At 46.3% G+C, this 71604-nt stretch overlaps 1 protein-coding gene and 1 long non-coding RNA gene across 2 annotated transcripts; one reads left to right on the forward strand and one right to left on the reverse strand.

The window, feature by feature from the left end:
- Nucleotides 1-14276: 14276 nt before the first annotated feature.
- On the reverse strand, nt 14277-30695 carry PARD6B (par-6 family cell polarity regulator beta). The gene is made up of 3 exons (XM_087445119.1): nt 30407-30695; nt 25408-25630; nt 14277-17444 (listed from the first exon to the last, which is right to left on the reverse strand). The coding sequence occupies exons 1-3, from the start codon at nt 30470-30472 to the stop codon at nt 16615-16617; spliced, it is 1119 nt and encodes a 372-aa protein (XP_087301245.1). The 5' UTR covers nt 30473-30695; the 3' UTR covers nt 14277-16614.
- Nucleotides 30696-31247: 552 nt separating this feature from the next.
- Nucleotides 31248-47531, forward strand: LOC147914187 (uncharacterized). The gene is made up of 5 exons (XR_015555554.1): nt 31248-32273; nt 33431-33519; nt 40371-40601; nt 42313-42449; nt 46214-47531. It is a non-coding gene; the product is annotated as an uncharacterized LOC147914187 (long non-coding RNA).
- The last annotated feature ends 24073 nt before the right edge of the window (nt 47532-71604 follow it).

The following is a 71604-nucleotide window of genomic DNA, read 5'->3' on the forward strand; positions in this document are numbered from 1 at the left end:
AATTAGTAGACTGTCCCCATGTTGATGTTTATTTTCATTCTCACCATTTACTTATCTGTTGATACTCATCAAAAATTCAACATATTAAAGGGCTTTTCAAAACAGCCTTTCACACACTAACTTATGAAAGATTTTAAAAGGATGATGTCTAGTGTTGACCAGAATCTGGAGAAGTATCTGGACCCCCAACAGAATACAAACTCAGAACAACTTTTCTGGAGGGAAATCTGGCAATATGTATCAAAAATTTTAGAATTTGCACAACCCTAGATCCAGAAATTCCAGTTCTAAGAACTTTCCTAAGAAAATAATCGTGGTTGTATGCAAATCCTTGTGGAGTTAAAATAGTAAAAGAAATTAGAAGTAGCTCAAATGGCTAACAGTGGGGAAGCTGATAGAATAAACCAGGTAACTTTCATACGTAGACCTCGTGCAGCCATAAAAAGAGTGTCATAGAAGAATATTTAATGAGTTGAAGAAATGCTCATAAATATTAAATGGGAAGAGCGAGTTACATGACTGCACAGTCTGCTCTTATTTTTACTAAAAGAGAAAACTCTGTGTACAAAAACAGCAAAATGCTGATGGTGGCTGTTTCCAAGTGGTAGTAATACAGTGATTTTAATTTTCTTCTTCTGTAGTCTATAAATACCTGCAGTGAACATATATTACTTTTGGAATCAGAAAAACAAATTTTTTATTTAAAAAAGTTATTCTGAACCGTGAAATACTGGTGGCATTTTTCTAAAAGAAAGCATCCTCTATTGACATTATCCTTCTGGAAGTATTATAGGATTAGAATTAGTGAGGAAGCTGTTTACTAAATAACTTTGTACCAAGAAAGGGGGTTTAGGGGCCGGCCCAGTGGCATGGTGGTTAAGTTTGCATGCTCTGCTTCGGCAGCCCAGGGTTCACAGGTTCGGATCCCGGGTGTGGACCTATGCACCGCTTATCAAGCCATGCTGTGGCGGCGTCCCACATATAAAGTAGAGGAAGATGGGCACAGATGTTAGCTCAAGGCTAATCTTCCTCACAAAAAAAAAGGGGAGGGTTTAATATAAACCAACAATAACCAGTTAGAGAATATAGTGGTAAAAATGACTCCTTCATAGGAGAACAAAGAAAGATACCTAGGAATATACTTAACAGAAAATCTGCAGGAGCCTGAAGAAGAAATCTACAAAAGAATACAAAAGAAGAAACAAATGAGTGGAGAGATAGCATATACACCGAAGAGAAGAATCCACATTATAGGGCTGTCCTCCCAAATAATCTACACATTTAACAAAGTCTCATTCTAAAGATTTTATTTATTTTATTTTTTCCCCCCAAAGCCCCAGTAGATAGTTGTATGTCATAGCTGCACATCCTTCTAGTTGCTGTATGTGGGACTCGGCCTCAGGATGGACGGAGAAGTGGTGCCTCGATGCACACCCGGGATCCGAACCCGGGCCACCAGCATCGCAGCGCGTGCACTTAACCACCAAGCCACAGGGCCGGCCCGACAAAGTCTCATTCTAGACCTGCAGTGGGATTTTTCTTTTGAAACTTAACAAAAAGAGCCCATAGTTCATCTGCAAGAATAAACATACAGGATTTTATTGATTCTAAGACAGGCTTTTCTTTCACATTTTAACATTTTTTAGATCAAGATGCATCTTAGATTCGGTGAACTAAGGTGTCAGGATTGGCCAACAAACTTTTGAATAAGAGTAATTGAAACGACAAAATCATAATAATTCCCCCCTTCAGTCCATGGCAGATCAAGAGGCTGCTTAAATTTGAAATTGGAAAACTTGGATACAAAGGACAATTTCTTAGGAAAATATCATTTGGAAAAAGAGAATCTAGACACGCTGATTCCCCTGGGAGAAATAGGGAAAGTTGTCAAAGATCTGAGCCCCAGAGCACCAGGTACAAAGGGTTTCACAAGGGAATCCTACAAAATCTTTAAAGAATAGTTAATTCCAACATTATTTAAAGGGTTCAAGAGCGTGTAAAAAGAAAAACTTCCAAATTATCTTCAAAAGTAGGCATAACACTGATGCCAAAGCTTGATAAAAGTTATATAAAAAAAGATAACTAAGAATGTCTCATATGAATATTTATGAAAAAATCGTATATCAGGAAACAGAATCTAGTGGCACATTAAAAAATAATAATATATCATAACCAAATGAGGTTTATTCTAGGAAGATTAGTTCAATGTTAGAAAATCTTTTAAGATAATTAATCATAATAGATCCAAAGAGAAAAATCATATGATTTTTTTTTTTATAATTTTATTTATTAATTTTCCCCCCAAAGCCCCAGTAGGTAGCTGTAGGTCATAGCTGCACATCCTTCTAGTTGCTGTATGTGGGATGCGGCCTCACAATGGCCGGAGAAGCGGTGCGTCGGTGCGCGCCCGGGATCCGAACCCGGGCCGCCAGCAGCGGAGCATGAGCACTTAACCGCTAAGCCACGGGGCCGGCCCAATAAAAGTATTTTAAATTTAAGTAAAAACTTCTCAAAAATTGTCAATTCATGGTCAAGCTTGTTTCGTCTAAACCCCACCTCGCTTTCTCTCATATCTGGAAGTAAATGGTTTTTATATATACAAACAATAACCTGAGAGAAGATAAAATGGAAGACACAAAGTGTCAGATAAAATACTCAGGAATAAGCCTCACAAGAGAGGAGGGAGACTTCCACGAGGAAGATTTAAACAGTCCCGAGGACGGCAGTCTGTACAAATGAAAATGTGTATCGTGTCTTGGATTCGCCAACCAGGATCATGAAGATGCCAGTCTCCCTAAACCGACAGATAGATTCCAAGTGACCCCAGTGAAAATGTCAACTGTTGTTTGTTTCTGCTTTTAACTAGACAAAGTGATTCTAACATTCATATGAAAATTTAATGAGCAAAAATAGGAAAACCTTGAAAAAAGAAAAACAATGAGGAGGATGCTGGAGACAGAATAATGGTTCCCCAAAGACGTCAATGTCCTAATCCCCGAACCTGTGCGTATGTTCTGTTACATGACGAGAGGGAACGAAGGCTGCCGATGGAATTCAGGCGGCTAATCGGTTGACGTTGATATGGGGAGATGATCCTGGATTATCGGGTAGGGCCCAGTGCAACCACAAGTGTCTTAAAAGAGGGAGAGGGAGGCAGGGGACTCAGTGTCAGCGAGATGCAGCGTGAGAGAGACTCAACCCGCCGTTGCTGGCTTTGAAGATGGGGAAGGGGCCATGAGCCAAGGAATGTGTGGTCTCTAGAAGCTGGAAAAACCAGGCAAGAAAACGGATTCTCCCCTAGAGTCTCCAGAAAGGAACACAGCCCTGCCGACCACCTCGATTTTAGCCCGCTGAGAACCATTTCGGAATTCTGACCTCAGAACTGTAAGATAATAAATCTGTGTTGTTTTAAGCCACTAAGTTTGTGGTAATTTGTTACAGAAACAATAGAAAAATAATGCAAGAGTCTAGGCCTACCAAGTATTAAAACTTGCTATAAGTCCTCAATAATTAACAGTATGGAAATGACTGAAGAGACAAACAGATAAAAAGAGGAGAATACAAAGTCCAGATATAGATTCAAAGATTCGGGCCTTCAGTATATGACAAATGTGGCGTACGTCAGCCGGGGAAAAGCTAGCGTCTTGCTTACGCAGGCCTGGGACAATTGGATAGACACTTTAAACAAAGCCATTAGAGTCACATCTCACACCTACCTCAGGCTATTCTGCAAATAGATCAAAGATGAAAATGTAAAAAAAAATGAAGGCACAAATATACTAGAAGTAAAGAATGAATAACTATTTTACAACCTCAGAGAGTGAAAGCATCCCTTGTTATGACACAAAATTCAGAAGCCATAAAAGAAAATTTCCACTTTAGAAAAATCAAAAGTTTCTGTGTGGCAAAAACTACTATAAGCATATTCTAAAATAATAGAAGGGTGATAGAAATGTTCTATATCTCGATTGTGGTGGTGCTTACATGGATGCATATTTGTCAAAATTCATTGAACTGTACATTCAAAGTACATTTTATTGACATAAATTATACCTCAGTAAAGTTGATTTTGTGTGTGTGAGGAAGATCAGCCCTGGGCTAACATCCGATGCCAATCCTCCTCTTTTTTTTTTTTTTTTGCTGAGGAAGACTGGCCCTGGGCTAACATCCGTGCCCATCTTCCTCCACTTTATATGGGATGCCACCACAGCATGGCTTGACAAGCAGTGCATCAGTGTGTGCCTGGGATCTGAATCTGTGAACCCCAGGCCACCAAAGCAGAGCACGAGCACTTAACTGCTGTGCCACCAGGCCAGCCCCAAAGTTGATTGTTAAGAAAAGTAATATGACAAGCTGGGAAAAAATATTTGCCAACACATATTGTAGTCAAAGAGTAACCTGCTTCATATTGAAAGGGCTTCTGGAAATTGATAAGAAAACAACAAACGAGCAAAGTATATGAAAAGAGAGTTGGAAGAAAAGTTAATTCAGGTACTTCAATGTTCAGTTGCACTCATAATAAGATATGTTCTTCAACCATGAGATTGGTGTAAATCCACAGGATTGCCAAGACTACAGGGGAACAGGGCCCCCACCCTGTGTGGACCGGAGTATAAATTTGTCAGGGAGACGGACAAGCAGTATCTATCAAAATTACAGATGCATATGCTTTTCGTCTCAGTAATTCCCCTTTTTAGGAATTTATCTTATGAATATATTTCCACATGTGCAAAGTGACTTAGGAATATAATTATTGATCACCACATAGCTGCAATGGGAAAAGAATTGATACAAATGAAAGGTCTGTCAGTAGGGGATGGTTTAACCTATTAAATTGGTTGTGTATTTTGGAGCTGAGAAAGTGAATGGAGATTAAATGCAATGTGATATCCTGGATTAGATTCTGGAACAGAAAGAGTCATTAGTGCAAAACTGGTGAAATCTAGATAAAGTCTAAAGTTTAGTCAATAGTAATGTACTGTTATGAGTGTTTGTGTCCCCTCAAAATTTGTACATTGAAGCCCTAACCGCTAGTGTGGCTGTATTTGGAGCTGGGCCTCTAAGGAAGTAAGGAATGTTAAATGAGGTCGTAAGGGTGGGGCCCCGACCCCATGTGATTAGTGTTGTTAGTGGCCTTGTAAGAAGAGATCCCAGAGAGCTCTCTCTCCCCCTCCCTCCCTCTCTCCCTTGCACAGAGGGGAGGCCATGAGAGGGCACAGCGCCGACTACAAGCCAGGAAGAGAGGCCTCACCAGAAACCGACTGTGGCAGCACCTTGATCTTGGACTCTCAGCCTCCAGAACTGTGAGAAAATAAAGTTCTGTTGTTTAAGCCCCCAGTCTGTGGTCTTTTGTTATGGCAGCCTGAGCCGGCTAATACACATACCAATGCTAATTTCTTAGTGTTGACAAATGTAGCGTGGTCATAGACGATGTCAACATCAGAGGAAGCTGGGCGATGCTGTGCAACCTTCCTGTAAATCGAAAATAACTTTAAAAGTTTATGTTTAAAAAAAGGAATGGAAAAAAAATGAATAGAGAAGAATTTTATCTAGTGATATGGAAAGATTACCAAGATATATTAAATGGTAAAAGCAAAGGGTAGAACAATGCTGCTATTTTTGTATAATAAGAAGAGGGGAAATAATATATTTTCATACTGTCTTATTTACATTTAAAAAAATCTATGGAGAGATAAGCAAGCAACTAATCATAAATGTACCTGCTGTTGAGAACAAAAAAAGGAGAAAATGTGTTCACTGTGTACTTTTAAAAACTTTTTTTGTTGTTTGAGCCACGTGAATTTATTTACCATTTGAATAACTAGTTTTGTAAAAAATAAAGACCAATTGGGGAGGAAGGAGAGGATTTGCTCTATAGATACTAACATGTATTTTAAAGCTTCAATAATAAAGAAGATCTGAAATGGGTCCAAAGTAGACAAACAGAGCAACAAATCAGAATATTTTGGCCAAATCAAACCCGAGAACATCTACTAAATTAGTAAATGATACAGGTGAAATTTCAATTCAATGAGAAAGTAGCATCTTATTCAAAACATAATGTTAGAACAGTTAGCGGAGCATTTAAAAAAATATCAGACCTCTTGCTTTCACCTGACAGCCAAGTAATTTTCAGATGGATTAAAAATTTAAATGTAAAAAAAAATCATAAACGTATAGTACTAGGATAAAATATGGGTAAATATTTATATAATTTTGAGAGGGAAACTATTAAAGAATAAAGAATTTTACTATAGAAATTAAAAAATTCCTACACAATAAATACAGAAGCCAATGATAAACACAGTAAGAAGCAAATGACTAATTAGGAAAAACTGATAGCCAAAAGGCTGGCTTTCTTAATATATAAAACATTTCCAAATATGAAGAAAAGACTGATACCTCAATTTTTTATTTTTTTTGTGAGGAAGATCAGCCCTGAGCTAACATCCATGCTAATCCTCCTCTTTTTGCTGAGGAAGACTGGCTCTGAGCTAACATCTATTGCCAGTCCTCCTCCTTTTTCTCCCCAAAGCCCCAGTAGATAGTTGTGTGTCATAATTGCACATCCTTCTAGTTGCTGTATGTGGGACGTGGCCTCAGCATGGCCGGACAAGTGGTGTGTCGGTACGTGCCCGGGATCTGAACCCGGGCTGCCAGCAGCGGAGCGTGTGTACTTAACCGCTAAGACACGGGGCCGGCCCTCAATTTTTTAAATGTTGTGCAAAGGACCCAAATAGAGAAGCTAATGAAAGAATAAATACAAATAAACAATTAAAAAAAAAAAACCTTTGAACTAATAATCAAAGATATGCAAAGTAAAATAACGAGATGATTTTTTCCCCTATTAATAGAGCATAAAAATAATAAATCTGGTATTTTGGAGGGGAAAAAGACTCACACATACCTCTGGTATGGATGTAAATTAGAACAACTTTTCTAGAAGGAAATTGGATATATTCATGAACTAACCTCCCTCCTTTTCCAAAAAACGCGTATGCTTTGACCTAATTATTCCTCTTCTAGGAATTTACCCTAAGGAAATAATTGAGCAAAGAACAAAAAGGTGTATTTACAAAGTTGTTCACCACAGCATTGTTATACTAGTGAAAAAATTGGTTTTGCAAAATGATGGTTCATCTATACAATGAAATATGATGAAGCCATTATAAATGATGCAAGGCTATATTGACAGAGCAAAGACATTCACAATATATTGTCCTCTGAAGAAAGGAAACTACAGAATAATTTTTATGTATGATATGATTCTGTTTTTGTCAAAATACATATTAGGTAATATATATTGATGTGCATATGTACCAAAAAACTTGAGTGGTTATCTCTGAATAGAGATTTTTGGGGGTGACATTTGTTTTTCATACTTTTTTTTCTAAAATTTCTCCTAAAATCATGTAATACTTCAGTGGACACACAGTTTCCTTAACTAGTCTACTTTTCAAAAGCAACAAATAGATTTTTCTCCTTCCTGGGTATGTCTCTGAAGTTCTGAGTAAACCCTAAGGGCCAGAAACGAATAGAAAAAAAACCTTGCCTGCAATTTTTACTTTTGTTGCCTGTTGATGAAGACAACATCTAGGAATGAGTACTTCAACAAGAAAAATGTAAAAACAATTAGCCTTAGGAAAAAAAGAATAAAAATAAGCACAGTGTCCATTTGCCAAGGAGACGCCGTGGTTCGATGTTCTGAGAAGCCCTAATTGAGAGCAAACCATTGGGCTGGAAATGAGCACCAACTCAGGAATAAATTATGTATGGCCACTGTTAAATATTTCATCCATCCTTAACCATTATTTGTCTTTGCATGGCTAAAAGAGGAAAGACAAAGAAAATACCCACATCATAAGCATTATCAGTCTTGTCATCTTTCCTTCATCCTAGAAGCCACCAATATTCAAACAGAAATCCTTCTAAAGAGGAAAAACTCTAACCGTGATTAAAATAAGAGGTTGACTTGGCAGGCCGAACTGGAACTTCACTGCTTGAGAAGGGATGTCAAGGTGACCTCACCTTCTGCATCAAGTTTGTCATCCTTCAAAATCTTGGGCGTTTTGCTCTACTCAACGTGCTGTTTTAAAAATAAAACATTATGAGTTCTTGGTGATGGCCAGGCAAAGGGGTTTCGTGTTCCGCCGGTATCCACGCAGAGAGTGGAGAAGGAGAGCAAGGATATCTGAGGAGCTGTCAGGATCTAACGTAGCCCATTCAGCCTCTTGCCATTTGGCCAGCTTCCCAGCTGCTCGGCCTCCCCTCCTGGCTCTGTCCCTCAGCCCTTTATTTCCTCCCTCTCGCCTGGCCCTGTCTGCTTGGCTGTTGGAGGCACATGCCAGCCCCACTGGGCACGGGCCCTGTGAACCCCAGCCAGGGTGTTCTGCGGGTGGAGGACGGGCAGCGAGGCCAGCTCACTAGAAAAACCCTCGTGTCGCCATTGAATGGCAGGGGTTTTATTGCAAAGATTTTACTGTTGCCTTTCACAGGGGACTGAAAAATTATCACGATGACATTTTTTGGTGAATTTTTGTTTGGAATCATTCTTCAAGTATTGTCTGGCATTTTGTGTGTGCGCGCGCCAGAAGTTTAATTTCACATCCAGGCAGACCAGATTTGTGTGCGGGTGTGTGTAAATGCATATACCCAATTTAAAATCAACTGATGAAAAGTTGTTTGTATGTGTGTTTTTCCATCAAGAAGCCTTTTCCACATTTTTCTGCTTTACCAGACAGGGATTCAAACAAAAGAAATCCACATTCTTTGTAAGTTACCTGGCATGGATTGCTGCTCCTGAGAGTGACTGGCTGGAGGTTCTTGCTGATTCCAGGTGACTCTAGGGTTAGTCCACCTGAAAAGCTACACTCCTCAGGACTGCTGTTTTCAGGCAGTCAACATCACTGGCATTCTTGGAAGGCCCACATTCTAAAGCCTCTCCTCCAAGCTCCCTTTACCCACGCTCCGTAGGTGTTTACCAAGTTAATGATTTAGTTTCTGAGTCACTAAGCACACACGTTTTTGCCTGAGTCACCTTGGGTACATACCTGAGACACCAGCTGAAGGCCCCTGGGAATGTTGGAGAAAACCTGATATGCAACTTACCACTTACCATACACTTAAGGCTAGCACGCGCTGGCGGGACAGGAAGCCTAGGAACAGAACTCTTACATGCCATAAGAACAGCACCAGGTTTCGTCTGAGTGTCACCTCCTCCAGGTCTTAGTCAGAAGCAATGCCATGAATGCCATTTCCTCGTCTTGCACGCATTGCTAGGAGACCGAACGGAAAGGAATGCGGTGCTGATACAATCTGTGGGCTGCTCTATTATTAAATTCTAGCCTTTCTCGTCCTTTCTTTTGGCAGATAACCCAGCACAAAATCCAGCCTGGACTTTTCAGAGGCTTATTTTCTGCACACCTGTAATGATTTGTGTGGGGAAGTACGGTATTTGGTCAGAACTGCAATTCCAATAAATCAGATGATACTGATTTCGGAAGTGGGATCCTCTGCACAGGGGGCTGGAGACGGAAGCTTACTTGTGCCAAGTGAGTTAGCACTACAGTATGTGCAAGACGAGGACACAGAGGCTTTTGATACATCGTCATAAATTGTAGAAGAAATTACAAGCCACGCTCATTAAAGTGGTTCTGCGAAGAGTAAAGGAGAGATACAGATCAGGCTGGATTTCAGGACGTCCCGGACTTTCGTGTGCATACGAAGTACCCCAGGAAGTCTTGTTAAAATGCATGATGCGGGCCCCAGCAGCAGAGTCTATGCAGTAGAACGGAGCGGGGGCCGGAGCATCTGCATTTCTGGGTGATGCTGATGCTGCTGTCTGGGGACCACACTGCGGCGTCAGATGGAGCTGGAAGACCGCCTCGGGCCAGTCACTGAGTCCTTTTGGGCTTCAGCCATCTCCCTGAGAAATGGACAGGACGGCTAACACTCTCTGAGTGCTCACGAAACCTCAGGCCCAGTCCTAAACCTCTGTACACATCACCTCCTTCAATCCTCACAGCGGCCTTTGAGGGAGTGGTTTCACAGCAGAGGAATTAGAGCCACTGAGAGTCTATGGTCCCTGAGCTTCCGAGACAGGGGTGGCAAACGGGCAGCCTGCAGGCCAGCGGGGGGCGCCGGGTCCGTTTGGTCTGTCTCACGAGTTGTTTCAAAAATCAGGATGTTTCACATGAAATTCTGGATTTCTAACATCTTCTGAAAAGCTCAAAAAACTGGCAACACTGGGCCCACACATACCCAGATGGCAACAACAAAGTGTAGTAGCCTCTGCCTCTGTGTGTGTGTGTGTGTTTGTGTGCGTGCGTGTAAAGAGGGACTCTGGTTTACCAGTCCCCTCCCACCCTGCCCACTGTGGCCCCTTGGGAAGTTAAATTTACCCATTGATCTGAGACCTATGATTCTCTCATTTCTATATTTTGAACGTAATAAAATCTGAACTTTCTGCTATTTCAGATTGAAGTTTCTATCGGATTTATATATTCCTTATATTTTAGATTTGTATCAGACTAGTTGTTAAATAAAATCAAAATAAACAATAATATCTGAAAACATAAGTCCAAATGTTGTCATTATTATGAGATTTAAACTTTTCTTTCAAATTCAGAACACTGCCACTAGACCCCAGATTTAATTTCCACCTTCCCCATTTTCCTTTGATGGGAGAATGCTCCCTGTGCTCATTTACCTTCTGTGTAGTACTTTATGCTTTTCACTCTCCTCTATAAAAATGTATCCCCAAATACTTCACAGACAAAGCTGCAAGTGACAACCACTGTGTTCCCCTCCCTCTCATGTGCTCCTTCCTCTTTCCTGTGGTGACAGCGCCCCGATTCCCCGATTGTTCATTGAGGAACCACCCCTCACCAACCCAGTCCAGATTTGGGCCAAAGAGAGTTGGCCCCGAGGCTTTGGCTGTGACCAGTGGGGAGGACAGGCTCCCTTCCGGGTGTGTTGTTAATATGACAGAAGGTACATGGGAGATACTGGAGGCCATTTTTGCCACCACAAGGGGGTAATTTGCCTGAGAAAAAAGCAAACGGAGGAAAGACAAGCAAGAAATGGAGAGATTCTGGCCTGTGCTGTAAAATAGAGTAGCCACCAGCCCCATGTGGCTATTTCAATTTAAATAAATAAATTAAAATGACATAAAATTAAAAATTCAGTTTCTCAGTTGCACCAGCCACATCTCAAATATGCAGTAGCCACGTGTGGGCTAGCGACTACCATCTGGACAGCAAATACAGGACATTCCCGTCACTGCAGAAAGTTCTACAGACAGCGCCGTTAGACGATATGTGTGCCAAACTGCTAGCCCTGATTTTTCAGCCATGTGAGCCAATAAATCTCTTTTTAGTTAAGCAGTTGGGGTTGGGTTTATTCATAATCCAAAGAATCCAAAGGCAGGAGCCTCCAATTAGCACTAAGAACACGAGCACTCGCGTGACTTAGGTTTTGTTTGGGTGTTTTCCTTCTGTTCAGCTCAGGGCCCGAGAAAATCATCACTGGGTCCGGAAATGCAGTTAAGCAGATGACACTCAAGAATACTTATGCCATGTCACAATTTTCTATTGTTTCTTCAATTAGAAAACAATTAATAGAACAAACGGATGTTGAAAACAGATGTCTTTCATAAGTACCCATTCATGTTTATCAGCTTAAGAATAATTAGAATAATGGACAACGCATAAGAATACAAGAATAGTTTTCCCCCATTAGAAAGCGTTTTTAACGTCAACAATATTGAAATAAACTGACGTGATACAGTGAAGATATAACATCATACATGTAGTATTCTTGCCAAAAATGCATAACTTGAATCTCATGATGAGGAAACAGACAAACCAAAACTGAAGAAGAGTCAACAAAGCATTTGTCTTTACTTTTCAAAAATGTCAATATTATGAAAGCCAAGAAACTCTTCCAGAGGAAAGGGGACCAGAGAGACGTGACACCAAAATATGATGCAAGATTCTGGATTGGATCCTGGGTTAGGGAAAAATTCTTCTGTAAAGAAGAATATGGGGATGATTGGTGAGATTCTAGTATGATTTGTGTATTAGATCATCTTATTGTATCATTGTGAAATGTTTTGAATTTGATAACTGAACTGTGGGTGTATAAGGGAATGTATGAGAATGTCCTTGTTCTTAGGGAATATATGCTTGTCTTTAGGGGGTTAAGGGGCTGTGATCTCTGCAACCAATTCTCAAATGTTTCAAGAAAAAATACATGGAGACAGATAAAGCGAATGTGGGCATAATGTGGGTGAAGGGTATAAACTGCTTTTCATGCAGCTCTTTTCTAGGTTTGAAATTATTTCAGAATAAAAGAAAGCCACTAACACAGGGCTTTTCTTCCCCCCTTTGGAAAAGAAATATTAGTATTTTCCACGACAGATCTCTCAAGTGGAAAGCAAAGTGCTTCACAGTGTTTTTCAAATAGTGCATCCTGAAATTGTTTTGGGATGTTCCAACAAACATGTTTAAAAATGGAATAGAAAATCAGAGCATTTTTCGTGTAATGAAGTTTCACAGAGTGAAACTTTCAATGATATGTATGTATATATGTGTATGGATATACACATACATACACACACGTATATATCCATACACATATCTGTGTCCTGGATCACAGTGTTCAATGCATTCCTTACTGTGGTTGCAGTTTTTAAAAAAAGTTTGAAAGCCACGATACTACAGTATCTTTAATAGGGTGACTCACAACTTACCCAAGACAGTTCCAGTCTGTGCCTGTTTTCCTGCCATAATTAATAGCAAACCCATTCACTGTCAAAAGTGTCCCAATTTGGATTATAAATTATAGTCATTCTTATTTGAAGCCACATAAATTTCTTTTTATAACAAAGTACAGTATGGATAAGTGTGCTTGGCGACCAAAAAAGGAACTTAGCCTTTTTTAAATAAGAATGAATTTATGTATTATTTGTACGATTGAGAAAAAATTTTAAGTTATCAACTAATACTGTATTAAATAACTTTGTTGTCCATCTCTTGGGATTATAATGAACGAGATCATTATAATGAAGTAGAAAATGACTTTATTCTATGCAGAAAACTGGTTTTAGAATAAATACCATTTCCAAAAGAGAGCTTTTTAAAATGAGAAAACACTTAAATACAGCTTGTAAATAAAAGACAAACTCCAGTAAATTTTAATATTAATTTATAAAATACATATCACATCTTGTAAAATAACTGGATAAACATATTATCTTTTAAAATATTATCAAAATCTTACTTGTTTTTAGGGAAGAGCTTGGTAGACTACTACATACTGAAGACTTTTAAATTGTTAAATCTAACAGATTAATTTTCTTTATATCTACCTTCTAATAGTCGGTCAGACATCCACCTAATTAGAGCACTTAAGGAGCACAGAAGGGATTTTACTACAGCTAGGAGGCACAACTAGTTAGTGCTTTACTCGCAGGTAACTGCCGCCATCACCAAGTGGTAAGCTGTCACAAAACAAAGTCAAGACTTCCAGTGTCCTGTAAGGAAGGGACTCCCAGACTTGTTGAGAAGAGCTGGGCTGCTAGAGTCACTGACACAAACTCTTAAAGCCTCATCACCCACAATTAAACTTTCTATCAATCTACAAGATGGGAAAATCAAACCACCACCAGTTGCCGCTAAGCATTGATTCGAGCACCTGAAGGCACACATCCAGAACAGAGGGGCTAGCTTTTCTTTGTAAATTTCTGTGACTTCTGATTTTTCCTCAGAATCATATTTAATTCTTTACCCAGATGTTCCTCACACACACACACACAAGTTAGTGTGGAGACCCACTAAGCCAATGACAGGGGGACTAACTTGGGATTCCAAATGGCTCAGGAAGAGGGCCTGATGTATCTCGGGCCTCTTACGTGTTCAGTATAAACTGAGTTCAATCCATACAGGCAATACCATATAGGGTAGTGATAAAAAGGATAACAAATGAATTTGAATTTCAGAAGATCAACTGTCACATTAGAAACTATTTTTTTTCTAGTTTCAGATAATCTTGAACAATGCAAACGGTAACTCTGGATGGATATCAGGCCTTATCGCTCACACCATCAGAATTAACTTCATTTAAATGCTCTCTTCCAGTCCACAGCCATATGCTCACACAGTCGCAGTAAATGTACATACAATTTGGTGTTTATCTTTTAAAAACTAAAAGTTAAAAAAGCCAGAATCTTGTATTTGTTGGGTGACTTTTCATATATTTGCAAACAAGAAAGTAGCCTTTATACAAGTCTATCTTTATTTGTAAAAAATAAAATACAACTAAAGCTAATTTGATTTTTAAAATCAAAGTTCATTTAGTGGTAATGTACATTTTATAATAAAATTGTAGTAAAATACTGACATTCGATAGTTAAACAAAGTATCATTCATGTAAAAATCATGTTGTCGCATGGAAAATTTAATTAGAAAATTCATAGTTCACAAAAGTATATATATTTTGTTGATAGCTCATGAGAACATTATCATAAATTTACTTAAGATACAGAACAAAATTCACAGTTAGGCCTGACATTTAGTACTACAAAATTTGGTGCTGAATCCACTGATATTTTTGTTAATAAGGTACACTTGAAATAACTGATTCAGACTACCCAGGAACTGACATTTTATTGTATAACCAAGCTCTACTGGTTTTACAATACATCTAGTAATCAATTATTTTGCCAATAATTTAAATGAGAGATCTAATTGAAAACACCATTGACGTATACCCTTAGCAGGAGAATTAAAATAAAAAGCACTAGCAGCTCTGATTTCCATTTTCATGAATACATACAACACAAATCTGCATTTTACAGTTAAAATTTGTACAAAAAAATCAAGCCCTGAAGTATTTTTTCCCCCAAGAGAAAAGTTCTGATGTTAAAACTTTGTTAAAAAAAAGAGAGAGAGAGGTAGTGTGTGAAAGTATTTTTACTTAAAATGTTGAACCCCTGCACCGCTTATAATATAAATGCAATTTAACCTTCTACATATTAACATTATTTTGCCATTCAAGAGTCAAATTTATAAAACTCACAGAATGTTAAAGCTGGAATGCCATTAAAAAATAGTGGTATATAAGTGGAAGAACTTGGGTGAATTCAACAAAAAGTACAATGTATTACATAGTAATGTGCAGTTAATAGTTTAGTGATAATATGTTCAGTGGTAATGTGCACAAAATACATTTAAGTATTCTGAGTCGAGTGATCTTCACTTAATTGACTTTACCGCTTCATATATTTTTACCATATAGAGAAAATATCCTTCAAAACGGAGTCATTTGATTCTTCATTGTTTTAATAGCACACATTGTTATGAAGGTATCCATACTAGGCCTACCATAAAATTCATCAATAAATAACTCTGAGAGAAATACCCATAAGCCACAGGGAACTTACGTATCCATACTCTTCTTAGTTTCTATATACAAGCATACTGTGCGCTTGTGCACGTCATACAGTGAAACCAGGCGAGGAATGAAAGCTAGCAGCCTTCCTCTCTACTTGTTCTAAGTGGATGCATTGGAAAGTAATAAATAGCCTCTTAAAATTAATAGCGATAAACTCTACCTGTCAAAGGTGAATACTACGTATTTTTCATAAAGTGTAGACAGTGTTCCTAGAAATCCCATTAAGGAAAACTCAAATTTTTCACATAAAAAGTGCACAAGTTTGTCCTGTGTAAAAATCTCTTAATTTGGGTGCATTTTTCATCCAAAATGATTTGCTCTACTTGAATACACTGAAAGAGTATAAAAGCACACCAACAAAACGCACACACAAACAAAAGGAATGATGTCCAATGAGACTGGGAATGAAGACGAGAAGAGGTTGGGGAGACTCTCCACGTTACCCGAGTCGATGGGATTGCCTTCTACAACTAAGTTATACGCACGTGGAATGAGTCTGCAAATACGAAAGCTGGAAGATGGACAAACAAGAACCTGAACAACTGTCATCGAGTTTGTTAATTCAGGAGCAGCTTCAACGCTTAACAACATAGGACGCAGCTCCTAAAAACAGTCCACTGGTTTGGTTTTTTAGGAATCAGAGAAAAGAGCATTTGAAAAAATTACTTGTTACAATTAGCAACAGAGGAACATTAAAAAAATCAAAATAAAATACAGGGAACATAGGAGCTGAGGTCCCCAAGGTACCAAAAGACAGAAGCAGACTTCTTCACATTAGAATTTTTAAAAAGAGTTAAAGGAAAAATTACCTGGGCTCTGCATAGCAGGGTAAATATGCAACCACTTCAATGGAAATGATCTGGTCCTCTCACACGGTTCTGAGAACGTGCTCCAACAGCCAGTTCTCAACAGAGACGAGAGCAAAAGCGCGGCATTTCATTAGCGAAGGCCCCTTTGTTTTAGACTTAAATTCATCTCTGACCCACCAAAGTTTATATTAACAACTATCAAACTGCTATTTTAATAACACTTTAAGCTTGCAATATTATTTTTCTCATGCCTATTCCAGGTCACTGGTTCAGAGGTATATATATGCTTTAAAGTAGCCAAATTTACAAGTCCCCATGGCATCCTCACTCGGAAAACATTGAAACAATGGTTTCATAGTGTTATAATTGTTCCATCTTCCTCTAAGAGCTTTTGATCTGGAGCACGAGTTTCAAATTCTGTATTTGTGCCACTTGCCGTGGCTGCTAAGCTCGCTTCATTAGAAGGAATAAAACCATTCTGTCCAGACTCAAAATTGAGTTCTATCTGTGTTAATGATTCTAGGCTCTCAGTATTAGGAACAGCTTTAGGAATCTGCTGTGGCACCCCATTATCTTCAATAATGATGTCGTCTTCATCACTGTCTTCATCCTCTGGCTCAAAGCTTGGTTCGATCTGCTGTGGATAGCCAAGGAGGCTGTTATCAGTAGACTGGCCAGAGCTGCCGGAAGTCCGACTGTTCCTAACAACATTATTCCTCTGGTTTGCTGGTCTCACTGTTATGATGAGGTTGCGGCTGTTTGCAATCATCATGTCTGTTACTTGATCAAGACTCTTCCCAGAAACTTCTATGCCATTAACTTCTAAAACTTCATCATTAACAGCTAATAGTCCTGTGCTTTGAGCCAGACCTCCTGGGACAAGTCTGGATATAAAGATCCCTGGGACCTTCTCTAAGCCATGTGGTGTTACTCTGACACTGGAGCCATCCCGGATGTAGAATCCTAGGGGTTTCTCAGTGCCGTATTTGTAAAGACGAACCCTACGATGCGTTTCTGGGAGAATGTCCACGTCTATAATGGAAGACACAGGTCTGAAGTCCTGAGGCATACTGATGACTATATGTGGCTTTTTTCTATGGTTGTCAGGACGCAATACATTGGTTAAAACATTCTTCTTCTTTATTAATGTGTCGGTACCAAAGGCACTGTAGTCTGCTTCTTCTGTTTAAAAATAAAATAAAATAGAAATGTTGTAAAAACATTTATAGAATTTTACAACATTATAAAATTGTTTTAAAAACACCCATTTATCTACAGCTGAATCTGTACAGAAAGGATAATCAATGTATTTGGTACATAAACAAACTAGTTAAATATTAGCTTATTCTCACCAGATCAAAATGCAGTGCAGTAAGATATGCTATACCAGAAAAAACCACGAGGTGGCCCTCTCAAGTCCACATCATAAAATTACCAAGTGTCGATGTTACGTTGATAGAGCTCAATGACTGTTGAACAACATTAAGTATGGCAAATGAAATTCTGAGTCTTACAAACACATTCTTAAACATCATTTTAAACAAGGTACTTAAAATGTATTTTTCCTTCATTTGTTTAAAAAACCTCCAATTTGCATGTTTAGCACATTCAACTCGCATGAAATGGGACACTTCTGATTGCCAGGTAAATCAAGAGAACAAGCTCAGATACCTGTATTAAGGGCTGGGCAGATAATGGGATTAAATGAAGCAGATAATATGCATTAAATGACAATATAATTAAACAAATGCATATCAAACACAGGAATTTTGGTCTTCTGCAAATAACCAGTCTCCCCCTCACTTTTCCAAGGGAGTTCTTAATCTTTCCCTTTCCCACTTGGAAAGAGGCTGATGCATAAGATTTTTAACTTTTTTCTTCACTGTGTGAAACCATCAAGTGCAATGACAGTCTGTCTCAGAACGACACAGACACATGGTGGGTGAGGACTCTGGCAAACCGGGAGCTCCCGCCCCACTGCAGGCCACAGCAGCTCCTCCTTCAGGCAGCTCCTCTCCACAGACTGCAGGAATTTGTGTGGCCAAAGCCCATTTGCCACAGAGTCTTGTTTTTTAGGTAAAAATCTTCCCAGTTTTAAATGCTGACACCCAATTAAATAACAAGAACAAAAACCTGTTTGAGCCAAATAAACATCTAGGGGTTGAATTCATTCTCAAACTCTGATGTAAACCAAGGGAAAACAGGGCACCTAAAACTAGATATTCTTAAATCCCACTGCTGAGGGAAGATAGCCTAACAAACAAAACATCTCATCAGGGAATGAGGTAGAAAAGGAAATGAAATCAACAGCAGGCACAAAAGTTGAAATCATGTTTCAAAAATAACTGGAATGGGAATAAACTAAAATGTCAGAATCTTCAAGGATAAAAAAAGTATTTAGTAACAATAAAAGTGACTAAAGATCGTCCCCCCTCAAAAAGAAGACCTAGTTCAGAATCCTGGTCTCAGCTACTGCTACAGATCACAGTGACGTCACCGCACTGCGTTGGCGCAGGGCTCAGTTCGTGTTCTCCCCTCGACTCGAACTCTCCCTACTGATAAGAGTATTATCATCTTTACCCCACAGACCAGGAAATTAAGGGTACACAGTAACCGACACAGAAAAGACTGGACCCAGGTCTTCTGACTAGGCCAACAGCTTACACAGTCACATAATGAATGTTAAGTGTCAACTTGTGTCACAGCACAGAGAACTTCAGTATTCTTTACTCATGCTGCTTGAACATTCTTCAAAAGCTAGTCTCAGATAAATGTACAAGACTAAGGGTATCTTATTTTTTGCATTTTTTTCCCCAGGGTTAATTTTGTCCTCATTTACAGATAAATATTACACTGTGTTCTTACAGAGACAGAAATTTATCATTTGGCTTTGGAAATAAAGCTATTGACACAAGAATCTTTTTGGCAAAATCTGGCCAAAAATCTATCAACAATAGTCTTCTGCTGAATGTGTTTTCTCAAAATTATATACTTTCATTTTAAAACAATCAATTAAGAAAGCCTACAAAATATTTATAAGGGAAATTCCAGACCATACAAACTGAGAACAGAATCAAGTTGCCTACATACCTATTCATGGGAAACCTGACCAAAAAACCCCCAAATCTGCATAATTTGGCATCGCATCCAGACTCCATTTGAATGCTCTCTGCTAAATTCTCAAAAGCAATATGCCCCAGCACAAAGGCACCTTTGTTCTCCCATCTAGCTAATCAGTTTCCAGCCACTGGGAAAAGAAATATGTTGGCAGAAAGCCAGGGTGCAGGGTGCTAGTTTGAAGTGTAAAGGTGAATGTCCACCGGGAACGGGAGGTGACTTTCTACCTGAGAATGTACCAAAGCACTGAATTCAGAATGAGATGGAAAGTTTGGAAACCTGGTTCACAGCAACCTTCCACTTGCATAAACAGTACGTGATACAGGCTCACCCAGCAGTACCTCACTTACCTCAGCCTGCCCCTCAGCCCACAACCTCAGCTAACTGGAACGGACAGGGATCCATCCAGAACGCCCCCGAGCAGCCAAACTGGATGTGCCACTTCCTTACACACACAAAGCTCCTCTGCCTTACTCACAGCGGGGCCCTGAAGGCCCCCCCCACCGCCCCGAACCTCCTACTCTTTAAACAGTGATTCTGAAAAGCCTGGTTATGTCATCCCTTAGTTCAGAGAGTGTCTTAACTCACAGATTCAGAGTAGGGGGTACGGGTCCACCAGGGAGAGGCAGGCACAGATACAAGAAACAAAAGCCTACAATGAATAAAAAGCAAATCTGGAAAAAAAAAAAAAAAAGAGCTTTATACAAACCCCATTAGCATCCCTGTACAGTAACAGTTCACGGCAGAGTCATCAAGAAAGTTTAAGATTATGACCCAATCAAAGTTCAGTAGGAAGACAGGGAAGAATGGAATAATGCTTGAAATCGTTCTGATCCAGGGTTGACAAGCCTCCTCCACAAAGAGTTGTACAGTCAATATTTTAGGCCTCGAAGGTCACACAGTCTCTGCTGCAGAAGCAGCCATAGGCCACACAGAAAGGAATGCATATGGCCGGGCTCCAAGAAAACTTTATTTACAAAAACAGCCAGCAAGCCTTAGTTTGCCAACCCTTGTTCTAAGCCAAAATGATTAAATGAAATAGATCTGGCAACTCTAAAAGGACTAAAAATCACTTAAAGCAATATTCAAATTTTGCAGACCCCTTCACTCCCTAATATAACAAAAATCAATCACTATTTATGGACCATCTACTACGTGGCCAGGCACTGTGCTCTGTGCTGCAGATTCAGTGAACAAAACAGGTAAGGTACTTGCTTTCATGGTGCTTATAGTCTAAAAAAGGAGATGGCAATTAACAAATAATTTCAAACAATTAAATTATTACACAGGTGCCAAGAACTGGGGGGGATACAGTGCTGTGGGAGTATGTAAATGGGAACCCAGCCTGGTTTGCAGGGTAAGGCAAGGCTTCTCCAGGGAAGTAAGGTTTGCATTGAGACTGGAAAAGAAGCCAGCAGCTAATCAGGAAGAAGGGAAGGAAGAACATTCCAGGCACAGGATACAACAAATACAGAGAAGAGCAGAATGGGGCAGACGATGTTCAATTGGTGAAAACGAAGGGTAGGCGGGGAGGGAGGAGGAGGAGTCAAGAGCCAAGTCAGAGGCAGCCAGGGGTCCTGCAGACAAACAAGGCCTCCGGGGAAGCATTAAGGATTATGGACTTCAGCCTAAGGCAATGGGAAGAAAACCAAGGATTTTGGTTTTTCTATAAAGCTCACTCTGGCTGCAGCTGGAGAAAGGACCTGAGGGGAAGACAGGAGGCTATGTAGTAATTTAGGATGGTACCGGCCTGGAGCACAGGCAGTGGAGACAAAGGAAATAAATTTGAAAAATAATTAGAACATAGTGTTCACAGGCTTGGTGACTAAAAATAGGTATGTGTCACCTGGTTGGTGACAACCAGGTTTCCATCATGATCAACTGGTGTCATATTCTCAGATGTTACTCCACAATTTCTTTTTATTAATTTTTAATTTCTAGGGCCATAACCTTTTGTTAAACTATTTTTTACAATGTACTAATAAAATGTATATCCCTTAGAAATTAAACCCTGATTCACTAAAATATAACCTTAAAATACATCTACAAATAATGTCCCCTGCACAGTGAAGTTCTAAGAGACGAGGTAGGTGCCTGCCCAGTTACAGGCGTCCAGGCCACCAGGCCAGGTCCTAAGCGAGACACTGTTTAAAGCAAGGCCCTTCCAGTGTTTCCAGCAAACTCCTCTGAATAAATGCAAGATGCAGACGTATCTGTCTGATGTCATACAAAACAGATGGTGAGACAGCAAGAAGCCGTGGCGTAGATATTCTGCTCAGATCTGGCGAGGAGCCTGTGCACATCAACCGACCCCAGACTTTGCTGATCACCATGCAAACGGGGAAGCTTTTAAAAAATACACATTCCCCTGGCTGTACTCCAAGCCTGCAGGAATGACCTGAGTATTTTTTAAAGGTACAACCTTTAAATATTTTCTAAAATTGTTTACTGCAAATAATAACCTATACAACAAGAGAAGGAAAACTCTCCTCCGGACCTTCTCCTCTCCTTCCCCCAAATAAATGAGGATATGCTAGACCCCAAGAGGGTATGGGTGTTGGCACAAGACCTGGGAATCCTCTCTCTGAAAATAACTTCTAAGATATCAGGTTTTTAGTTTTGTTTTTACTTCCATGATAACAGCCCTAGAAATAGAGTATAGGGTTTTTCTTCTAACAATAATTATTATAAAACAAAACTTTTCAAGACATGCAACAACACTACCTTTGAGTTTGGGCTATAAAGTAGTTTATGCATTCAACTGTAAGCTTTCACTTCAAAGAAACTTTATTTAGCAGAGTGTATCAGATTGTAAAAGATGACATGGTTTTAAAATTTAAAATGGTTTTGAAATTTGTTTTTTAAAAATCAGTACCATGTCTAGCGTAATTGCTGCCCTGCTGATTCCTAAATCGGAATCAACAAGCCAAGAAAACAGAAAATGTGTTGCAATTAAGTAGTAAAATGTAACTATATTTAATGTCATGCTTTATATTAGTTTCCCGAATTTAATGTCCATTAAAGTTTACATAAAATCAACTTTCTACTTAAGCATCAGTTGAGTTTTGTTTAAAAGAAAAAAACTATCAGCATGAATCACTGGGCACTGTCCGTAAGACAGACAACAAGTCAGTTTGTACTTAAATCAGGTAATTCCAGGTCCTCGGAGGGTAATCTGGTAAGGGCGGGCGGGTGGGGGGCTTTCGCTCAGCTGGTCAGAAAACCCCCTCTGCGGAAGTTACGTGAGCTAAGATCTGGGGGATGAGGAGGCAGCCACCGCAGAGCCGGGGGCAAGGCGCTCTTAACAGAAGAAAAAGCAAGTCCAAATGCCCAGAGACAGAGCAAGCTCACCAAGCCGGAGGGACAGAAAGGAAGCCACCGAGGCTGGCTGTGGAGGGAGCAGGGAATGCAGGAAGAGGAGGTTGTGAAGGCCAGTCAGGAAGGGTTTTATTCTGGATGCGATGGAAGCCACTGGAAGGTTTTAAGCAGGAATGACTTGACCAAAACTTACTTTCATTTTTTGCTTAAGTCATATTTACATTAAGTTTATATTTTTGAAAACAAAAGTTTAAAAAGTTGAATGGACTGCCTATTTCTAAATCAAATTCTAAGGGCTATTTTTTTTTTAAATAATTTTTATTTATTTGTTTTTTCCCCCAAAGCCCCACTAGATAGTTGTATGTCATAGCTGCACATCCTTCTAGTTGCTGTATGTGGGCCTCAGCATGGCCAGAGAAGCGGTGCGTCGGTGCGTGCCCCGGATGCGAACCCGGGCCGCCAACAGCGAGCGCACGCACTTAACCGCTAAGCCACGGGGCCAGCCCTCTAAGGGCTATTAATTGCATTCGATGTTTCCCTCTATGACAAAGAGAACTTCTGTTCACATATAAACACGTCTGAAAAGGAAACAGCAGGAGATAACCATCCTTAGAAGATGTTAGGATTAACCCCATGATCATGTAAGCGTTACAATTCCAGTGACAAAAACTCGTGGTGGCATAATCCACCTCCTAAATCTTTCTAACAAAGAGGATAATCCAACAAAATTTTGTCAGATGGCAGTAGTCTAAAAAAGTAGTCATTCTACATTTGAATACACATTCCAAAGAGCAACTAAATTTTTAAGAAAATTACAACTGCTAACATCAAAAAGGCCTACTATTTAACGATAATTATTTAAATTATTCTGCTTAAAATGACAAGTTCCACTCAAATGTTTTGTCCTTCTCTCCTCCACTGCTGCTCTTTCTTCTCCAACATTCTATCCATAGCTTTCCAGAGGTCTATCCCTGGTCTTCACCTCAGCTAGTCCTCAGGTCTACTCCTGAAAATTCCAACTCTCATTTTTCTGCAGCCTTTCACCTCTCTCTGACCAGCCTCTGCATTTCTACCCTGAGCTCGAGTCTCCCACTTCCAATTTTCTACATGGCATGGTTGAAAGGCACCTGCCAGATAAGGTTTTCTGTCCTAAAACCAAACCAATTTTCTTTCCAAGTCAATCTCTCTTCCAAATTCTGCTTGTATACGGCACTGCCCCAGCCATCAGGCTCCAACCCAGAAAGCCATTCTCTGCTGGACTCCTCTTCAACTCTACACCATCCAGCAGGGAGCCCAGGGACTCTCCAATACCCCCTTTATCGTCCACTGCTACTCTCCTCACCCACCTCCTCTACTGGGGTGGCTTCCTGGCCGTCTCTTCACCACCTTGCTCTCTCCTCTAAGACTGCTGCTCACTCCAGTTCATCCTGCACAGCCAAATTAATCTTCCCAAAGTAAGACCCTAATTGTACCACACTCCTGTTACACATCTATGAAATCCATCTCAGGAGTCTTTGGGAAAATTTAATTTGTGCGTTTCTAAGTATTTTGTAAATAGTCAAGTGCTATACACAGATATAAGTTACCCTTGGAGGTTTATTTTGTGGGTGGACTTTAATTCCTCCAAACCCAGAAAAGCAAAGATACATCATCAATGGCATTTCAAAGCGCTGGGAGTGGTCCAATGCTTATCAACTGATTGGAAATCAAGTTTCACCTTCGAGGGTAATCCTTACCCATTCTCTCAGACTACAGTCTGGGCTGGTTTACAAACACAGCAAGGCTTTACTCATCCCACCCAAAGCGGGCTCGCTGCTCTCACTCGGCTTTCCAAACTCTTCACTCACCAAAGACAAAGGAATAAAGGGCACACACTATGTCCATGTGCAGACAGAGAGAGCCACATAGACCCACAGATAGACAGACAGACAGACACACACACGGAGGAGCCCACAAAGTTAAAAAAATAAATAAATAAATTTTAGGACTCAAAATACATTTGAAAATGCTTGCCATATAGAGTGGTTATTTCAAATGTTCTTTTGCAAGACTAATATCAATGTTTACATTCCTCCAAAATAATGACTTGCTATCTAATTTTCTAGACAATTAACTAGTTTTTATTCCTCTGAAAAACAGCCTAACAGAGAAAGGAAAGAAAACATTAGCTGGATGCCTACTGTGTGCTGGGACACTGCACTTAGTTCATTTAATTTTCCCAGTAATCCTATGAGATAATATGTTCACCCTACAGACAAAGACACTGAGACCCACGAAGGATGAAGGACTTTCCTTCAGATACCTATTAAATAGTACACAGCACTGGAAAGTTGGTTGCCACCAAAAAACTAGAATGTTTCTCTGACTCCAAAGTCATACTCTTTCTACCATATCTTTCTGAATGGACAAAATTCCATTCAATGAAGTGAAGATGCACTAAATTCCTAATTTCTATTAAAAAAAATCTAAGAGGTTACAATTAAAGTAATTAAAAACACGAATTTTTCTAAAATACAGTTAGTGACATATAAAGATATTAATAAAACCAACAATATCACAAATGTTTTAATCCATTTGTTAGACGATATGGTAAGAAGACTCACACAAAGCGTCTATTCATTAAGTTTGTGGCAAAGTCTGTGTATTCCATCAATGAGGAAAATAAACTACTTCTGTTTCTAAAACAATTTTCCTAAACAGTGGTACTTACCCTTTTTTTGTATAAAAATCCTCAGCAGTGGATTGGCCGTTGAAACAGCTTTGTGGTAATTATCATCGTTATTTATAGGCAGTAAGTCTCCATGGATGTCGGCATAGCCTACTAAAACGTCAACATTGGGTATCTTATGAACATGCTGCAGTAATCCATAGAACTCCTCAAATTTTCCAGGTTTTGATCTTTCCAGTGAAAACCGACGAAATTCAGCTCCAAACTATAAATATAATAAACGTATTAATTGAAAAACAAAAGTAACAGGGCCCCATTTTAAAATGCATGCCATAGAAAAGTTAGCAGGCACAGTATTTCCCTTAATAAAGAAGAAAGTTCCAGTGACACAGTCCGTTGTGAGAAAGCTCATTTATCTGGAGATAAAAGAGCCTAAGAAAGGCACAGGAACGTGCCTTCTCACTGCTGCATCTCTGGAGGGCACTCCCTTCAAGAGACGCAGCCTCAACTCCACCCCTGGGGTCCCCGCGCCTCACTGGGGACTGTCCTGCCGAGTGACTCAGCTCAAACCCTGCCTGGGGCTCGGATCCTGACAGCAGCACTCTCCTCACTCAGTGCATCGCGGGGGAATGCAGACGTGCCCAAGATCTGATTTTGACCGTTAGCAAAAAGCATCTAAGTTTCCTCCCCCATAAAGGCAATTACGATTTCACAGGAAATGGCAAGAAAGAACAGCAACATATACAAAAAGGACTTTGAGCTTCTTGGTATTAGGATACGATGAAAATGGAAGTACACCATATAAGAAATAGGTCTAGAGATGAGAAGCATCTTCTCTGTGTTAGTGCTGAAAAAAGCAGCTTTATCAATACATCAAATATATGTCCTCCAACCACCCAATTAACACAAGGAGTGTTTATGTGCTTGGCACAGTGCTAGGCCCTAGAGACTGAAAGGCTCGGGCCTGCAGAGAAGCTCACCAATTAGTGGGTAAAGGGAATAATTACTTCAGTGAGGTATTAAAGGATCACATAAACAGAGATGATAGCACCTCCATCATGGCCAATATTTATCATCACAATTCTGATTCTCAGGTCCGCCTTACTACTCTAGAATCACATCTCTGCTCTCCAAATGCCGAATTATTATTATTATTATTATTTTTTAAAGATTTTATTTATTCATTTTTTTCCCCCCAAAGCCCCAGTAGATAGTTGTATGTCATAGGTTCACATCCTTCTAGTTGCTGTACGTGGGACTCGGCCTCGCGTTGGACAGAGAGGTGGTGCCTTGGGGCGCGCCCGGGATCTGAACCTGGGCCGCCAGCATCAGAGCGCACGCACCCAACCACTAAGCCACGGAGCCGGCCCAAATGCCGAATTATTAAAGTGGCTCTTACTCGACACTAGGGACTGGCTTCACCTAGCCCATAACAAACAGGATCTGTGACTTACCGTGGGACTAGCATGGCATTTCCTCAAATGCAGAAACCTCAGACAGGTTAATCAGCCTTCCTCAAAAAGCGTCCCAGTCACATAAGTTTGGGAAATGCTACATAACTATAACCACACGCCTAGGAATCACTGTGGGGACCAGATATCAAAGGCTTGGTTAAGTCCTGCGGTGGATTTTTTAAAAAGAATTTTTAAACAAATGTTTGCCATGTGTGTTTGACCACTAAACTCATTTTCCCTCTAAATATCTATTATTAGCAAGAAATACTAATGTACCACTAAGACAGCCTTAAGCATCATGCAGGGAAAGTCCCTATCAGAATAACCTGAGCAGGTTACAAATGTCAATTCATTTTCCCAAGGACCCTCCGGGACATCTGGACTCACTGCTTTTGCTGTATCTAAGTCCATCTGCCTTGCTTATATCCACACAACTCACCAGTTTTAAATTAAAATTAAAACTCACTAAACCCACCTCTTACCTCTAATAAATAATCAAAAGATTCCAAAACACATTCCTGAATTACAAACACTAACATTTGTCAAGAAAATAAGGTGACTCATACCTAAATCCCCCAAGAAGTTTAGTCACACCTTCACGTTTCAAAGTAAATAAAAACTCGGGAACACCCTTCCTATCAGAGTTAGTCTTATGATGTTATCAAAAGTCATAGTTTCTCCTCCATTTTCCTTATTCTGGTATCACATCATCAAGTTCTGAGGGCTTTCTGATGCATCCCGGGGTTCATCACTTCCCTGGACACACAAACAGGAGCAACATCTAATAACTGAGCATTCTGGCCTTCAATGCTTTTGCTAAAGCTTCTGGATGAAAAGTCTTTGCTCAGCATTTTTTTTCTCTTGCTTAAATGTTATGACAGAAACAATGGAAAACTGTATGGCTTCACCGTAGATGTGCCCTTTAGCAAATCTTAGCAGAAAAACAACAAGAGAAATTGTTATGCTTCTTGTAGCACAACAAGAGGATGAAGAGAACTTTTCACTACATCAAGAAAAACAGGAAGAGAGAGATCAAATTAAGACCCAATCAACAATTCTTCACTATGTAAAACCATTTACAACTTTTTTTAGGCTGGTCTAGTTTGTCCTGGCCACCCAGAATGCGTATGGACACCCTTCTCCCAAGATGTGGGTACACTGTAGAAATGCAAACTTAATTTGAATATCCTGTTTGCCCAGGAAAAATAATTAGGAAACGTACAGCTCAAAGACTGTTACAAGGTTATTAAAGGACACCACCTTGATGATTGATTAAGAACTCCCGACTCAAGAGAAACAAGATAAATCAGTTACCAAAGAAAAGTGACATGGTAGCTGGTATCACAATTTAACTATAGTTACTTTTGCATTATCCATTACTTTGATTATTTGTACCATCTCCCCTTCCACGAGCAAAGATAATAAAGTTCATACTACTGTTTTCTCTACAGAAGAAAAAGAGATCCTGAAATGTGAATCTGCACATCACCTAGCTGTGGTTACTACGATCTCTTAGCCACCAGTTTTGTAAAAAGCTTGTGATATCATTAAAGCAGTGAAAAGGGAAATACTGTTTCAAACATCTGACCAAGTATTTCAAATGGTTAAGATGACAAGTGTTTCATTTAATCCACTAAAAATAAATGTATCAACAATATATATTTCGAACGTGAGGTATCACAGACACCCTAGAAACAGTACGTATACTGAGCCTATTTATCAACAGCTAGAACAGTGGGACCACACTTCATTCGGTGCAGGTTCTCAGACTGCCTTGATTCTCTTACAAAACATGGTTCACTAAAAGCGCAGTATGGCAGGTCAAATATATAACATGTAGTTTAGACATAAGTATGGGAAATATTCACAGATCAGATGACAGAAGAGAAGGGCAGAAAGCCTGCAATTCCAGTCCCCAAGTGCTCAAGGTTTCCTAGTCTGAGAGATAAATTACTATTTGACTGTATTAATCAGTGCACCTAAAATCCCTACTCATGTTTTCTTATGATAAAAAAATTAAAAGACTTAACTACCAAGATTAGGACCACAAACTGAATTTTAAGATTATGCAATATCACAAGTGTTTTTCTTTTCTTAACCTCAACTCCCACAAGCCCAAAGTAAATGTATTACAGAAATGCCACGAGAAGGTTCAACTATTGGGCATGGAACCACTACCGCCACTACACTGCTAAGGGAAAACCTCTATACATTTTGAGTCATCTTATCTCTCAGTTCAACGATGTCACTTCAATTTGCTATGGCAGTTCCACAGAGGACACAGGGCAGAGCATATTGCTTAAATTGCTATCATTACATTTCTATTCTTATTAAACCGAATGGGTTCTGAAACTAGTGCCTCTCCCGATACATGAGTTAAGTTGCAAACAACACTGTAAAATGATGTTAAAAATGAATGTAGATATTCTGGAAGGAATAATCTCAGTTTCAGCAACTTACAGAACTTTGCTTATCAATTCCAGATAATAAAAACCATTCTACCACAGGCTGCGGGGAGCTTTACTCTATCACTTAAAATCACTCCTTGATTTTGCATTCTCCCTAAGTACACATTCAATGATATTCCATTTTTTTGAAGCTGATATGCTTTTACTTTTCTCCTACTCTTTTATGTGTTTTGGTCTTCCCAACTCTATTTCAGATGTTTTCAGGGCCCAGCCAATGTCCTCTCTTTTGTATTCTATACGCCTAAAAGTTACTCTGTAAAAAAGGCTTTAAAATTTCATCATAAAAGCAGAGCTTGGCTAAGTCATAACCTTTCTGAGCCTCTGTCTTCTTGGAGAAACAGACTAGATTATCTAAGCTCCTTCTGGCTCTTCAATTCATGAAATGCTCGCTGAAAATGTTCCCGTGGCTGCCGATCACCTTCAAATTCCAGTTCAAAATCCCCTTTGGAAAGCATTCCCGAACTAATCCCCACAGACTATCCTCCTGCTCAGAGAGCCTTGCAATTTAGGAATTCAGTAGATACCGACGTAATTATCAGCAGATTGGCATACCGCTGGCCTAGAATGAAAACACTTGATGTGAAAAGGTGGCAGGATGGAATGAAAAGAGCATCCAGACTCAAACTGTAAAGTGCTACTCGAAGGAAAGGCGATAGCGTTCATTTTCTAGATTAAATGCATACCAAAGTTAGTGCTAGAAAAATCCCCAGCAAGAGGCAAAGCTAACTTTAAAAGCGCTCTTTCCGTCCCTGGGCGACCCACTCGATGCACTCCCGAACCCCAGAGAGGGGGAACATCTTGCGGAACGGGTGTTTCAAATACCTCGTACTCACCGGCCGGGAGGGAGAACCCCCCCGACCTTTCGCTCCACGCCGCGCTCAAAGCCTCCCGCCCTCGCGTACCCCCGGCCCTTCCTCCCGTCCTCGACCGGGACCGAGATGAGGCGCTCCACCGCTCTTCGCACCCGGGCAGGGGCAGACACGCGGCCCCCCCCAGCCCCTTCTCCGCAAGTTGACCATCCACCATCTGCTGCCTGCAAGCCGCGCCCCGCCCCGCCCCAGACCCCGCGGCAGCTCCCCGGCCCCCGCGGCCGGCCCGCCCCGCCCGGGCCCCGCGCACCTTGCTCTTCACCTCCATGGTGCCCAGGCAGCCGCCGCCCGCCCCGGGCCGGTGGCCGCGGTTCATGCTGAGGCCGGGCCGCCCGGCGGGAGCGCGGGGAGCGAGCGCGCGGCCGGCGGCGGACGCGCTGCGGCCCGGGCGCGTCTCACAGGCACCTGCGGCGGGGCGGCCGCGGCTCGGTCTCGGCGCACAGCTCCGCTCGGCTGGCTCCTCGCGCGGCGGGACCGAGGGTCGGACTGCAGGCGCGGCGGGCGGGGACGCGGCTCCCTCCCTCGGGCCTCGGCGGCGGCCGCGACGGAGGATGAGGGGGCGGGGGCGGAGGCGGAGGCGGGGGCGGGGCAGAGGGCACGGGGCCGCAGCCTCGCTCTCGGCCGCCTCCCCCGCCAGCCCGCGCGCGCGCACTCGAGCCGGGCGGGAGCCGCGGCGCGTGCGCGCGCTCACCTGCAGCCTGCGCGGAAGCCTCCGCGGCTCGCGCCCCGCCCACACCCAATAGGAAGCGCGCACCTGCGCCCACGGCGCCAACCAATCGATACACGCCTCGCTCCGCGTGTGGGCGGGCCGCCTTCGCGAAAATCCCGCCCACAGCCGCGCGATTGGTCCCGCGCTGCGAGGGAGGGGCGGGATCACCTGAAGCCGTGGGCCTCCTTCCTGACCTAGCAGCAGAGCGCATGCGCGGGCTGTGGAGTTTCCGCCCGGGGATGGCCGGCCGGAAGCGCGAGCGCACCTGGAGGCGAGCGGGGCGGGTGGGCCTTGTGCGCACGCGCGGGCGCGCGCCTGGTTGCCCGGGTCCCGGCGGGAGCTCGCGCCCGGCTGGGGGATGGAACGCGGGGCCTGGCAGGTTGCGGGGACGTGGCGGGGCTGTTGGGTTCCGGCCTCCCCGGCTCCCCTTTCCACTTAGGGCTGTTGCAGCCTGCAACAACGTTCCTCCACCACCCCTTTGCGTCGTTTAGGCGTCTGGTTGCAACTGTGGTTGCAAAATTCCAGTTTTCTCGCTCCTGCAGCAGTTACTGGGGAGAACCTCAGGGCTCTCCTGGCGTGGTTTTGTCCGTAGACACTCTTCCGTCTCGTCCCTGAGGTCCCAAGGGGTCGAGCGGGCGCTGGAAGGGAGGGAAAGTGAGCTGAGGCCCGGGATGGCTCCTCGCTCCTCGCAAGTCCGCCTTCCCTGAGGACGTCTCCTAGACCAGCCCTCCAGGGTTTTCTGTTTTTCTTTTCTTCTTTTTTATTTATTTTTATCTTCTGAAGTCTTCTCCCCTTCCTCTAGCCCTTTCTTGGCTATTTGCTGTTTCTCACCAATAACAGCCTTTGGATTGTCTTCGTTTCCCTGATAACAAAAGACTAAATCTTTCTCTCTAAATGCCCCAGTGCCTCCTCACAGGGACCCTGTTTAGCACTGGCCGTGCTGGGGCGGTGAGGAGGAGACCCGCACGTCCCCCCACCCTGCAGAAGGGCTCACCGGTGGGACCGCTCATCAGAGCTGTTGAGCCCTCCTGTAGCCGGGCCTGGGCGTGTGGGCGGGGTTTCTAATCCCAGACGGCCAAGAAGAGCTGGTTAGGGTGCTGCCTTCCACCTGAGTCCTCAGGGCCTTGCTCCCCTCATCTCCTGCCCACTTCACGTCCCTCCTGACACCTCGCGCCCCTCCTTCCCAGCACTTGTGACAAGTCCCAGTTTTCCCATGTTTTCCAGGAGTCATCCACCTCTGCCCTAGGATGGAAGCTCTGAGAAGGCGGGGGCCACATCTGCTTTGCTCACCGTGAACATGTAGCCTGGTACCTGACTCCCAGCAGGTACTCAGATATGCCTTTGCTGGGTGCTGGAGCTGAGGGAGTGTGGTTTCTCTGTGCTAACTTTGCCCCACCTGAGTTCAAAGGTGAGAAACCCATCTTTCCCCCTGAGTGGTTCAGTTCACCAAATGTTTGTGGGAGAATTTATGGTGTTTCTGGCTGTTTTGGGTGGAAGTACGGATGGAAGGGATAACACCCCAAGCTAAATAATAAGGCTGCCTCCTCCACCCCCTGTTCAAAGCACCTGCTCGGTGACTCAAGCTGAGCTGGAAATGAAGTGTGGTCCTGTGATGGGGGAGCGTGACAGTTTGGTCTCAAGACCCCTTGATACTCTTAAAAATTATGGAGGGCCCCCAAGTATTTTGTTTATGTGTGTTATGTCTTTCAGTATGCATTGTATTAGAATTAAGACTGAAAAATTTGTAAAACACAAGAATATACAAGCACACATTCCTGTAGTCATCAGGGTGATGATATCATCACATATCATGTCCCTTCTGGAAAACTCCATCATATACCTGTGAGACAATGAGGGTCAGGAGAGCAAGTGACATCTTAGTATTGTGAAAATAGTTTTGGCTCTGAGAATCCCCTGAAAAGGCCTCAGGGACCCCACTTTGAGAACCGCTCCCTAGAACCATGTCACCACTTTTAGGGATCTGTATTCTCCACTGCCACCCTCCTCTCTCCAGTTGCTGGGGCCACACCCTGGGAGCGAGGGCCCCAGTTCTATGTGAGCGATTGTTGGGTTGAGCTTTATTACTGTTATCCGTACTGATTTATCAGGCCCTTTTCAAAAGGAAGTTCGTGGGTGCCAGCGCACCTGTGTGGGCCCTGCATTCCTGGAGGTATTGTCACGTCCTCTCTCCCCTCCCCCGGGTGTGGCATCCCTCTTTACTTGGACTTTCCTTTCTAGAAGGGAGGGCCAGACCAGAGCTTCCTGGATCTCCTGAGCGGAATTTGCTCTTCGGCCTGCGTCACAAGTGTGCCTGGGTTGTGTAAGGCAGGAATGTGGAAAATAGCTTGAATTTGATAAAGGTGTTGTGGAGGAGGGGAACCCTTTCATCCCAAGAGCTGTTATGGCCACAAGTTTGCTCGCGGGGCCTGAATTTCAGCCTTTCTTGAGAAGCATGAAGCCTGGAGAAATGCCATAGAGGAGTTTATATTCCTGTTTCTTTGGTTTGAAGACTGAACCCTAATCTCATTTCTCTCCATCATCCCTCCCTACCCCCAAATCCTCAAGCTAAAGCTGATCAAGACCTACGTGTGGAATGAAAAGCTAGTCCTGTGCCTGGGAGAATTCATACTCAGTGAGTTAGGGAGATGAGTAAGGTGAGTGTATGACATGGACTCTATAAATTATAGGTTCACAAACTCATTAGTTGGGAATGGGCTGCCACTGATTATTACACCCACACACTGTCAGATCTCTCTGGCCCATCTCTACCCTCTGAAAGAAGCTAGTCTGGGTGACATTTCTGCTTTATCTTCCCGTTCAATACTTTCTGTCTTTACATTCTTCTACAACATAACACAACTGTTGTGTTTGTTCGGTATCTACCTTGCGAAGTGGAAAGAGTTTGTAATTTTCCACAGTTATTTTTTATTGATTCTTGTCTTACACAATGATACTTTTTCCTTCCTCCTCCAATTCTTAGGGGAAAAAAAAAGAAAGAGGTGGCAAGAAACCATGTATAATAGTGGTGAGATTTTTTTCAAGAAGTTTCTCTTACCAGCTCTTTTTCTCCTTGACTGCTCAAGTTCCCTTTTTGATGGAGCTGGTTAATAATTCTCTGAGAAAGAGCTGAAGTGTATATTTATGAATCTCAGACTACTCACCAAAGCATTTTAAGCCCTTTTGCAGAGGTGGAATTAAGTCACATGATCTATTTTCTGGTTAATAGCTTATAACATGTTAGTACTTTGTGTGGGGGTGGGGTGGGAGTGCTAAAGAATTATCTCCTGGAGCCTTTAAGAAGCTAGATGCCCTTTCAGGTAAAAACTCATCTTCGTGGGAGGCAGTATGTGCCAGGCATTGTGCGTGAGCCCTGCCCTTGAGGGGTTTGACCTTTCCCCTCTCTGGGATTCAACGTCTCCATCTGTAAATGCAGGCACCGGATGAGATCATCTCCACAGTCCCTTCCAGCTCTTCACATGCTATGGTACCCCAGGGATAATGGAGATTGATCATCATTTCAACATTACCAGGGATGAACTGGAATGAGTAGGGTAATCTTTCCATCAGAGTCAACAGACATGCTGCACTCATCAGCTGAAATATGCCAGTTCCTAGGAGGTGTTGATGAAAACGATGATAACTAACATTTATGAGGGTCCGACCTGGTGCCAGGAACTGTGCTCTGTGCTTTCCCATGGATTATTTTATTTACTTTTAAGTAACATGAAAGAGGTTTAAATTTGAAGGCACTCAGATCTTGGTATTTTTTTAGGTGATAGATATTAATTTGAGCCCTGGCTCTGCTCCTTGCTGGCTACGTGACCTTGACCCTGTTCCTTTAACCACTCAGAGCCTCAGATTCCTCCTCTATAAAATCAGATGGTACTGACCACCTCATGGCGTTGTTGCAGGGATCAGATGAGAAACTATACGTGACACTTCTCTGCAATCCATCAAGCGTGGTGCGAATGTTAGTGGTTATTATTTAGCAAATAATATTGCCTACCAAAGCCTTTGGTAGAATTTCAAGAAATTCCTTGAAAGAAAACAGAAATGTGTGATAAACCATTCTTCTTGTTTTAGCACAGGGTGACCTTTTAATGGATACCTCATAGTTACAGGGGCTGAGATGCAGCCTACAGTAGTCATTATGTGGCTCCCAGCTGCCTACATTCAAATCCCGCCTCTGCCATTTTGTAGCTGTGTGACCTTGGGCAAGTACTTAACTTTTCTGAGCCTCCATTTCCTCATCTGTAAAATGAGGATAAGAAAAGAATTAATTGTCTTCATTCATGTACAAAGCACTTAGGATAGGACCCAGCACGGAGTAAGGACTCTGTAAATGTTACCTAATTATTTTTATTACCTACTTCCATAACAGAATTCATTAATGTAATAAGTATTTATTAAGCCTCAACTATGTATATAACAGTGTCCTTGGCATAGAGATAAAAGATAATAAAAAAATAAAAGAATGAAGATGTGATTCCTACCATCCAGCACTTCCCAGGTCACAAATAGATTGGTTCAGCAAATACCCTTGAGCAACCAGCAAGCATCAGGCAAGGAAACACAAATATGAATATGACAGAGTTCTTGCCTCCAAGGACCTTGGGTCCGGCTGAGAAGTCAGACCTGCCAGAGGCGTCTTCTGGAAGCGATGAGCGCTGTAGTTGGGGGGGGGGGGCGGATTGTTGGAGCTGACATCGGTCTCTACCACCAACCAGCTGTGGAACTCTGGACACCTGTCTTAGTCTCTCTAAAGACCATTTTTTTGGGAGAAAACTGAAGATAGTAATACTATCTGCCTTCTTTGAATTAATAAATATATTGAGTGTCTATTATGTGCCAGGCACTAATCTAGATGGTGAGGATGCGGTCGTAAAGAAGACACGACAAAGTCGCTGTCCTCCTGGAGCACACATTCCAGGGGGAGAGACGGAATACACAATTAATTAGTTAAGGTATGTAGTGCCTTAGTGATAAGAGCCATACAGGAAAGTAAAGCAGGGAAGGGGATGGGGAGGCCTGGGGGCGGGGCTGAGGTGTGGAAGGAGAAAGAAAACTTACAATGGGGTGGCAGGGACGGCCTCTCAGGAAAGCTGGGGGGTGAGAAAGCGATCCCCAGGCTTCTCCGTGGGGGGCCAGGGGTTGCGGGGATGAGGGAGCCTTCCAGGCCGGCCCGCAGCCTGGGGTGAGGACTGAAAGCGATCAGGCTCACTCCGTGCCTGGCACACGGCAAGTACTCGGAAGACCCCAGCTGCTATTTTGAGCCATTACTCAGTGCTAAGGCCAGGGTACGAAAGGGGGTGGGAGCAGAAAAGAGAGAATGACTGAGTCAGCCCGGAGGAGGGTGGGGGTCTGGAGTGCTTCACGGATGAAGGGACTTCGGTTAGAGCTAGGGCAGAAGAATGAGTAGGAGTTTGCTAGAGGCATGGAGGGGGACGCGGGAGGAGGCATTCCAGGGAGAGGTGTGGGGGCGGGGAGAGAACACGGTGTGTTCCCTGAGCCGTGGAGTGGGCCGTGGGCGTGTGCGGGGTGGGGGCCTCTCTGGACGTGGTGGGGGGGCTGGAGAAGTAGGTGTGGCCCAGATGAGAAGGGCCCCGAAGGCCCGCGGTGGGGTTTATGCTTTCTCCAGTTGGTGCTGGCAGACTCCTAAAGTGTTTAAAACAGGGCAGTGAAAGGATCGGATTTGTGTTTTAATAATCTACCAAGGCGGTAGGCACTGTGGGCAGCAAATTAATGAGTCTTGCAGGGAAGAGTGTGATTAAATGGCAAAATGAATGGTCTGGCTTATGGGACTCATGGGGAGGCAGGATATCCCTTCATTCATTTATTCATTCATTCAGCACATATTTATAGGTGAGGTCCAGCTATGTGCCAGGTACAGGCTAGATGCTCGGGCTGTGCTGGGGCATAAAACCATGGCATTGCACAAGGGAGACAGATGATAAGCAAAAACCCAGTTTGGGAGGGGGGTGAGGAAGTGTCACAAATGCGATTGCTTTATGCCCAGGCAGGTAAGGGAAAGGCGTGAAGAGGCTGTGCGGAGCCTACAGAGGACTCCGGCCCAAGTAAAGGGCTCAGGGCCAGAGTGGGAACGCTGGCTTCAGAGTGGTAGGTATTCTGATTCTTTAAGAGAGGCCGGACATTTTTTTTTTTTGTGAGGAAGATCAGCCCTGAGCTAACATCCGTGCTAATCCTCCTTTTTTTGCTGAGGAAGACCGGCTCTGAGCTCACATCTATTGCCAATCCTCCTCCTTTTTTTCCCCAAAGCCCCAGTACGTAGTTGTATGTCACAGCTGCACATCCTTCTAGTTGCTGTATGTGGGACGCGGCCTCAGCATGGCCGGAGAAGTGGTGCGTCGGTGCGCACCCGGGATCCGAACCCGGGCTGCCAGTAGCGGAGTGCACGCACTTAACCGCTAAGCCACGGGCCGGCCCCGAGGCTGGACATTTTTATGTTAAACCTCCTGATTTTTAAATGTTGGCAACTGCTCAGAGTGCAGTGACAATAAATGGAGTGAGTGTGTGTGTGTGTTCTACTCAGCATGGGTTGTGGGACGAGCTCTGAGAAGGTGATATGTAAGTATTATAAGGTGTTGGTGGTGGGAGAGAGAAGAGCACATACGGGGATCCGGGTGGGGAAGAACTTGGTGTGTGAGGAGTTAAAAGAAGACCTGGCGCTTCAGGAGGGAAGGAGAGGAATGGCTCCAGGTGAGACTGCGCATGAGAAGTGGGCCGGGCCGGGTCCCGCAGGGTCTTGCAGGTCATGATGAGGGGTTTGGGTTTTATTCTGAGTTCATTGAAAAGCCATCTCTGAATAATTAGAAATAATTTTAAGGTCTGTGGCATCTGAATCTAGATCTAGAAGAGGGAGGAAGTGAAAAGGTGTTCTAGGGAGGGAAATGGGGAGAACAAAGTAGTTCTCAAAGTACTCAGTCATCCTTGAGGAGAGGATGGTCAGGTTGAAGGAGAGAGAGGCAGGCAGCACACGGGGATGAGTTCCAAGACCCTGGAAGACCTTGGGAGATGACGTTCGAATAGGCAGGTTGGCACCATTTTGTGGAGATCTTTGAAGCAAGATCTTTGGATTTTGTCCTGCAGGCCAGAGTGTCCCAGATGTGCTTGAAGATAAGAATCATCTTGGGTGTTTATTAAAAATGCAGATTCTGAGGCCCTCTTCTGTGATCCCATTTCTGGAGATCTGGAAGGGGGCCCAGGGAACCTGTAATTTTAACCGTCATCCATGGGATTCTCGCCCTCGAGTAAGTTCGGAAAATGCTGATGTAGGCGCTTGGGTGTCATGCCAAGTTTCTGACCCGGGAGTCAGGAAGTGGTGTTTTAAGATACATTTGAGGAAAGAGGGCTTGCAGGCAGGGAGACCAGGGAAGAGGCCCTTGCAGTTGTCAGGACCCAAGACTGAAGGTCTGACTCAGGTTATGTAAGAGGACTGTATTAGTTTTCTACAGTTGTGGTAACCAAGTGCCGCAAACTGGGTGGCTTAAAACAACAGAAATTTGATCCTTCACAGTGCTGGAGACCCAAAGTCCTAAATCAAGGTGTGGGCAGGGTTGCTTCCTTCCGGAGGCTCCGAGGAGAATCTGTTCACGCCTCTCTCCTAGCTTCTGGCGGTGGCCGGCAAGCCTCCGTGGTCGGTCTGTGGCTTGCGGGTCATCAATCCGATCTCTGCCTCTGTCCTCACATGGTGTTTTCCTCATTTTAACCTTTAAGTTAGATGTTGCTGAAAGTTGAGGAGGGTGAAGAGAGGGGAAAAGACTGTAGGATTTGTTGGAAAGCTGCTGGCCTGGCATAATAAATTCTCTCCATGCTTGTCCCCTGAATGGCCAGAGACATTGGTTGGGGACTTTGGGAGTGTGATGTCAGTGGCATAGTAGGAATAAAAGGCACGTGAAGGCCCCTGCAGAGTGGATAATGAGGAAACGAGCACCGCGGCAACAAATGGCAAGGAAGAAGATGGTTGCTGGAGGCAGCCTCGAATAATAGCTAAGACCACGGGGTGTTAAAATGTGCAGCTGCTCTTCCTAAGCGTTTACACCTCCGCTCTCATTTCATCTTAGGGAGATCAGCTCATCCCAGTTTGCCTGGGACTTTCCCAGTTTTAGCCTTGAGAGTCCTGGAAAACCCCTCAGTCCCTCGAAAACCCTATTTCATCTTCACAAACACTTATGGATTTAGGTCCTGTTATTACCCTTATTTTACAGATGAGGAAACTGAGGCACAGAGAAGTTAAGTAACTTGCCCAGGGTCACACAGAAAAGTGGCAGAGCTGGTTGGATCCCAAAGACCTCAAACCCAAGCTGTTGGATCCCAAAGCCCTCACCCTTCTAAGTTGCCTTTTATATGGTCAAGTGAATTTCAATGACTGGTTTAAAAATATTTTTTCCTTTATGAAATGCATCATTTTGTTTGGAAGCAGAAAGCATGCCTGCGTCCTTTCCCCCTGCCCTGAGACAATCCTCCAGGTAAAAAGTCAGTTAAGAGTCAGGTTACAAGACTGGTTGCCTTCTAGGAGCCTTCTGGAAACTGACACCCTCCAGGGGATCTGCCCCACAGCCTGCAGCATCTGATCAGAATTCCTCCTGGGGTTTTTCAGGGGGAGGGAGAGTGGTTTGCTGTGGAGAGGAGTTTCCAAAATGAAAATAAACCAGCAAACAACCCAACTTGTTAACGGAGATCAGTGACTTAGCCTCATTAAGTTCAACATTAGGAGAAGAGGACTCAATCATTTATGGAAACCTTTTCTCCCTCAGGAGACATTTAAGAACTGAACATATTTTTTAAAAACTTAGGGAATGCCAAGTTTATGTAAAATTATACCAGTGATGAAAGAGGCTTGAGAACAACAGCAAAGCTGGCTGGAGTCGATGCCCGCCACTTGGGCTCTTGGGAGACAGAGGAAAGCAAGAACAAGGGCGCCAGGAGTGTGAGAGCTGGGTCATCGGGGGCACAGCAGGGGAGCCTGGGTCGGTGCCTGGCTGGCCGTCTCCAAGCTGGCTGAGCTGGGACAGGGGACCTCATCCCTGGGAGTCTCGTCTCTAAGCTGAGATCCTGGGTAGCTACCTCTGAGGGTTGTGTCAAGAATTCCACCAGAGTATACATATGTCACCTGACACTTTCCGGCACATGGCGAGTGTGGAATAAACGGTACCTGTTATGGCTCAGAACTCCGCTGGGTTGGCTCTTTGGTCTGAGATTAGAAAGAGCCCCGAGCTAGTGTTTGTTGAAAACTCACACCGTGTCAGGCCTGAGCTAAGTGTTCTACACACATTCTGATATTTAATCCTCACATTAGCTCAGGTACTGTTATTCCATTTGCAGGTGCAGAGACCGAGGTGAAGAGGGGAGGGTAAATGGTTTGCCGTCAAGATTTACAGAGAGAGGAAGGGATTAGGACCCAGGTCTATCCTGACTCTACTTTCTACTGCACGACCTTACAGGGAAACGTGAAAAAAAAAAGGTAATGCCATCTGTCTCGTTCCAGGTCTCTTTAAGTCTGAAGAAAATCTATTTGTTTCTGGAAAGTGCCAATGGGAAATTTCAAAATGGAGCAAGGTGTGCCGGGCAGCCTTCTGGATTGGAGGGTTTTTGCCTGTGTTCAGAGGCAAAAACTTTGGGGTGAAGGTGTTTCCCACACAGTTGAAGAGCCTGAAGGCGGGCTTGACCCTGTGCCCCAGGCTGAAAGCTCCCCTCTCCTCGGTTTCATTAGCCTGAGGTACGTGTGTCCAAACACCTCTGCTTAAGCAGTGGTCCTTAAAATAGGGTCTCCGTGCGTGTGGCCTGTGTTTCCTGTTACTCCTGCGGGATGCTAGGGAGAATGTTTATCTTCGTCTGCTGACTAACTACTAACCTCGTCTGACTTTTGTAATCATGAGCAGTAAATGTTGCTTTTTATTGGGGTGGCCCTCGCTGGCGCTGTTTCTCTGTTGGTCAGTTCCATGACTTGGGGGAAAAGATCTCTCAGCTCCGTCTTTAAAATCAGGAGAGTGAGCGTTTAGCAATGCTCGTATGGAGTCTGGCCATGAACTTGAAATCCTAACCTCTCACCCTTTGCGTGGGCCTAAATGAGAGACCTAGATTCTGGGCATTTTTCTTCATGTAGCTTACTCTTCCTCATTCACGCAGCTGTTCATTCCGCAATTTACCAGTTCATACACCAAACATGGAGCCGGCCGAAGCTTCGACACCTTTCTTTAGTCTGGCAGCCCAGCGCTTCTCAGACAGACAGCGCTGAAGGGCCAGTGTTTTTTTTTTTTGAGGAACGTTCTCCCTGAGCTAACATCTGTTGCCAATCTTCCTCCTTTTTCCTCCCCAAAGCCCCAGTAGATAGCTGTATGTCATAGCTGTACGTTCTTCTAGTTGCTCTATGTGGGACACCCCCTCAGCATGATTGACAAGGGGTGTGTCGGTTGGCGCCCAGGATCCAAACTGGGGAACCCTGGGCCGCCAAAGCAGAGCGCACGAACTTAACCGCTACACCACCAGGCCAGCCCCATGAAAGACCAGTTTTAAAAAATTTTCAAATCATTGCAGATGGATACTTTTGTAAAATAAAATAAAATTGAATTACTGGAAAAAATGAAATTTAAAAATCCCGAAGACATACAAAATGCAAGCCCTAATTTTTTAGTGTAAGATTCAGCAGAACACCTTTTGAGTAGCATTGTGCTTGAGCACACAATTATGATACAGCGTGATAAACGTCCTCATAGGTACGGGGTCCCAGAAGAGAGGGACATAAATAGTTTTGTAGGAACTCAAAGGGTTCAATCATACGGATAGTAGAAATAGCCTTGAAAATCAGAGTCTGGGCCTCAATTTCCCCACCTGTCAAGTAGTCCACTCCGTCAAGTTGCTGGGTTTAGCTGATACATAAAACACTAGACACACCTGAATCTGAGGAATCTTGTGCAAACCTCTCATCGTCCAGTTCCTTTGGTAGTTCAAGAACCCAAGGCACTTAGATGAGATCCATATAGACTTACCTACGTAGCACTCTACAGAGTAAAATATTTTAAGATAATTTTTATTATGAAAGTGAAGCATTTTGTAGGGGAAAAATAAATCTCCCCTTTACCCTCCCTTCTAGGTCTTTTATTAGACACATACAAATATAGCAATGGGCTCATACCAGACAGCATTTTTTTAAAATAGATCTTGCTTGTTTCACTCAACAATGTATCATAGTGATTCTTCCACTTTACTACTTACATACCTTCCTCATTCTTTTTTCCAGCTGCATTGTTTTCCAGGGTATAGGTATGACATCATTTCTTTAGGCAGTCTCGTGATGGTGGATGTTGACCTCATTATTACTCACAGCATTGCAGTGAACATCCTGTGCATGTGTCCTCTAGACTTATATGTGTATTTCTCTAGGACAGATGGCAAGAAGTCAGTGGGTGTACACATTTAAAATTTCGTAGGTGCTGCCAAAATTGCTCTCCTGAAAGATAGCACCAGTCATCACCAGATTTTAAGGTTGGAAAGTGCGCTATTGAACTCACTCCTCCTTTTGCCGATCAAGAGGCTGGAAGGGGAAAGAACTTGGTCAAGGTCACAGGTGAGTTCAAGACAAAGCAAGAGCATAGCCTCCTGACTCTGTCCAGTGAGGTTCCAGTGTTTTTATCAGCCTCTAGCAGCCCCATGGCCATTTACCCTGACTGGTAGGGTGCTCTGTGCAGAACCAGGTGTGAAAGCTTTGAATAAGTATATTCGGTCAAATGTGACCCTCCATCCTTAAGATTGTGTCTTAAGTCCCTTAAGAAAGGGACTGTGACTTGGGTGCCTTTGCAGCCCCTTTGAGAACCATCTAATTCTCATTTGACCAAACCACCCTTGTCATGTGCAGGGACAGCTGACTCTAGTGAGAGAAGCATGGGGCTCGGCCTCCAAGCTTAGCTCTGCTCCGACTTTGTGATTTGGGGCATGGTGCCTAGCCTCTCAGTGCCTCAGTTTCCCTGTCTTGGAAATAGTAACCTTCTCACAGAGTAATTGTGAAAAGAACATGATAACTGTGTGTAAAGGGCTTGGGAGGCTTCGGGAAATGCTTTCTTCTCTCGTGGACTTGACGAGGATCAGGATTTGCGGTTGAGGTATCCAACAGAGGGCACTGTCTGAGCTACAAGTGGGATTCTTTCACATAGAGAGGAGCATTAGTAAAAGGCTCCGACGGTGCTAAGTTATTCCCAGAGTTTAGATTTAATTGAGGTCAGAGTCATTTTTACTTATCACTGGCGAGTTGCTCTGAAGAGGTGATTTGAGGACAAGAAGTGGCCACATCCCCAGATTCCACAGACACTCCCTTCCCTCTAATCCCTCTCTGAACTCTTCGTCTCCTAAATATCATCATCTGTCTTCACTTCTCTATCTCAAATGTAATCCATCTCTGTTAATGGCATCACTATCTCTCTGGCCATCCAGGACCGTAACTTTATTTTGGACGCTCTCTCTCCCTCACTCCTTAGATCCCTGTAGTTGCTGATTCAAGACATCTAACACACTGGTCCTTCCCTGTTGCCGTGCAGTGGTACCCCCAGGGCAGACCTTCATTACCTCTGGCCAGAACTGAGCACCACATCCAGACAGGTCTAGGAAGCCCCGAGCACTCGGATCTCCTCTCGGGAGCCTCGGCGCTGGGTGACTGCCCCTCCCCACCCCCTTAGCATGACTCTCAGGGCTCTCCAGCGCCTGGCCCCAACCCTCTGCCTTAGGTTCCATGCTAAGTGAGAGCATGTCCCTCCTCCGGTTGAAGCTCTCTGAAAGCTGCTTATCTCACTGCGAGTCAATGCCAACTCCTTACAATAGCCTCCTGTAGCCTATGTCTTTCCTCCTTTCCTTAACCTTACCTCCCACCACCCTCCCCTCATCCAGGGCCTTTGAGGTTCCCTCTGCCTCTCCCTCACTTCCTCCAGCTCTCTGCTTCCAGAGGGTCAGATTCTGGACATACTTACTTGCTTTCTTTGTTTATTATTTGCTTCCCTGATGAGAACGTGAGTCCACGAAGGCACGGACTTTGTTTCTCCTGCTTTATCTCCAGGACCTAGAACAGTTCTGGCCCAGGGTCAGTGCTCATGAGTGAATGAGGGTGACCGATCACCGTCTGTGTAGTTCTAAGAGGCAGTTCTAAGAGTTCTTAGTCTAAGAGTCCCCTTAGACTAAGTGCAAGGCCGTGCAACTCTGCTGGACCTGGCGATGGGCGAACCAGCACAGTGGCACAGGCCATGTCACCAAAACACAAAACAGGTGGAATGTGTTCAGGTTTGAGCAAGATGCAGCCTGCTCTGTGGAGACTCTACGACTGGCCCCCTCTGGAGACGGAGGTTGAGGAGGGCAGTTCTGTAGATGTGTGCCTTCCCTGGAACAGAAAATAGGAGATGCACAGGTAAGAGTCCTGGAGCATTAGCCAGGTGCCAGCGTGCGGCTGAGCGTATCCCCTGAATCCCCTGGTTAAGTCCTCGCACAACGCTGGGTCAGGTACTATCCCTGCCATTGTTTTATTTCATTTATCTATTTATCTATTTGGTGAGGAAGGTTGGCACTGAGCTGGTGTCTGTGCCAGTCTTCCTCCATTTTGTGTGGGGGACAGCGCCACAGCACGGCTGATGAGTGGAGTGGGTCCGCACCGGGGATCCAAACTCGAGAACCCGGGCCACCCAAGTGGAGCACGTGGAACTTTAACCACTTGGCCACGGGGCCGGCCCCCTTCCTGTCACCATTTTAAGGGGAAGAAACTGAGGCCCAGATGAGTTGCGTCACTTGCCCATAATCGCTCAGTTAACCGTCTCTCCTGGACATTCCGTTTCGCCGGGTTTGTGGTGAGGCCCTTAAACCTGCCTTTTAAAAGCGCCCCTGTGGCTGTTTTTGGCCTGAGGCAAGCTGGGAAACACTGCGCTTTCTGGAAAAGTTCGGACTAATTTTGGAAGGCAACTCTGCTGTTCTTAGGGCTGTCACCTCCTTGCCCACTGCAGCCCCCCAGAAGTCCCAGGGTCACGCCTGCCCCTCAGACAGGCTCCCCTTGGGCGTCCCGGATGGCGTAAACACTCAGGCGGAAGGCAAGCTCCTGGCACGTGCTGGGCGTTTGTCCCAGTTCGTTTTCCTCCCTTTCAGAAACCCCATTTCTCTCCCATGAGGTTTGTCTGCGCCGGTTCTTAAGTTCTGATGACTGTATCTTTTATCCCTGTCACTTCCCTCCTGTCCCCCTTCTTTGCCTTTTAAAATATTTTAAGACTTTTTCCACGGCTGTTAAAACCAGAAGGTAAAGATTCAAGTACATTTTTTAAAAATGCATTACATAAAAGAAATGATTCTATCTTGACAACTGGAATCCAAACAGAATGAAACAAAAATTCAACAAATATGTATTTGTTTTTTGTCCTTATTGCTCAGAGCAAAGCTAGGGAGTCTAAGTGGCAGAAAGAACACACGTCTCCTATTGAATATTAGGCGACTGTCATCGCCCCATTGATAGAGCGTTCACAGGTTATGGTTTCTCTGGCACTTAAATATACACGCCCTACAGCCCTACATAGAGGTGTCAGGAGTTCTCAATCATCTCCTATGCTATAGTGGATTACATTTTCCAAACAATGAGCACAATTTCTCCCTTAAGGAAACTGGTTATCGAAAGATTCGAGGGAGTGGAATGTGTAATAAAACACAGACATGCAGAGGAGACCAAGTTTTATGGCTCCAGAAGAGAAAGAATGACTTTATTGACTATAAAATAAAGTCCGCATGCTACAAGTTGGCCTGAACCCACCTCGTGCATCTTTTTTTTAAATAGACCTGAGATTAAAAACCAGCCAGCCCCTTCGTAGCTCTGGGACTTGAGTCGTAAGTCACTTAGATCTCTCTGACCTTCTGTCTCCTATGAAAGGGACTAATGCCTCACAGGGAAGTTGTGAGAAACGGGGGGACACAGTCTGCTGGCCAGGATTAGTGTGTTTGTGGTTGTACGCAGGATAGTTGTATCATGTTCGGCAGAATTATGACCTAGTTATCGTCTCTATCAGGAGATATGGTTGAAGGAGATGCGTATGGGTGTCAAGTTGACAAGGGGTGGACTTGTGACGGTTAATTTTATGTTATCAGCTTGATGGACTAAGAAATGCCCAGATAGCTGGTAAAACCTTATTTCTGGGTGTGTCTGCAAGGGTGTTTCTGGAAGAGATTAGCATTTGAATCAGTAGGCTGAGTAAAGATCACCCTCACCAATGCAGGTGGGCATCCTCCAATCTGTTGAGGGCCTGAATAGAACAATAAGGCAGAAGAGGGTCAAATTTGTTCTCTCCTTGAGCTGGGACATCCATCTTCTCTTGTCCCCAGACAGCGTTGCTCCTGGCTCTCAGGACTTCGGATTCAGATTGCAACTTATACCATCAGCTTTCCTGGTTCATCCATCTTCCAGAGGGCAGACTGTGGGACTCCTCAGTCTCCGTAAGCGCCTGAGTCAATTCTATAATAAATCTCCTCTTATGTATATATCTATAGATCTTATTGGTTCCGTTTCTCTGGAGAACCCTGACTAATGCATCACTGTAATTTTTGTCTCCTTCTGATCTGGCTGAACGGAACCCCATGAGACCTGGGCACTCCTGGCCTCCACACCTTCGCTGGTGCCATTCCTTCTTCCTGGAGCATCCCTTGGATCTTTGCATGCCCCAAACCAACCCTGCAAGTTCTGCTCCAACACCACCTCTTCCAAAACGTCTTCCCAGAAGCCCCCAGTCAGAAATGACTTCTCCCAGCTCTTGTCTCATCAAGCGTGATTGTGCCTCTGTGACAGCAGTTCTCACAGACTTCTCTCAGCGTAGCTGTCTTCCAGCTTCCTGTGAATGGCACCGCCTCCATCAACTTGCTCAAGCCGGGAGCCAAGTGTTGTTCCAGAGCCCTCGCCCCTCACCGCCCTTCAAAGTCATCCATTTTTGCCCATCTCCAGTCCGCTCTTCACAGAGATCTTTCTAACATGCAAACCTGTATTGCCACTACGATGCTGAAAACCTTCCGTGGTTCCCATTAATCTGAGGCTGAAGATGAAAACTTCTCAGCCACAATGCCTTGACTGGTGTGGCTCCACCTGTCCCTTCAGCTTCATGTTTTTGTTTTGTTTTGTTTGAGATATAATTCAAATGCCATAAAATTCACCCTTTTAAAGTGTACAATTCAGTGTTTTTTTTTTTTACTATATTAACAGAATTGTACAACTATCACCACTGTTTAATTCCAGAATATTTTCATCACCCCCAAAAGAAACCCCATTCCCATGAGCAGTCACTCTCCATTACCCCACCCCCACCCCCACCCTCGCTCCTGGCAACTACGAATCTACTTGCTGTCTCTATGGATTTGCCTGTTTTGGGCATTTCGTATAAGTGGAATCTTGCAATATGTGGTCTTTTTTGGCTGGCTTCCTTCACTTAGCATACTGTTTTCAAGGTTCATCCATGTTGTAGCATGTATCAGTATTTCATTCCTTTTTATGGCTGAATAATATTCCACTGTGTGGATACACCATCGTTTGTTTATGCATTCACCAGTTGGTGGACATTTTGGTTGTTTCTCCTTTTTGGCTATTATGGATAATGCTTCTGTGAATGTTTGTGTTCAAATTCTTGTGTGAACATATATTTTCATTTCTCTTGGGTATATGCCTAGGAGTGGAATTGCTGGTTCAGATGATGCTCTAGGTGTAACGTTTGAGGAGTTGCCAGACTGTTCTCTCCAGCAGCTGTCTCACTTCACATGCCCTCCAGCAGCGTAGGAGGGTTCTCACCTCCCCACCTCCTCCTCTAGGCTCCTCTTGTACCTCACTGCTCCTGGCTCTCCGGGCTCTAACCCCATCCCTCCTGTTAGTTCTGACATCAGCCTGATTCCCTGTCTCACAGCAAAAGGAGGGTCTTGAAGATGCCTGTGGTTCTAACCCTGTTAGACCCAGTGCCTGTTTGTCTACCCTGAAATAAAATTCATAAATAGTGTAACTTACCTACTCATATAATGAAAACATGTACACGTAATTCTCAAACTATAAAATAAAGGAGAATAAGTGGAAAGTAATTTATAGTAAAATCATATGTATTATAATGCTGGAAGTCCTAGTGAAGTAGCCAGGTGCTTGAACATCACAGGTAGAAACACTGTGAAGGCGACACCTGCAAAAGCAGGTAGATCTAGGTGTCGGGTGTTGGCCACCCATGCACCATGAGCACGTGGAGTGGAATTGCTGCCCGTGCCGTTCCTCCGGAATAGGGGACAATGTAAATTCCCAAGCAGAGTAGGGATCAGTTTTCTCTCAATTTACGTAGTCATGGCATTCCAGGAAAATGCAGTACGAATTAAAACCATGCAAAAACACTCTGTGTTTACATGTAAAATGGAGTTGTGTTCTAGATTAACCTAACTGCCCCTGGTGAGAACCACTGCGATGTGCTCTTCCCTTGGCCTGGAATATTCTTCTCTCCTCTTGCACCAGGCACTTCACCTGTTCTCAACCTAAAAGGCACTTCCTCCAGGAAACCTTCCTGCCCCTTCTCAGCAGACCAGTGCTCTCTCAGAGCTCCCCGTGCTGCTGCTCCACGGCATTTGACACCATTCACAATCCTGCATTTACGTGGTTTCTTTTTGTTAATGGCCACATCCCCACTAGACACAGACCCTGTGAGGTCTGGGTTTGTGACTTTCCTGTGACTCTATTCCCAGCCCTTAACGTAGAGCCTGGTACTCAAATGTTTGCTGAGTGAATTGTCTAATAGCGTTTTTGTCCACTTCCTCTGTTGTCCCAGGAGTTCTTAGAGGACAGTATTGTGCCAAATTTATCTGTATCTCCAGTGCGAAAGATAGTTCTTTCTTTTATGTGGAAAACAGTGGTCAAATACTTAATGAGCAAATAAAAGCAAAATCACTATTGGGCTGTTAGTGTCCTAATAAATGAGCTAAGGACACAGTGAGAGACATGTTTCAATAAATCCTCCAGACACTGCTGTGCTAGAGGCACGGGTCATGCTAGAATTCCCTTTACAGCTGTGATTTCAATAGAAAACCTTCATTTTAACTGTGTTAACAATTGTTTCAGCTCTAGTTGCTGTGTAACAAGCCACCCTGAAACTTTGTGGCTTAGAACAGCGATGAGTTGGCTGTTTCTCACGATTCTGTGGGTTGGCAATCTGGGCAGATATGCTGCTGGCCTTCTTGGGCTCACTCGCGGGGCTACGGTCATCTGACCACTCCAGCGGGGCTGGAGGGTCGAGGTGGTGGCAGTCACAGGCCCGGCTGTCAGCTGAGGTGCCATGGTTCCTTTCCACATGGACTTCCATCTTCTAGGAGGCTAGCCCAGGCCTCTGCACCATTTGTGGTCTTGAGGTTCCAGGAAAGTGAAAGCAGAGACAGAAGATGCAAGGTGAAGGCCTGGGTCCAAAGCTGGCGGACCATCACTTCCACCTGGTTCTGTTGGTCAAAGCAAGTCACGGGTTCCAGTGGGTGGAGATGAGGCTCCACCTCTTGTGGGAGAAGCAGCATTCTACATTACAGAGGACAGTGGATGGGGAGGCACATTCACATTCCGATGACGGAATTATAATAATAATTCCTTATTGTAATCACTCACCACCGCAGTCCTCTAGAGTGCACTCTCTGGTTCCTTGTTCTGGAATCCAACGGGCGGTGCTAGGTCTTTCTTATTGATGGAGAGTCCTCTGGGACCCTGAGTCTCCCCTCCGAACTTGGCATCTCCTTGCCTGGGCGTGAAGAAGGAGGTGGAGAAGGTGGAGGAGATTAGGTTGAATATGTTCTCTTCCAGATTTTGTTTGGTTTAATTTTGGGAGCAGGACCTCATTTTTGCTTTGGTGAAGTCACGATTTCATTTTATTTTCTTGCCATTTGCTTTGTTTCTCTTCCAAGTCAACGGCAATAAAAAGTCGAGTTAATGGAGTATTCCAGCTGGTTGTTCTGTTGATTTTACTAAAAAGTACCTATGAGTGGAGAGCATCCATTCCAGAGCAAGACACCCTGAGTTAGAATCCTGGCTCTGTCAGTTACTCACTGTGGGACCTTGGGAAAGTGACTTCCCCTTCCCGTGCCTCAGTTTCCTCCTCTGTAACACGGGGATCTTGATGCCTAGGATGGTGGTTGGGAGGATGAAGTGAGGTAGTTACTGCAAACCACTTAGAGTGGTGCGCGGAACATTCCCCACCCCAAGACAGCTGGGCAAGAGCCAGCTTAGGGCGTTTGTACACGGCTCAGGCAGGCAGCCTACAGCTTCTTTCTGGGGGAGGGGACAGAAGGTGGCTTAGCTGAAAAGCAGTTTGCAATCTCTCTTAGTAAATCCATGAAGGAGCAGAGCCAACATGTGCTGTGCCTCCTGCTCGTAATTGTGTGTCTTTCGAGCCCTATTACTAGGTTTGTGTGCTTTCAGTATAAATTATAAATCTAAACATATGCAGGGTTTGTTTTCCCCCCAGAGCAGATTCCAACCACCATGAAACCAGCCAACCTAAATAAATTGTGCACTTAAGTCCATTGTTTCCAGCAACATGTAAACTGTTGTGTTGTACAGAAGTGCTTTGAAGAGGGCCCCCATTAGTTCTCCTAGCATCGAGGTTCAATTTAGGCAGTGCATTTTGGAAGAGTCAGCTAGAAATTGGTGGCAAAGAAAGCATGGGTGGGGGAAGCAAAGGGCTCTTATCAAATTATACAGGATACATGTAGAGGGTATTGTCACGAAAGCACAAAATAAAGCAACAGCCCTGAACTCAAGGAGAGTCGCAGAATTCCGCAGCTGGAGAAGTCATCCTGGGAATGCAAAGATCGCTTTCAATGTTGTGTTTGTAAGGAAATGACAATCGCAGAGTGGAGAATGTCGAGTCCTCCAAGGAACCCCGTGGGCACTCACGTGCAGAGAACTATTTACTTAACTGGAGTTGGTTCTGAAACTATTTGACTCTGGAGGGTCCCTGAGGGAGCGTGGAGGGTGTCTGGGATTTTCTTTCAGGTCAGGACGCGGCCTTTGTTAATCCCCCCAGCTGATAAGGCTCCCAGATTTCAAGGCAGATTCATTCCTCTGTTGAACCAAGGTTTATGGCCCTGGCTGAGGCCATTTCACAAGCTTCCCCAGCTCAACACAGCTGACTTCTATCTGATGGATCGGTACTTGGTCACAGTGGAGCGGAGGTGCCAGGAATGAGCCTCTGGATCAAGATGCGAGTGGAGGAGAAGCCCAGGAATGATGGATCAGGGTATTTACCTCCAGGAAGAATCCAGCAATTTGATGTTCTCATCAGTGCTGAAGGTTAACAAGACTGATAAAGGAGGAGAATTTTGATGCCACTATCTGCAGGAAAATGATGGATTTTACGAAGTAGGGTGAGTTTGAGAGACTGTTCCTCCTGTTAAGCTCACCCCCCCTTCCGGAGGGGGAGACCCCTTCGCCCTCCCAGACTTTGTCCCAGCTTTCTGCAGCGTGCTGGGGTGAAGGAAAAGTGACTCATCCGAAAGCACTCAGCCAGGAGTGAGGCGCCCCGGGTTCCATGCGGGATCTTCCATGAGAATGAGGCAAATGGTTTAATTCAGCCATCATTTGTCAAGCACCCACTCTCTGGGCACTAAGTATACGATGGTGCACACGGCAGTTGTGGTCTTTCCCCTCGGGGTGGGGAGAAGAATGAGAAAACAGGCAATCTTATGGGATGAAGATGACGACGACAATGATGATGACAACCATGTATACATTTAATAGGAGCAGGCTACATGCCAGGCAGGGTCTACACAATTTATGTATAAGTCTCAGTGCTTCTCAGATTTAACGTGTGTGCTAATCACTTTGGGATCCTGTTGTTAAAATGTAGAATTGGGTTCAGGACGTCTGGAGTGGGGCCTGGGACTCGGTACCAACAAGCTCCTGGGGGTGCCCAGTCTGCTGGTCCATGGACTGCGCACTGAGTAGCGAGGTGTTATGTCATCTAATCCTCACAACGGCCCAAGGAGGCGCTATCGTTATCCCCATTTCACAGAGGAGGACGTGGAGGCCTAGGGAGGTCAGGTGACTTTGCCCAAGGTCATACAGCTAGGAAAAGGAGGAGCCAGGATAGGACGCTGGGGCCTGCGTGTTTACACAGTTCCGCCATGATGAGGCAGTGAGGATGCCAGGGAGAGGGGCCCCGCACCCAGAGTGGGGTGCGGAGAAAGCTTTGGGGGAATGCCGCTCCTTAGCTGGGTTCCAGCAGGTTAAGGGTTAAGGTACTAACCAGGTGAAAGCCGAGGAGGGCGGTGGGAGATGACGGAGGAGAGAGTTCTGGGCTGGGGGGTCCACGGAGAGAGCCGGGCACAGTAGGAGGACTAAGGGGGTTCATTCAGGCGAGGGGGCAAAGCGGAAGGGGCATAGAGACCCAGGCTCCGCAGGGCTGCAAGTCTGCGGGTTTGGCCTTACCCTGAGGGCCGGAGAACAGAGGTACTCTAGAAAGATCGCGTAACCTTTCTGTTTACTCATCCTTCCTCGGTGACGCACTTCCCTGGGGCATCCCCTTCCTTCTCAAAGGCCACACACCCCCTCACCTCCCCTCCCAGCACTGACTCCCTGGTCTGAAATGAGCACTTGGCCTTGTTGCTCTGTTTACCTGTCTGTCTCCCACTAGAACGTTTCCTCCTTACTCATCTCTGTCCCCAAAATACCCAGCCTGGCACGTGGGCTGCTAACACCGGCCCTGCTCACCTCGTGAGGATGCTGTCCGTGGAACATGGGTACGCATGGAGAAACAGTTTGAAAGTGTTAGAAATGCTGTACCACTTGGAAGGTGTGTGCTGGTGGGGGGTCTACGTAGAGAAGATTCTAGGGCACCAGGGAGTGAGTGTGGCTGCTCAGGAACTTGAGAGGTCATTTGGGGTCATCACAGATCTCCCTGCCAGGCCACTTCTTAGCCCGGCGTCCCCCAGATACCAGCTGCTCAGGTGTCACCTTGACGACTTTGGCCATATTCATTTGCCACCTGGGCTCTTATGTACTTAACATTTCTCTTTAAATCGATTTACCTTCTCCCCTAATTTTTGTTTCGACACATTTCAAACCTGCAGGAAAGTTGAGAGAGCGGTGCCGGGAACCCCTCACTTGGATTCACCGATTGAACGTTTTTGCCACATTTGCTTTCTGTTTCTCTCCATATATACCTTTAAAAAACAACGTAGACTTATTTTTTTTCTAAGTCCATTAAAAATATGTAAATAAACTTTCAATTTTCGAACAGTTTTAGATGGACAGAAAAGGTTTGCTTCCTTTATCGTTCACACCTCACATTGCTGTGATACATTTGTCACAACTAATGATCTGGTATTGATACATTGTTATTAACTATACTCCCTGTCTTATTAGGGTTTTGTTAGTTTTTCCCTTATCTGGTGGAGTCATGTTTAAGCTTTAAAAAATAAAAAATAGGAAAATGTCAATGGAAAACCATGATCACTTGCCAAGCACAGGTCTAGCTTGTTGGCTGCTGAATGGCCTAAGGCGGGGCCTGCTTTCTCTTTGTTAGAGGGAAATTAGGGAACGTTCCAGAGGTGTTCAAGACAGATTAGCACAAGCTGAGACTTTCTCCCAGGGCAAATGGGGTTGGAAGAGAATTGCCACAGGAGTGAAAGGACTTTCCCACTGGGAGACTCAGCGCTGTGTAGTGCCCAGTCCTTGTGGTGGTCTGGGGCACCACCTGTGTGAGCCCCACTTTGGGAAACCACGTGGTCTGGCTATGCCACACCCTCAGACGGCTGGAGACCTCAAGTCCGAGACTGCTGGGCTCCACACCTGGAGCTTCCTTGTGTCCTGGAGGATGGGGGCCGGGAGGTGGGCGCCCCACTGGCTCAGGGCTGCTGAGAATGTCATTTGTCTTCTCTACAGTCCCTCCCCCGCCCTGAATTCCCAAAGCCAGCAGGAGGTTGACAAGTGAAGAACAGAAGAGAGCGTGCTGGAGAATTCCGTCCGCAGCACACAGGAAAGCACCTTGCACGGAACACGGTCGCTTTACCGCCGTGTCTGAGACGTGCTCGTGTGTGTAGCCGGTGAGGGGAGGGAAACGGCCGGACTGAAACCGTATTTCCTCAGCGGCCTTTGCATCATGTCTGAAGTCGGTCACACTCATTCCTTTAAAATGGTTTTCCTGTTTCATCAGTTAGAGTAGGTGACATTGTTTCCTGAGACCAAGTCATCACTTTCCAGAACTTTCCTTTCAAATATAGATCTGTGGTCCTTATTTCCGGGAGATCTAAGCCCACCACAGAAACTCAGACAGCTCCTGTCCCTTAGGAATCGCACTCTGGTCAGTCACTGTGGCTCAGGGCTGCCAGCATCCAACCGGAGGCGATCAGACCGGAGCGTTTGCAGGACTTCTGGGTCCGCTCCTCAGGACTGCTGTTTCTTTCTCCACTGACATATTGTAGGATTCTTTGAGTTAGTCCAAGGAGGCAAAGGGGTGGATGAAATTTTCTCCGTGTGTGGGGTGCAGTGTCCCTAGAGAAGGAAGCTGGTGGGGATGCCGTAATAGACCAATCCATTTTCATTTTTCGAAATGAAACTATCGCAGGTAAGAGCATCACCCTTAAGCCTTTTTGCCTCCTCCTTTCCCAGAGGTAACGACTCAGTTTGGTTTAAATCCTTTATAATGATTCTCCTGGCTTTATATGTGTTTCCATAGTACTTCACTGTATGTGTGTGTCGGGGCGGGGAGGGTTACACAATCAGGATTATACGGAATGGATCATTCTAACCCCTTTTTCACTCAGTAATATGGGTCTTGGAGCCCCGTCTCTGTTGTTACAGACATAGCTAACTCTTTTTAAACTGCTATCTGGTAAACATTAATACAACCCTTCTGCATTCTATTTAACCAGTCATTATTTGATGGATATTTAAATTATTTCCAATTGTTTCCTATGATAAACGTTTTTTGTTGTTTTTCTCTAGCAAACCTCTGTGTGCATGCCTCCTTATGCACATGCATAAGTGATGTTCTGGGTGGAAGCCTATGCTCATTTCTGGTTTTCAAAGGTCTTGCCAAATTACTGTTCAGAGTGTGTATGTGTGTGTGTGTGTGGAAAGTTGTCAGTTTCTGTTCTCTGGGGCTGTTTATTCCTGGTTTCTTGTCTGCAGTGGCTGCAGGGTGGAAGGGAGCCAAGGGGAGGCCGAGAGAGAGTCGTCTCTAGGTGTTACAGGCTGGGTGGCACCAAAGGGCCGGCCTCTCCAGGGCGGCCGTGAATGGGGGCTTTGTTCCTGGGTCAGTCCCTGAGCAGAATCCCAAAGCCGAGATGTGCTGAGGTGACAAAGGGAGGCGTGAGTTGTGCCTGGACCCCACCCCTGATTCGGAGACACCCTCAAGTTTGCAGGAGTTGTACATACACAAATATAACAGGGGTGGGGGCGGGGGTGGGCAAGTCCTGAAATAATTGGGTTGTGAAAAAAGAAGAAAAGGCAGTAAAAGAGGCTGACCACTAACATAAAGACGTAAAGGAGAAAGGCCAAGCCAATTCGCATCCTAGGAGAAGTGGGAGGTGCAGAGGGGACGTGGGGCTGGGGGACCCGGGACCAGGGGAGGGGTGTGTGTGAAGGCTCAGATCCGGAGGCAGGAGGGGGACAGATGGGAAAAAGGGAAGAAAGGAGGGAAGGGAGAAAGAGACGGGGGGACTCGAAAGTGGCAAGGTAACAAGAAGGGGAGGCCGGGCCGGGAGGGGAAGGCTGCGTCCCTGTCTGTTTGCGATTAGCACACAGCCCCGTGCAGAATGGGGTAAACAGAAACTTCCAGGCGTCCCCACACCCCCTCTGAGGCAACGCAGAAATCAGATGCTCCGTGATTAATCGTGGAGAGTTCAGGACACGACCACAAACGCTGTGCGGACTTGAAATTAGCTGCCTTTTCCCAGTCCCCTTGCCAAGATGGGAGTGGGGGGTGGGACGTGAAGGGATGGGGGCCCCGCCTGCTGGGGGGCCAGCATGGAATTCTCCCTGGCAGAGCTCGGAGTGACACTGACGGGCAATCCGCCGCGTCCAGAGCGGCAGGCAGCATCCGGGGGGAGCGGGGCCCCAGGCCGGCTTCCTGGAACCCCGGCTCCGCGGCCGCCTGCACCCTGACACTCGCCAGATAAGAGCCTGGCTGCATATCAGAGCCCGGCAGGGCGCCGTCCCCACGGCAGCACAAGGAGGACTGGGGGACAGCGGGCTCCTCGGAGGCGAACTTCCCAGTGGCCAGCCGGGATAGCTTCCCGGGTCCTAGCTGGTCTCCTCGAGTCCTGCAGTGGATGGGAGCCGACTCTTGCTTCAGCGATAGAGAAAGCTGGGCTGCCTCGAGGAGGAGGAGGATGGCATGACACGGTCCTGAAGATCCAGACCCGCTTGATGGTGAGTGCGAAGCAGCTGTTCTGAGTGCGGCCAGCTGGTGTGTGGACCAGACTCTAGAGGGAGATGAGGTGTGAGGAGGGCAGCGCTTCCACACGTTCCAACCTGGAGCTCCCAAAGCAGAAGGGAGCCTGCGCTGAGGCTGAGATCCAGTCTCTGGCTGTGTGGCCTTGGGCAAGTTCTTTGCCCTCTCTGGGCCTCCGTTTGTCCATCTCTAAAATGGAGTGGTTGAACGAGGTGATCTTTAAGGGGCTCTTACTATGACTGCTATTTCTGGTGTCTCTGCTGTGTGCCAGGCACCGTGCTAGGCTTTTATGAAGCTTTAGCTCAGGGAACCCCCACAAGCCCCCGGTGGGGTAGGTATTATTGTTATTATCCTTATTGTACACTGAGCAAACGGACGCTCAGAGAAGTGAAGTGACTTGCCCGAGGTCACACAGCTGGTCAGTGGTGGAGACGAGAATCAGATCTCGGTCTTTCCAACTTTACTTTGCTAACCTCTCCACCTCCGAGAGAGGTGTATGCTGTATTCTGTATCGTCTGTATGCTGTGATTCTGTGATTACCCCAGGAAGAAGGGGTAAATGAGGAGAGGGTGTTGAGGGAGTGTTGCCTGTAGGAGGGAGGCAGAGAGGTCGGACAGAGGAAGCGTCAGGCTGAGCAGCCTTCAACCACTGGATGGTATGTCAGCCCAGGGTGGGGGCGCACCGTCCTGGGATGGGCGGGGGCTCCTGACTTGAATGAAGAGTGTCCGATGCCGTTTGCTGTATTTGCTGCCTGCTGTAGGAGGCTCCTGGGGCGTGAGAGAAGAGGGTTAATATTAGGCAGGGGTGGAGAGAGCTGGGGGTGGGGAGAGTGGCACACGCCTCTCCTAGGTTTTGTTCCAATTTTATTTTGCTTTTTCACAAATCTGTTTCAAATCATTCTGGGCCCCCACTGCTCCTCTGGATGAAGCAGAATTGTGAAACACATCGAGTGCCTGCCACATGCCTCCCCTGGGGGAGTCACATATTAATATTATCGTAGGCAATTTGCATATTCATCCCCACAGCTGCGGTGGCAGCAGCCAGGAGATAAGATGTGACGCAGTCAGCCGGTATCTCCCTGGCCCTGAGAAGGAGGATGCGTGTCACGTCCAAGGGCGGGGAAATCCACAGCAGGGCCGCAGCAGGTGGGAAGTCCCTCGGGTGCCAGGCATCTGTGCAGAGTTGGAGGTCCCAGCACCCAGATGTGGCCTCTTCTCTCTTCCCGTGGAAAATTCCATCCTGCAGCTGCTCAGCTGACTCAGGCCTCCTCTCCTTTCGGGGACTGGCTCAGGCTCTCTGCCTCGGGCTCGAGTTGAGGCCTGAGTGGTGGTCCCAGCTCTGGGGTGATCAGCTTGTCCCCGAAACCCCCCCAGTCCCGGGCAAGCCGAGACGGTTGGTCACCCTACCCGGTTCTGCCCTTGATTTTTTCCTTTGTCACCTTGAGCAAGTCACTTCCCTCCACTCGGCCTCGTTTCCTCATCTGTAAAACGAAGGGATTGTTTTAGGAAATCTCTAAAATCTCGTTGCAGCTCTAACCTTCTGACTCTGGTTGGAGAGCGCTTAAGTTCTCAACTGGGGGGGGGGGTCTCTGAGCTTCAAGAGGAGGCAACCCCCCGTGGGTCCCCCAGTGCGCCAGGTAAGGCGCCGGAGGGGGCTGGAGTTAAGGTGGGCTTGAAGAAGTGACTGGCAGCTGGTAGGGCCACGTTACTGATGTCCGTGGTGACAGTCCTAGGGCCCCGCAAGCTTCTGAAAAGCCTGATGAATTGCTGAAGGCACAGCTGGGCCTCGCAGTTAAGTTTTTGTGCTGAGTGATTCCACCCAGATGTCTGCTGGTTACAGAGCCCTCACCTTCTGGTCATCGGAAGCTCAGACCCCCCGTGTCCCCAGTTCTTCCTGGGGGGCTCCAAAGGGGTGTCTCACAAGTGCTCACATACTGGTCTCTTGTCGTCTTCGTCCTCCTGCTTCCTCTTGCCTCTGTCCCCAAGGCCACTTGGAGAAGCTTCCCTGTTGCCACTGCCCAGCCTGAGCACTCCCGAAGCTCCCCCCGTCATAGCCCAGGCGGCTCTGGGTTCTGGGTGGAGGCGGAGGGAACGGCATCCTCCCCAACCCAGGACTCTTTGCCATGTGGTCCCTACACTGTGGCGTGCTGCGGCCAGCTTGGACCCGCTTTCGAAAGCCGATTGTCAGATTTTCAGGAATTTGGTGAACTGGTTGCTAAACAAAGCCATTATTAAAAATTAAACTTCACGAACTTATAATTGAATTATATTAAAACAAAGGTAATAAGTACTCTGGGGCGGGCCCTGTGGCCTAGTAGTTAAGTTTGGCGTGGTCTGCTTTGGCGACCCGAGTTCAGTTCCCGGGCGCGGACCCATACCACTCGTCAGCGTCTCACGTACAAAATAGAGGAGGATTGGCACAGATGTTAGCTCAGGGCGAATCTTCCTCAGCAAAAAAACCAAAAACCAAAAAACAAAGGTAATCAGTATTCAAAACTCATCGCTTTCCATTTTTTAAACTACATTTTCCTGTTCCCTGTGCTCCTGAGGTTATTCACATCTACCGCACCTGTCTGGTGGAGATCCTCTGTAACGGCGTGCTGGTGCGCATCTCTTCCCCGTTCCACTTTTAGCGACTTCACGTTGGTAGCCTGAAATCGGCCGCGGTGTGTGTATTTACACCACAGGCATTGGCAAACAGTACAACTCAGGGCTTGATTTGTTGTTTTGTTGATTGTTTTGCTGAGAAAGCGAGGGAGAAAAAGTTAATGATGCAGATTAAACACAAAAGTGTGTTGCTATCTCTGTAGCTGTTACATTGTGAATAGCACCAAAAATCGAGGAAGTCCCTCACTTCATGGACACACGAGTAAAGTTCCGACATAACTCTTCGTTGTATCACTTTTGTCTTACTCCTCAAAGTAAAGGAAAATAGCAGCCAACATTCCTGAAGAGCTACCCTCGCTCATCAATTGTAACTGTAGATTGACTACAGATACAAGAGTTTGGGGCAAAAATCAACAATATCGTCCTGCATGAACCAGTTGACTATATGAAATTTACAAAAGGGGTATTGTAAATTGTATTTTTATTTGCAAATTGTGTGCTACACATCCTTTACGTCAATACAGTCTATAATAAACCTAAGTATATATGTGTACGTGTGTGTGTGTGTATGTGCATATATTTGTACACACACACACAGACACGCTTTTCCCTGGACAGCTAGTTGTAAACCTTGACCCGCACACCCCTGGCCCTACAGCATATATGACCCTTGTGCCCAGGGTCTCAGAAATCCTGTCATGGACCGTCCTCAGCCCTCACCCAAAAGGATTCAAACTCCAGGTACTGGGGCCTTGGACAAGGATCCCTGAACTTCCTCCTCTCCTAAAACAGACCAACAGCCAATCTGCTCTCTCCTGCTCCAGGAGCTGGAATGGATGCAGACACTGGGAGGGGGTAGAAGATGTTGTCTACACTCGTGGCATCTGGGCGCCAGCTCAGGCAGCGACTGTGGCCCTGGGTCTCGCTCTTCGTTGCCTTCTCTGTCTCCACTTTCTTGGGGCACTTCTGACGTCCCATCGTGGCAGCTCCCTGATAATTCCACTTCATTTCAGGTCTTGCTCCTGTCATCCTCTATTTTCACGCATGGCACACGATTCTCTAACAGAAACAGCCTCTTGGAACAAGTAGAAGGAACAGCTAAGCCAAACCTATAGGAAAGTGAAGACAGCTTTCTATTTTTAGAAACCCTAGGAGCCAGGTGGGCCCTTTCCAGTGCTCCCAAGCTAGCAAGCACGAGAGGAAAATATTTCTCATTCCCAAGTTCTGCCTCTCCTCCAGTCGAGGCCAAGGAGGAGGCCCAGGTGGGGACATTGGCTCAGAGAAGTCAACTGTGACGGCCAGAAGGGAGCCGTGCCCACAGCAGTTTTAGAAAGAACTAAAAATGAGTTGAATTATTATTTTGTTCTACATGGTGGGAAGGGCAATCCTGAGTTTGAACCTCAGTGGTTCCCACTCCTGGGAACCACTGTTAGGAGTCAGGTGTCTGTTCTTCCAGACCATCCATTCACTCACATTCATATTCTTCTTTTTCTGTAATTTTAACTTTCAAAAATGAGATCATTCTTACATTCTGTTCTGCATCTTCCTTTATTCACTTGACAGTGTACCTGGGTGCTTGCCCTGTTGGCGCACGGAGACCTAAACCGTTCCTTTCAGTGCCTGCGTAACAGACGTCCAGGCGTTTGGAAGAAGGGACCCGTTTTGATAGCCACATCTCTGCTTTCTCACCAAGTCTCAAACTTTCTTGACCCCAAAACACACAAATAGAGCCCAGCTGCTTCCACTTTTCAGTAAAAAAGAAATTCTGTCGGCTCTCCCCTCAACCCAGATCCAGAAGCTGGCCGCTGCCCGTCACCTCCTCTGCCCCTCGCTGGTCCTGGTGCCATTGTCTCTGGACCATTGTAGGTGCCTCCTCACTCGTGTCTCTGCTTCTCCTCCTGCCTCTCTGGCGGTCTGTTCTCCACCTGCAGCCCGCAGGGTCCTGTCCCTCCTCTGCTCAGGACACCCTCCTCCCTCGCAGCCTCGGCTCCCACCTCACCCAGAGTACAAGGCAAAGTGCTCACTTCGCCCACAAGGCCCTGTGGGATCCAGACCTCATCTCCCCTGCTCTGCCACTCGATGCACTTGTTCTCAATTATGCCGGGCACAGTCCCGACTCAGGGCCTTTGCAGGTCATCTCCCCCTGCCTGGGACACTCATTCTCCAGATCTCCACATGGCTCTCTCCTTACCACTTGTCATCATCCAACATACTGTATATTTTTCTTTTCTTAATGTCCCCTGTAGAATGTGAGTTTCCTGAGGGCAGGGATTTTTTTTTTTTTTTTTGCCTGTTGTTCAGTGCTGTGTCCCATAGTAGGCTGGGACTCAGTAAATGCCGGTTGGCACATAATAGGCACTCAATTAATACTTGTGGAAACATTTGCTTTGCTGTTGTCAAGGGTGACAAAGCAGCCAGACTTTTTGGGAGAGCCCTGAATTGGGGTGACCAGGACCTCTAGCCGCACACTGTGTGTCATGGATGCATACCACATTTAATGCCTGTGCAAACCCACAAAGCGCCCGTTCATGTGTGACTAGCAGAGCCTGTGGGACTGCGCATCATCAGGCGTGTCTGTCAGACCAGGGGGAGGACCCGCCTCCTAGCCCAGGGCCCAGTTCTGGCCCTTCATGCGGCCCCAGCGCCCACCCCTCTTGTCTGTCTCAGGTGGGCTGGGCGGGTCATGTAAACAGCCCGAGTCCAGGTAAACCCGGAGTCAGGCAGATTAGGGGACACGGCTTCTGTTGTGTTTCTGTGTTGTCCCTTGAACTGAACCCCCGCCCAGTGCTGCGGCCTCCCCCCGCTGAGGAGCGTGCCCAGCATCTTTGCAGACTCACTCCACGGGGGAGAAGGCGCGAGGGGCGGGGAAACCCTGCAGGTGGAAGCCTGAGGAGGGGGCGTGAGGGTTCCCTCCAAATGCGCCATCCGATGCCCTGGCCCACCAGGGACCAAATCGTCTCATGCCCGGTTAACAGCAGAGGGAATGCCCGAGGGTCTTTTGCTCACTTGCCAGGGGTCCCCCATTAGACCCCAGGTCACCAAATCCAGAGCTTTCCTCAAGACTTTAAAAAATGGACCTCGGGTGGAATCGAATGCATCCTAGTCTCATCATGACACTGAAGAAGGCACGTGCGTGGCCCCGTCGACCCTTCCATCGGGCAGTCTCACTGCTTCTACAGGCAGACCCGGCTTTATTGCGTTTCACAGATGTTGTGCTTTTACAAATTGAAGGTTTGTGGCAACCTTGCGTCAAGCAAGTCTGTCAGCACTGAGGGCTCAGATGATGGTCAGCATTTTTTAGCAATAAAGTATTTTTATTTATTTTTTTATTATTATTTTTTAATTTTTTTGTGTGTGTGTGTGAGGAAGATCAGCCCTGAGCTAATATCTGATGCCAATCCTCCTCTTTTTGCTGAGGAAGACTGGCCCTGGGCTAACATCCGTGCCCATCTTCCTCCACTTTATATGGGACGCCGCCACAGCATGGCCTGACAAGCGGTGCCTCGGTGTGCATCAGGGATCCGAACCTGGGCCGCCAGCAGCAGAGCACATGCACTTAACGCTACGCCACGGGGCCGGCCCCAGCATAAAGTATTTTTAAATTATGGTATGTACATTTCTTTTTAGACATAATGCTATTGCTCACTCAATAGACTGCGGGATAGTGTAGACATAACTTTTATATGCACTGGGAAACCAAAAAATCTGTGTGACTTGCTTTATTGCGATAATCGCTTTATTGCAGTGGTTTGGAATGGAATCTGCACCCTCTCTGAAGTAAGCCTGTGTTTATAAAATAAAAAACACCTGTATACCCACCTCCCAACCTGAGAACTAAACTTTGACAACCGTTTCTATCTGTGTGCTCCTTATGTGAGGCGGATACTGTCTTGAATTTTGTGTTTGTCTTTCTCTTGCTTTTTTTTTTTTTTGTGAGGAAGATCAGCCCTGAGCTAACATCTGATGCCAATCCTCCTCTTTTTGCTGAGGAAGATTGGCCCTGGGCTAACATGCTTGCCCATCTTCCTCTACTTTATGTGGGACGCCACCACAGCATGGCTTGATAAGCGGTGCCTCGGTGCCCAGCTGGGATCCCAACCTGCAAACCCCGGGCCACCGAAGAGGAGCGCACGCACTTAACCACTGCGCCACCAGGCCGGCCCCTCTCTCTTGCTTTTTAAAAAATTGTGGTAAATATACATAATGTAAAATTTACCATTTTAACCATTTTCAAGTATACAATTCAGTGGCGTTAAGTACATTCACGATGTCATGCACCATCACCACTATCTGTTCCCAGAACATTTTCATCATCCCCATTTCCATTGTTTTAAAAAAATTAGTTTTGGGACCAGCCTGGTGGCGTAGTGGTTAAGTTCGTGTGCTCCACTTCGGCGGCCTGGAGTTTGCAGGTTCAGACGCCAGGCGAGGACCTATGTACCGCTCATCAAGCTATGCTGTGGCAGGCGTCCCATGTACAAAATAGAGGAAGATGGGCACGGATGTTAGCTCAGGGCCAATCTTCCTCATCAAAATAAGTAAATAAATAAAATAGTTTTATCGCTTTCATGTATATGCCAAAATAATATGGTATTTCCTTTTACTTATTTTTGAACTTTATAAAAAGATATTCTATGTTGCCTTGTGGCACTTGTATTTTCATAAAGTATTTTATCACTAAAATTCATCCATATGGTTGCCTATAGCTTGTCGTTCATTCATTTTTCACTGCTGTATACTATTCCATGGTGTACTAGAGTTCATTTTCCCTGTCTCTGGGCAGTTGGGTTGTTTCCGCTTGTCTGTCTGTTTGCTCTTGTAAACAGCACCGCTTTGAGTGTTCTTGCGCCTGTCCTGGTACATACACGCTGATGTGTCTCAGAGGTGTACAGGAGTAGAATTGCTGGGTTATAGGGAATATGAAATAATACACTGGGGCCGGCCCTGTGGCTTAGTGGTTAAGTGCGTGCGCTCCGCTACTGGCGGCCTGGGTTCGGATCCCGGGCGCACACTGATGCACCGCTTCTCCGGCCATGCTGAGCCCGTGTCCCACATACAGCAACTAGAAGGATGTGTAACTACGACATACAACTATCTACTGGGGCTTTGGGGAAAAAAAAGGAGGAGGATTGGCAATAGAGGTTAGTTCAGAGCTGGTCTTCCTCAGCAAAAAGAGGATTAGCACGGATGTTAGCTCAGGGTTGATCTTCCTCACACACACACACAAAAGAAATAATACACTGAACTATTTTCCAATGTGGCTGTACCAGTTCGCACGGCACCTGCCACCACATGGCATTTGTCATAGGTCTTACTTTTTGCCACTTGAACGGGTGGAATTTCCCCTGGATCTTGACCACCACCACCACGGACGGGCCTGGCTGCCCTTAACTGTGTGTCTCTAGGTCTGAGAATATCTGAAAGCCTCAACGGGCTGCGGGTTCACGATGACCCACGTCTTTGTGGTGTGGCTGCTCCTGCAGGGAAAGGAGCCTGATGGCTGTGCTACAGGAAGGAAACACAGAGTGGGGATTGAAGACCTTGCCCCGGAAGTGTCAACCTCTCCTTCCTCCCCTCTGCCCACCTTGTGTGGTCTGGTTCTCACCACTTGTGGGGAACAGTGTGGCAGGGGTAGGGACAAATCCTGACTCTGTGACAGGCACTGTTCCACGAACTTTCCATGTATTGCTGCTAATTCATGCAATCCTCAGATCCCGCAAATGGAGGTCCTCTTAGCCCCACTTCACAGGTGTGGATACTAAGGAACAGAGAGGTTAGGTAACTTTCCCGAAATCACACAGGTAGTAAATGGCAGAGCTGGGTTTGACTCCAGCTCGTCAGGCTTCCTCTGGAGTTTATGCCACTTCTGGGTAGAGCCAAGCAGCTAAACATCGCAAACTCCTCAGTCCTACAGACTTGGGTTCAAATCCTGGATCTCTTACCGCCGTACTGTGTGACTTTGGGTGGCTTCCTTCACCTCTCTGCACCCCTAAAATGGCACGAGCTCTCTTTTCCAGCAGCCTCATGACATGTTTTTTCTTGTGCCTTCTTGTTTCTTGTGAGGCTGGATGCCCTTTCCTGCAATACCCCTGGAATATGCTCATTGGCTCGAGCCTGCCAGGGCCCATCCCTGGAGCTGAGGGGGATCAATTCCACCTGAACCAGCGTCTGACTCAGGGCAGGGGGCACCCCAAAGCCAGCGGCTGTTCCTGGGAGGAGGAAGTGTTGCTGGGCAACAGGAGGGCAAACGTCCACTCCAGGCTGGGCTGATTTGGGCCGTTGACCTTTGTGACTGGATGATTGAGAAACAGGCCGACCCGGTTGAGTGGTAACCTTTGGCCTCGCCCGCGTGAGGCTGCTGGCCACACGGGTAGGTGCACACGGCGGGTCTGGAATACCTATTCCGAAGGGTAATTCCCAAGGATAAAGCATGTTTATTCTTTTTTGGGGGGAAATTCCATTTCTGTTGCCAATTAGTTCTGCCTGAGAACAGATTTTCCCAACACCAACACACTGGCCGCCCGGCCTTGAGCTCTGTTGATTAGCTCAAAGTGGAGGAAAAAAGTGATTTTTCTTTCCTTCCTCCACCCCCAACCTTGAAACCCGGCTGTTAGTGATGAAAGGGGTCCTGTAGATCGTTTGGTTTTCCTTGTCAGGACTCCAGGAAAGGCTATGAAAATAATCAGTGGGCCCGCTGGCAGTAATTGACTGTGGAGGGAAGCTGGCTACCACAGCGTCGGAGGGGTCAGAATCGTTCCAGATGGAGGAGGTTTCCGTCAAGCGTCCTCTAACCACACCTGCTCCCCCGGGCAGGCAGGGCGGGAAGTGCTGATGGTCGTCTGCCTTCTTCTCTTCCCTCCCGGGCTCCAGGGAGCTCCTGGCAGAGGGACCCTGGACAAGACAGAGAAGCTGGGCAGCCATGTGGCAGAGTGGTTCTGAGTGGGCCTCCGATGCCCACAGGCTGCACCAAATCCCAGCTGCACCGTTTAGAGCCGCAAGCCTTGGCCGAGAGACCCGACCTCTCGATGCCTCAGTTTCCTCCTTTTAAAGTGACCATGGTGGTCCCTCCTCCTGAGATTGATGTAAGGACCAAATGACTTAATACACTCGGAAGAGGCCGTGATCATGTATAAAGTCCTTCGTAGATGTCGGCTTTTAGTATTTACGCACGTCCCTCCCACTCTTCCTTCGCTGACACTGAGTCGTGCGCGGTGGTGCCAAAGTATCTTAACCTGGGCCCCTGTTGATGGACATGGGATCGGTTCCAGTCTTTTGTGACTGCAAATAATGCTCCAGTGAATGACCTGTGGCTTTGTGTACCCACCCCCCCAAGGTGTGTGAACCTCACGGTCACCTTGGTGCTGGACTTTCCTTGCTGGGGCCTGCAGAATGAGGAGAGGTGTGCAGGTAAAGGGCCAGCCCTGGCCTGGCATGCAGACGGGCCGGTGGGGTGGGGCAGGGCGGGAGGCAGGGTCAGGCCCTGCCCAAGCCTGGCAGGACAGATTGCTCCTGAGTCCTCAGGGGAGTGAGGCGCCTCGGAGAGAGTTTCAGAAGGTTGGGGCCAGGGCCATCAGCCCCCAGGTTCCTGGCAAATGCCCTGAGGTGGTCTGGAGAGAGGAAATTTGTGCCACGGAGGTTCTGCCCATTCTTTGTGATCCTCCTCCTCCAGGAAGCCCTCTGGGATCTCTGCTCCAACACCCTTGGCCGTCTCTGCACCTATTTAGCACCCATGGTGTCCAGCTACAATTTGAGAGGGAGAAACCTTACATGTGGAGTCAGGAAGACTGGATTTTGGTCCTAACTTCTATGCGCTCCCACTCACATAACCCCCTGCCCCTCCGTGTCCTCATCTGTTTGAGCAGGATAATAATGATAGTAACAACTTCTCAGGAGGATCTTGGGAGGGCTCAGCGATGAAGCACGTGTGAAGCATTTGACCCTGTGTCAGGCACGAGAAGTACAAGCCCGTGTTAGGAATGTCACATCCGTGGGAGGAGCCGGGTCGCCCGCTGGGCCGTTGGCACTTGCGGGCGGCAGCGTCTGGTTGGAAGCTGATATAAAGGAGTCCAGCCTGACTGCGTGGCCTTGGGCAAATCATACTCCCTCTGAACTGGGTTTTCTCTCAAAAATGGGGGTCCTGATCCTATGCGTCGTGTAGGTTAGTTGTGAGAATTAAATGAGGCAGAGCACACAATGCTTCGGATCCAGCAAATGCTCCGTCAGTGGTGGCTACGGCTGACATTGCTAATAATGAGGGTTAACAGTGATAAATATCCGCCCAGAAGCTGGCACAGCGTCGTGCATGCAGTTGGTGCTTAGTGAATACAGATGGATTAACCCGCAGGGCCACGTCCGCTGGTATAAAGTAGGGTCTGGGGGAGGCACTGACACAGGGTCCATTTCTCATGTTGTTGACGCCTCAGGGAGGGAAGAAGAAAACAGCCTGATACGACCTTGTGTCATCTGTTACAGCTTCAGTCTGTGAGAGGAGGGACCAGGCATTATCGCCTCCATTTTACGGATAAGAAAACTGGGGCCCGGAGAGGGGAGAGCCTCACCCTGCGCCCCACGGCCAGCACGCAGCTCAGCAGGAGCCGACCCCCTTCTCCTGACCCTCAGGACAGTGGTCTGCTCCCTGACCCTCAGCCCCGGGCAGGAAATGGACCTCGGGGGCGAGACACAGTGTCCCTTTGTGGCCAGAGAGAGCCCGTGCACATTTCTGACATTTTTGCATCTTGGGACAAGGGGTGAAGAAACTCAGATGAACTGCTCTTGTTTCCTGGTGGAAAAACACTCCGGCCCGGGCAGGACCGTTGCTGTTGGATCGTATTGTAAGCGTGGTTTTGACTGTGTTTTGCCACTTCCCCTTCCCTCCTGCTCAGCTTGGCCATTGTAGAAAATCCAGATCGGGTAAATCCAGGGGTGACCTTAGGGATTGTTTGAGGGTATCTAATGGGCCAGAGGGCTCCCTGCCCCGTTGATGCGGGCCCCAGGTCCCCGCCCCATCGCTTACCCTGAATGAATGAGCAAATGAATGAGCAGATGTTCGCTGCCTCCATGTGGCTTTCTGCTGTGTGTCCTCTCCTCCTCTTATGAGGACACCAGTCACTGGATTTAGGGCCTCCCTAATCCAATATGACCTCATCTTAACTAATTACATTTGCGATGACTCTGTTTCCAAATAAGGTCGCATTCTAAGTCTCTGGGGAGACAAGAATTTTTGGGGGGACTCTGTTCCACTCACGACACCATCTGATAAATATTAGCTGTTATTAACACTCCTCTTAGCACAGCATTTACGCAGCCCATTCTTTGGGCCCGGCATTTTCCTAAGCTCCTTACATGCCTGCTCCCGCTTGGCTTTCTCCACGATCTTGTGAAGTGGGTTCTGTGATTATCTCTGACTGGGGCCCAGAGAGGTGAACTGACTTGCCCCAGGTCACACGGCTGGTAAATAGCAAATCCGGGGTTCAGACTCTTTTCTTTCTGACTCCAAAGCTGGCAAGGTTTCCAGACCCTCCAGTTCCATCCCCAGAGCCTAGAGTCGCCATACTTTCTGTCCCAGAATCCTGGCCATCTGAGATATGCTCTCTCCTGGCCACCCCTCTCTCCAGACACGTCTCCCCCAAAGAGGCTATAAAGAGGGGGAAGAAGGAATCTTGTCTTTAGCGTGGCACCCATGAAGATGTGTTCTGCCTCGGGTTGCCGGTGCCCGGCTCTCCCGCGGTAGGAAGCCACGTGCCCCCCGTGTGTGGAAGCGCGCACCAGACCCACACATTTCATCCCTGACATCTGGTAACATTTTAGGAGTCTTGACTTGAGGCTACAAATTGAAAAATGGTCCATTAAGGTGTGATTTATTAGTCATCGAGACAATGCTATTAAATGCTTGCAAAGTGATTCACTCTGTCGGGTCCACAAGCCCCGACATCCCGGGCCAGGCCTGGCGAGGGCTCTCGCAAGATGAGGCTGTTTCTTTGACAGCGAGTGGAGAGCAGGGCTGGCGGGGTGCAATGGGCTGGCAGAGACAGATGAGCGTGCGGCCAGATGATGTACGGCAGTGTACCTCCGAACACGCCTGTGTCTCGGCCGTGGAAATAACTTGCTCTGGCTGCTGGGAGTCGTGTGCAATTAGGAGCCACTCGGAGCCATGAGCTCGGAGCCGGGAAGGAAGGATTGTAATTTCCAACAACTGGGGTTCTGGGGCCAGGAAATAGTTGCTCTGTCAGCAGGGAGAGCTGGGCGCCTTCTCCTAGCCGGTCAGCGGGTCAGAGGCCCCCGGGGAGATCAGGGGCCCCCGAAGGACAGAACCAGCCTGCAGAACTTTGCTGGGGGCAGGGAGTGGCTGGCGAGTGTGTGGGAGCCCCCACATCACAGAGGGCGCTGCCCCAAAGCCAGGCTGCCCTGGTTGACATCCTCTCTCCCCCACTGACCAGCCAGGCCTTAGGCAATTTTTCTGTAAAATAGGGATTATATTGTCAGCAGAACCTAACTTGGGGTCTCGTGGCGATTGCCTGAGCTAATGGCACAGAGCACGTTCTCACGGATGATAACCTCGTTGTCATGACGATGATGCGGTGTGGGGCTGGTGGTATATAGAGAGGAGCCAAGCCTAGGACAAGAGGGAAGCAGAGTACGGCCTTCTGGCTGTGGGTCGGGCCAGGCTCCTGACTTGCCCCATGCACGCTGGGCAGGAGCCTTCTTCCAGTACCTGCCCCTCAGGGCAACTGGGGGGCCAGTGCCGATGCTGCTAGTCACCCAGCTGGGGCGGCCCGTGTGCCCAGTATCCAAGAATCTATGGGATCGGTGGAGTGAAGAGGGCCCAGAAGGAGGGCTGCGGTTACTCCCAAACCACTCCCGCTCAGGTGAGTTGCCCGTGGTCTGCCAACGAGTCTCCACACCCGTGGACATCAAGGGTCTGATTCGCATCACCAACTCAGGAGCGAGGGAAGGACAGACAATGGCCACATGGCCCTGTGGCCCTTCTGCCCAGGTGGCTCCCACCCCAGATGAGATGGGGGAACGGACGTGCGTCCCCCATGGGCAGTGAGGCCTGCGGTGGTAGGTGGTGGTGGGGAAGGTGTCAACTCTGAGTCAGCCTCTGGGTCAGAGGTGGGCAGCACGGCAGGGCCAGCTCAGGTTTGGGGACCACGCAGACCTGGCGCGGGGAGCCCTGGACATCACATTTGTTAAGGCTCCCAGGGCCTGTGACGTGCATCCAGGTTGAAAGTCTGCTCTCCTGACTTGGATCCAGGTGTCTGTTACAGTCTGAAGGCTGAGGCCTGACCCCTCCCCTTGTCCCCGTCACTCCCAGGACGGACTTCCCGGGAGCCATGGCCAGGCCGTGGTCTTCATGCCAGCTGGCCGTAGCTCTCCCACTGGGGTCAGTTTCTGGAGCTCTCAGTGCTGCGGCTATCCGCTTGTTAATCTCCATGGCACCAAGCCTGGCCAGCTTTCGGCAACAGCAGCGCCGTGGGGAACACAATCCATGAAGAAGGGACGGCAGAACCCAGGGTGGGGGGCCGGGTGGAGGGCCAGGGACGCTGGGTGCCCCGGCCGTGGGCAGTTCTGAGCACTGGTCCTTTGGAGCCCCAGGAGGAACTGGCTGGGGCACAGTGAGGACGGAGGTAGGGCCTGCCCTTGGTGAGGGACCTTCCCCGGGGTACAGCCGGGCACCTGGCCTTCTGGCAGCTGCTCACGAGGGCTCGGGCTTCATTTCCTGATTCTGTGATCTTCTCACTGCTCCGGCCAATGGTCCCATTCATTCATTCACTCATTCATTCATTTTCTTGGTCCTCACAAGGAAGGTGCTATTATGATGCCCCTTTTCAGATGAGGGTCCACGCATAAAGGTTAAGTAAAGGTTCCCAGCCCAGAGCTAACGAGGGGCTGCACTAGTTATCTATCGCTTCATAACACGTGATCCCAAAACTTAGCAGCTTCAAACAACACGTGTTTATGATCTCACAGTTTCTGTGGGTCAGGGGTCCAGGCTGGCCTGGCTGGGTCCTCTGCTTCAGGGTCTCTCACAGGCTGCAGCCCAGGTGTTGGTGGGGCTCTGGTCATCTCAAGGGTCAGCTGAGGCGGGATCCGCGTCCAGACTCACTCAGTGACGTGGGCGGGACTCAGCTCCTCGTGGGCCGTTGGATTGAGGGCCTCAGTTTCTCTCTGGCTGTTGGCTAGTTCCTAGCCGCATGGACCTCTGCAGTGTGGCAGCTTGCTTTGTTGAAGTGAGCAAGCTAAGAAGGTGCGTGTGTGCTTGTGTGTGCACATGTGTGTGTGTGCACGTGTGTGCGTGTGTAGAGAGTTGAGTCACTGTCTTTTATAACCTCATCTTGGAGATGATGTCACATCATACTGCCATATTTCATTCATTAGCAGCAAGTCACTGGGTCCACCCACACTCAGGAGGAGAGCATGAGCACCAGGAGGTGGGGTCTCTGGGGGCCGTGTTAGAAGGTGCCCGCCACAAGGCTGAGCCAGGGTTTGAACCCAATCAGGTCTAACGCCAAAGCCTGTCCCCCCTGAGGAAGCTGAGAAAAGAGCTCTTCTCCCCAGCCACCTGTCTGCTACATCAGAGTCAGAAGTGACGGCACGTTCACGTATTCAGTGGGTATTTACCGAGTACCCACTACCTTCTAGACAGTGCTGCATGGACAGGTGTGGCTCCGCCCACGGAGTGTCCATCCTGGTGACCGACAGCGGGGCTGCACATTTATGCACACTG

Source organism: Ceratotherium simum, chromosome 21 (assembly GCF_057802395.1).
Source record: "Ceratotherium simum simum isolate JZ-2026a chromosome 21, ASM5780239v1, whole genome shotgun sequence".
Taxonomy (NCBI): Eukaryota; Metazoa; Chordata; class Mammalia; order Perissodactyla; family Rhinocerotidae; genus Ceratotherium; species Ceratotherium simum.

What these genes read in the sequence shown, in the direction of transcription:
- PARD6B (XM_087445119.1), bottom strand. Translation starts at nt 30,472, where the DNA reads ATGAACCGCGGCCACCGGCCCGGGGCGGGCGGCGGCTGCCTGGGCACC. An exon ending in CCATGGAGGTGAAGAGCAAG is followed by an intron (nt 25,631 to 30,406) that starts GTGCGCGGGGCC and finishes TTATATTTATAG; the next exon opens with TTTGGAGCTGAATTTCGTCG. An exon ending in GATTTTTATACAAAAAAAGG is followed by an intron (nt 17,445 to 25,407) that starts GTAAGTACCACT and finishes ATTTTTAAACAG; the next exon opens with AAGAAGCAGACTACAGTGCC.